The following is a 60,891-nucleotide window of genomic DNA, read 5'->3' on the forward strand; positions in this document are numbered from 1 at the left end:
CGGCCCGGGGGCGGGGCGAAAGGCTGCCCCTGGGGTTGGTGTCCTAGTCCGCATGCGCAGGCCAGAGGCAGGGCGGGCCTGGGGGCGGGGCGAGAGCGGCCCGGAGGCGGGGTGAACGGCCGCCCCTGGGGCTAGTGGTCACTGCGGGGCTTGTGGCGCTCGGGCCTCGTTCGCCGCAGTTCGGGTACCGCCGCCGCCTTCGTCCAGGTTCCTAAGCAGGCCTGGCCCGGCCCAGCCGGGAGTAGAACGAGGCCCTGGAGCAGCCACCGTCCCCGCCGCCGCCGGCACCGGCCAAGGCGCAGACGTCGCCGAGGATGGGGAAAGTGGGAGCCGTCCCCAACCGTCGCCTAGCCAGCGTCCGCGGTGTGCCCGCGACCTCGCCTCCCGGGCGCCGCGCTCGTCTGTCGTCTCCGGGGACCAGCCACCAGCCCTCGGAGGCGCGGGAGGAGATGCGGCGCCGCCTCCGGAACCTCATCGAGGGAAACCGGGTGATGATCTTCAGCAAGACCTACTGTCCTCACAGCACGCGGGTAGGCGGGCGGGCGAGGGTCCCGCGCCCCCGAGCCGCCCTGGAGCTCCGCCTGGTCCTTGCGCCCCACCTCCCCGCAGGGCCCGGGTCCTCAGGGCGACCCCGGGTGCGGGCACTCGGGCCTCCGGAGCAGGGTGCAAGGCGAGGCTGCCCGGGGGCCTGGGACCTGGGACCTGGGACTCGGGACAGCCGACTGGCCCGAGACTGGGACCGCAGCCTGTTGGTCAACCACGTGCCCTGTCTCTACTGGCTTTTAATCGGATGTTGGCTTGTTACAAAAAGTTTATCAAGGCAGAAAAAATGAATTTTTTGCAAGTTTCGTCTTTGATCAAACGGTAGTGCCAACATGGGCTACTGACTTCTTAACTGGGCGGCCTTGACCAGCTTCCAGAACTGGGCAGCAGCTTCCTTTCCACATCTTATAAAATGAAGGTAAAGGAAGGTTGTAGACGGTTAGAAAGTCAGGGGTACTTTTAAACTCTTGAGCATGTTACCCTAACTTTGGAGGCTGGGTAGGCATTCAGCATTATTTCCAGAGATAAGTGTACTCTGAGTTTTAAGGGTAACCCGCTCAGACATGGACCTTTGGAAGATAATTCACCTGTAAAATAGGGACTTTGAATACTTTGGAATTTATTTCGCATTAGCAGAAAGATGAAATAGTGAAACTCCGAAGATAATATGCAGAGCTGTGAACTGTTGGGTCAGCGCATGGAATGATAGGCCGTTTTTCAAATTTGAGGCTACAATGAGATATTATAATATATAGATATTATGTATCTATAGTTTCTTAGACCCTATTAATTTTAAAGAGTAATAAAGTGATGTTAGTAGTTTGGTTAACTCACCCCCAGGTTAACCACTGTCCAAAATTGCTTACCCTTCTTTCTTGGCCTGTTTTGGGACCTTATGTAAGCAGAATCACATGCCTATTCTTTTGCAGTTCTTCTCTTTGACGTGACTTTTCAAGATTCATGCATGTTACTACCTGCACCTGTGGTTCATTAATTTTTATTACTGATAGTCCATAGGGTGAATCATTCCACAGAATTTGATTATGCTGTTTATGTTCTTAAAAACAATATGACTGTATGCCTCTTCTTGGTCATACCTCCTGTGCACATATGTAAGGCTTAACTCTAGGGTGTCTTGAAGCCGAATTGGTGGGTCATGGAGGATGCATGAAATCAGCCACATTACCAAGATAATGTGCAATTGCTTTTTCAAGTGGTTATACCGGTTTGCCCTCTTGGTAGTGTATAATAGTTCCTTTCAGTCTATATCTTTGCTAACAAGTGATATTTAAGATTCTTGGTATTCCAGCAGTTATAAAGTAGCTTCAATTTTACATTTCCTTATGAAGTTCATATGTTTATGGTTCATTTGAATTTCTTCTAGGAAATAATCAGGTCTTTTGTTTATTTTTCTATAGAATTGTTTTGTTGTGCAGATTTGTTGACAAATTGTATATTTTGTATACTAATCCTTTGGTTGTATATATACATATAAATATGGCTTTTTATTTTTATCTCTTCATAGGATGTTTTGGTCAAGTGAAGTTTGCAAGTTTAATGTAGTTGAACCTATCAGTCTTTTTTCCGTTATAGTTTGTTCTTTTTGTGTCTTTTTATTTTGCTTTGTTTTTGTTTTTGACACCAGGGATTGAACCCAGGGATGCTTTTACCACTGAGCCTCAGCTCCGGCACTTTTATGTTTTATTTTGAAACAAGGTCTCGCTAAGTTACTTAGGGCCTCGCTGAGTTGCTGAGGCTGCCTTTGAACTTTAGATCCGCCTGCCTCAGCCTCCCAACCCACTGGGATTACAGGTGTGCACTACCATGCCCTGCTCCTTTTCTGTCTTAGGAAATCTTTCTATTCTCTCTTGTCATAAAGATCTTTTTTTTTACTTAGCTCCTAAAAGTTTTAATAAGTGTGCTTTTCACGCTTTCTTATCCTTCTATACTTCCTTTAGTCCAATGATATTGGTAATGTAAGTGAAAATTTAGTTTGCTTCTTTATGACCTAGTTGCCTGTGATCATTAATTCCTTTCCATCTGGCCTTGAATGATCATGTGTGATTGATCAGGCCCTTATACATGTATTGGTCTGTTTCTGGAGTCTGTTTTCTATTTATATATTTTTAGAGTTGTCCTTTGGAGTTTGTAGAAGAATCAAGAGTTCAGATTCATGTCTGCCCACTGTATCACTGGGGCGTAGAATAGCATCACATAGGATAGGTTGAAGGAATAGATAGCCTTAGAGCATTCTAGCCAAATCTTTGCTGATGCAGAGAATCTTAGGGTACTTGAACCTCTATTCTGGGTGTGTCAATTCTTCTGGTAATATAAACCATCAATTTGAGTCCCATTACATAGTTGGGCAGTTCGAATTATTGGAATTTTTTTAAGTGAACCAAAATCGGCCTTCCTGAAACATTAACTCTCTCTTGTGGGTGAGCATTTCTGAAGTGGACAGAATTATGGACCTTTCTTCTTCCTGGAAGGCAGATTTTCCAGTACTTTGCCAGAGTGTTTTTCTCACCTGGCCAAACAGTTTGCTTTCTTCTAAATCCAACTTTACACATGACTAGTCACTGCCTTGATTTTGCCCATCATTTGCTCCTGAGCCACCTAAATGTGTCACCACAGTTAGATGTTATATTCCAAGTATGCCCTTACAGAATCAAGAGTTTTCCTTGATCTGACTCCTGATATCATCAACAAGCATTCTTTATTGGTTGTTCAGCTTTTGGGGACACAGTGTTGGTATACCTTGGTCTTGCCTCATAAGAACTTAGTCTGCTTGAGTTGTACCAACCAGATCAGTCGTACAGGAAGAAGAAACTTCGAAAACCAAGTGCTGGGAACAAAGAATACCTCTCTTTGGAGGATCCGAACAGTCTAAGAAGATGATATGTTAGCTGGTCCTCGTGGGATGTCTGTAGGTGAGGAGGAGCATCTAACTAAGGGATTCATATTCATATGAACAAAGGAGGTGATAATACAAGGAAAATAGTATGGCTGAAACAGGGTATGTGGAAAGAAACCACGACAGTTCATTGGAAGATAACTGGAAGTTTAGTTTTGGAGTTGAACTGAGGAGGTCTTAAAATGCTCACTGGTAAGTGTGAATTTATTAGTGTGGCAAAGAAAACTCTTCTCAGGGTCTGACCTGGGATTAAAAATCTGGCCCTTGGACAAATCTGGGCGGAGTCAGCTAGGCTAGTTGGGAACTCTAAAAAAGACACACTGAAGATAATAATCTAAACTAAGTTGTGAAGAAAATTCCCTAATTTTTGAAACATCATTCCTGCATTAATTTTTTAAAAAAATTTTAGTTGTGTGTGGACACAATACCTTTATTTTATGTATTTATTTATGTGGTGCTGAGGATGGAACCCAGTGCTGCATGCATTCGAGGCAAATACCACCTCAGCCCTCCTGCATTAATTTTTTCAAAAAATATTTTTAGTTGTAGATGGACCCAATACCTTTATTTTATTTATTTTTCATGTGGTGCTGAGGATCAAACCCAGGACCTCACATAGTGCTCAGCAAGTGCTCTACCACTGAGCTACCACCCCATCCCTCCTGCATGAATTTTAATCCATGTTTCTTTACTCTTGAATTCATACGCTTGTTGATTAAATATTTTTATTCTCTTAGTTAGCTTTTAAAACATATTGTGACAAAATAGTGCTACATAAAATTTATAGTGGTAACCATTTTTAGGAGTCAAATTCAGTGACATTAAGAACAATGACTGCCAGGCACTGTGTCACACACCAGTAATCCCAGCAGCTTGGGAGGCTAGGACAGGAGGATGGCGAGTTGGAGGCCAAGCACAGCAACTCAGTGAGGCTGTAAGTGACTCAGCCAAGACCCTGTGTCTAAATAAGATATTAAAAGGGCTGGGGATGTGGCTCAGTGGTTAAGCACCCCTGAGTTCAATCCCAGGTACCAAAAAAAAAAACAAAAAAAAAATTCACATTGCTGTACAACGATCACCATCCTCCATCTCCAGAACTTTCTTATCTTTTTAAACTGAAACTTTATACCGATGAAATGTTAATTTCCCTTTTCTCTTCCCCAGTCACTGGTAACGGCCCTTCTACTTCCTGTGAGCGAATTTGACTACTTTCGTTACCTCATCTGACTGAATCATGTTTTGTGTCTGACTCACTTAGCGTAATATTCTCAAGGTTCATCCGTGCCAGAACACACAACCCGCAAAACTCCACGTTGTGTCCAATCACAAGAATGGGATCTTAATTAGGATAAATTATACTCCATGTATGTATAATATGCCAAAATACACTCTGCTCTCATGGATATCTAGAAAGAGCAAATTTTAAAAGGAAATTTTCTTCCCTTTTTAAGACCGAATAATATTCCATTGTAAAAAATACAGCACATTTTATTTCTCCATTAAAGCATCAGTGGACAACCTGAGTTGCTTCCACCTTTTGGCTGCAGTTGATAATGTGACAGTGAACATGAGTGTGTAAATGCCTGTTTGAGTCACTACTTTCATTCTTTTAGGTATAGGCCCAGAAATGGAATGGCCGAGTCCTAAAGTATTTTCATCTTCAATGAGCTGCTACTGTTTCCCACAGTGGCTCCACTGTTTTGCATTCCCACTAACAGTGCACAGGGGTTCCAATCTTGGAATATTTTCATTAACACTTGTCATTTTTTGCTTTTTAAAAAATAATAGTTCTCATGATATATGAGGTGGTATCTCATCGTGGTTTTGATTTTTATTTCCCTAAAGATCAGGGATGTTGAACATTCTGTGCTTATTTTCCATTGGTATATTTTCTTGGGAGAACTATCTATGCTGGGGATTGAACCCAGGGCCTTGTGCATGCGAGGCAGGCACTCTACCAACTGACTATATCCCCAGCCCCAAAGTGCTCCATTTTAAATTGTGTTTTAAAGTTCTTTTTGTTATTGAATTTTAGAAGTTCTGTATATCATATAGGTTGAAATCCTTGAGGTATGTGATTTGCAGATGATCTGTCCCGTTCCTTGAACTGCCTTTTTACTTAGTTGATAGTGTCCTTGGATGCACAAAACCTTTTGTGTTTGGTAACATCAAATTTGTCTGTTTTCTCTTTTGTTCCTTAAGCCTTTGATGTTTTATCCAAATCGAACATCATTGACCTATGTCTTTTTATTTTTTACTTTTATTTTTTTGTCGCAGGGATTGAACCCAAGGTGCTTCACCACCAAGCCACATCCCCAGCCCTTTTTATATTTTATTTAGAGACAGGGTCTCACTGAGTTATTTAGGACCTTGCTACATTGCTGAGGCTGGCCTCCAACTTGCAATCCTCCTGCCTCAGCCTCCCAAGCTGCTGGGATTACAGGCGTGGGCCATAATGCCTGGCCTTTAATGGTATTTTTAAACATACCTGTTTATTTGAAGCATAGTAAGGGGAGTTCTGTGTGCCCCTCCCTAATCCCATTATTCACGTTACATTAGTCACAAGGAGTGAACCAATAATGACATGTTATTAATTATGAATTGCTCAAGTCTAGACTTGGTTCAGATGTCCTCAGTTCTCCTAAGTCCCTTCTCTGCTCCAGGTTCCCATCCAGGATGTCACGTGACATTTAGTTGTTGGGTTGCCTTAGGACAACCTGAGTTGCTTCCACCTTTTGGCTACAGTTGATAATGTGACAGTGAACATGAGTGTGTAAATGCCTTAGGACAACCCAACAGTTTCTCAGGCCTTCTTTGATGACCTGGACAGTTGGAAGAGGACTGGCTAGGAGTTTTGAGGAATATTCCTCATGGGTTTGTAGAATGATGTTCTCATGGTTAGATTGGGGTTTCTGGGTTTGGGGAGGAGGCCCCCAGAGGTGAAGTTTTTTTTTTTTTCTTTTTTTATTGGACCAGGGATGGAACCCAGGAGTACTTAACCACTGAGCTACACCCCCAGCCCCTTTTTATTTTTTATTTAGAGACAGGGTCTCCTGAGTTGTTTAGGGCCTTGCTAAGTTGCTGAGGCTGGCCTCCAACTCTCGATTCTCCTGCCTCAGCCTCCTGAGCTGCTGGGATGACAGGCATATGCCACTGAGCCCAGCTGCCCTGTCTTTTTTAAGAGTTATGGTTTTCAGCTCTTACATTTAGATCTTTGACCCATTTTGAGTTAGTTCCTGTGCATGGCTTTATGTCAGGGTCCAGTTTCATTGTTTTGTGTGTGGATAGCCAGTTTTTCAGGCACCATTTGTCAATTGTTTCTTCCCTTTTAGGTGGTCTTAGCACCTTTGCCAAAAATCAAGGCTCAGGCTGGGGCCGTAGCTCAGTGGCAGCGCTTACCTAACATGTACGAGGCCCTGGGTTTAATCCTTAACAGCACATAAAAATATACAAAGAAAATAAAGGGATGCTGTCCATCTATAAAAAAAAAAATCAAGGCTCTATTTCAGAACTCTCCATTCTCTTCTATTTCTCTTTATAGCTGTATTTATGCCAGTCACTTTCTGCTTGATTACTGTAGCTTTGTAGTAAGTTTTGAAATCAAGAAGCACAAGATGTCCAATTTTGTTCATTTTCAAGATTTTTAAAAAAAAAATTTTTGGCTATTTAGAGCTCCCTGGGATTCCATCTGAATTTTAGGAAAGATTTTTCAATTTCTGAAAAAAAATAAGATTGAATTTTGATAGGGATTGCATTGAATCTGTAGATTGCTTTGTATATTATTGACAACAACATGACGTTTTCTAATCCATGAACATAAGATGTCTTTCCACTTCTTGGTATCCTCTTTTATTTTTTTCAGCAATAGTTTGTAGTTTTTAGTGTATAAGTCTTTACCTTCCTCTGTTCAGTTTATTCCTAAGCACTTTAGTTCTTTTCATGCTATAATTAATGGAATTCTTTTCTTAATTTCCTGTTGAATCATTCATCATTAATATATGGAAAAGCAATTAATTTTCATGTGCTGGTTCAGCACTCTGCAACTTTGCTGATTTTGTACATTTTAACAGTTTTGATGTGTATGTGTCTTTGAAATCTTCAGAGTTTTCTACATCTAAGATCATGCTGCCTGTGAACAGAGACAATTTTACTTCTTTTCCAATTTGGACAAGAGTTTGTCCAATTCCTTTTTCTTGCCTTATTGCTGTGGCTTGGATTTTCCATGCTATGTTGAAATAGAGTGGTGAAAGCTGGCTTCCTTCCTGATCTTGAAGGAAACATTATCAGTATTAAGTATGATGCTGCTCATGGGAAGAGGTCTGGCTTCTAAGGTCTCGTTTAAGAACTGGAAGTGGCACAGTGACCTGATGAGCTGGGCTCTGTGTGGCGATGTCTTTTTGACTTGCCTTTCCCAAACTGGAACTTGGCCTTAGAGGTTGGGGTGATGGTGGTCATGGTCCCATTATTCCCCATCTGCTGCAGCTGGGGTAGATAGCTTTTGATCTAACTGGGGCTGGGTGGAGCACGGGAGCCTCAGTGACTTGGAGGGGGAGGTGGGAGGGTGAGAGGTGCTAGTGGCCTGCCATTCTGAGAGATTTTGTTTTAGGAGCTTGTTTCGTAGGCCACACTTTAAGTTGGGTTCCCTCCAGACTCATCTCAGGTAGGGGAGGGAGGGAAGAGGGTGTAGATAGCTCAGGGGCCAGACTGTCCCTGCTGTTACTGAGATCTAATTGATTTTCTTGCATAAGTGTTTCTTCTTAGGAAATTTCCAGAACCTGTGAAAATAATGTTCACAGTTGCACATGTGTTGCCAATAGGCTAAGGGCTCTTATGCTCAATTCGGGTAGAAATCACAAATGGGCTAAGTACAGCTCCCTTACTTTTAGCAGCTCTGATCTTCAAGGGCCAGGGCCTTTTCTCTCGAAGTGTTAGCAGCTCTCCCTATTGCTCTTCTAGCAGCTGGAACTGACAGCTCCCCCTGCAGCCAGAGTTAGCAGCTCACCCAACAGCTTTACCTGCAGCTTCCAGAAGCTATACTTCTGTTAGTGACCCTCAGTGTTACCAGTTCCTGCTTCTGGCCTTTTTCAATGGCAGAAGCCTTTAGTGTTAACAACTCTTACTGTAACTAGATCAGCCTACTCTATTCAAGGTGGAAATCATGAATAGGCAAAATAAAACCATCTGAAAGAGGTTTTCTTAGAACTTAAGCTACAGCATAAAGGGAAGCAGTACATAGACTGAGCCCATTAAGGGTGGGAGGAGGGCTGTGTATATGGACAAAAAGGACAAAGTCATGAATGTATACAGTGTCCTGCCTGCTATTTTTTGCTCCCAAACCAGAGGTGAGGACATCGGAAGCAGCTGCACAGGGGTGCACTCATCCACAGTGTCTGCAGAGTCTCTAGAGCTGCCACCACCAAAGCACGTTCTTCTGGATCAGTCATGGGGTGTCTGATGTAGCTGTGACTACATCACAATAAAAAATATTGTATTTAGAGATAGGGTCTCACTGAGTTGCTTAGTGCCTTGCTTTCACTGAGGCTGACTTTGAACTTGTGTTCCTCCTGCCTTGGCCTCCTGAGCCACTGGGATTATAGGCATGTACCACCACACCCAGCTGTACTAAAGGGTCGGAAAAGGCTACTTTGACTACAATTTGGAGAACTGAAAGGGACAAAGTTGATGTAGGGAGAACTCTTGGGATGTTACTGAGAAATTCTATTAGTAAATTGGTGTCTCAAATTTAAGGTGTCAACTGTGGGGACCTAGGTGGATTAACCAGTTCAAGACAAAGACTTAAGATGTAATAATTGCTATAATTGAATGGATGGGAGTTAGTTTGGGGCTGGAAGATATTGCCTGAGAGGGAGGTGTTACAGTGACTCCTAGTCAGACCTTTGCAAAGTTATTACAGTGCCAGTTTTGCTTCCGGTCCTGATCCTGGGTGTTTAGGTGATGCCCGAGCTGTTGCTCTTCTGTCCCCTGTTTCCGTAGCAAGGCTTTGGGGTTTCCTATTTAAACAAATGATGGATCATACTGTAGTGAAGTGGCCAACGTGCCTGTTACCCCTCCTGGAGTGCAGGGATGTGTCCTGTTTATCTATTTATCTCGGTGACTTAGAACAGTAGATGGCCCATCCTGGGTGACTGATAGAGAAGGTAGGTTGGATGAGTTAATGACAATTGAAAGCAAACTCAGAAAGAGGTAGGGTTTGTGGAAGAAGGTGAGTTGCTTTTGGAGGATGGTGCCTGTAGGACATCCTGGTGCCAGAAAAGAGATGAGCAAAGGTTTTAGATTTGGGAGTTGTTACGGTTTGGATGTGTCCCCCCAAAGTCTCCCGTGGGAGATACTGCAGGAAGGTCAGAGGGGACGCGATCGGGTCCTGAGAGCCTCAACCCGGTCAGTGCCTGGCTCCCTGGGGGATCCGCTGGGGGCACCTGGAGGCAGGTGGTGTGGTGAGGAGGTGACACTGGGGCCTGGCTCTGGGGACACATGTGCATCTGGGAGTGGAGTCTCTCTCTGCCTCCTGGTCCCCAGGGGAGCTGCTTCCCTGCCCCCCACTCTTCCTCCATGATGTTCAGCCTCAGGCCCGAGGAACGGAGCCGGCCGTCTGTGGACTGAGCCCTCTGCCACCGTGAGCCCCAAATCCACTCCTCCTCCTCTACAGTTGTTCTGGTCGGGTCTTTTAGTCACAGCTCTGAAAAACCTGACTAAACAGGAATCATAAGGAAACAGGTCAAAAGAAGACATGGGAAAGGTTGAGATTATTGTGGGAAATCATTTAGCAGTAAGGGTAAAAACAGTAGATCAGATCCCATGTTCCTAAAGAACATTATTTTGAACATCCCTTATTATTCTGCCATATTGTGTAACTGTTGAACCTTTTGTGAGAGTGAAACAGGTGAATTTTTGTTACAGGTTAAAGAACTCTTTTCTTCTTTGGGAGTTGACTATAATGTCTTGGAACTTGATCGGGTTGGTAAGTAGACAGTACACAGTATTGTTTGTAGCAAATGCCAACAAGATTGACTTCTTCCCTTGCACTTTTGTTCAATTCAATTTACTCTTGTCTCTTTGGATTAGATGAACCATTTTTGTCTGTATTCAACCATGCAGAAAATGAACCCTTATGTGACAAATCATTTGGTGTAGATTTTCTTATTATATGTTTTTCATATTTGAGGGAAGGGAGTGGGAGGAAAATATATTAGCTGCTTACTTGGAATATTTGAAGTATTTCAGATGTATCTGCCAACTCGCTAGCAAAACAGCTGAAGCTGTAATGAATGAAAGAAACAGACTTCCTACTTCCTGATTGTATTTCCCATGGAGGAGAGCATATTACGTTTTTAATTTTATACTTCAGACTCCTTGGCATCCATGCTTCTGATGCATGGGACACTTTGCACATAGGTTGGGGACTGTCATGATCAGAAAGTACTGACACTGGCTGTTTCCTTCATGTCACTACAGGAAGTGAAATATTCTTGAATCTTTTATTTTTTGGCGGTGCTGGGGATCGAACCCAGGGCCCTGCGCCTGCAAGGCAGGCGCTTTACCAACTGAGCCCTATTCTTGAATCTTTAGGCTCCTCTGCAGAGTTCACCAAATGTGACAGTCTTAGGTGCTCATGGTCCAGTTTTATTTTCAGCATTGGAGAGTAAATTTTCCTTAATGCTCGTACACATTTCTCAAATGTAATTATAGGAAGTGTTTTCCGAGTTGGAATCATAGAGAAGATTCTTATAATTGTCGAATTATAAATCAAAAGATAATTTAGGGGCCGTGGTTGTAGCTCAGTGGTAGAGCACTTGCCTAGCACATGTGTGGCACTGGGTTCCATCCTCAGCACCACATAAAAATAAATCATGTTATTTTAAAAAAGAGTTAAAAAACAACAGCTCTTTGAGAAGGCTCCATTTTAAAAGGAATCAGTAGACTGATCTTTAGTGTTTTAAGGTTTCTTCTGAAAGCAGGGGTGTTTTTCCATCTTGAGTCTTTATTTCATAAAGTTATAAACACATTACAGGTGTGTCGAGTATTCCAGGTGTGTCTATATGAGCATTGTAGGGTTGTAACACTTCAGTTTAACTTCCAAAGGCTTGGAGCCATTGACACCAGGCCTCTATTTAATTTTGTTTCTTTAGATGACGGGCCCCGTGTTCAAGACATGCTGACAGAAATCACTAATCAGAAAACCGTGCCCAATATTTTTGTGAATAAAGTGCATGTGGGGGGATGCGACAGAACTTTCCAGGTAATTGTAGTACCTGTTCTTCAATACTGTTTCTTCACGTTTTGTTTTCAGAAGCATTTAAAAGAGGAGGAGATGGTTTTTAGAAGTTATTTTTATTTGTCATTTTGAAGTCAAAAAGTGGAAAATCATTTAGGATGGTTATCAGCTAATCTTGATTGCTTTACAGGAAATTAGCTTTTCTACCAACCTGAACTTCAGAAGTTAAGAAGAAGAACCTTTTTGAATGAGGTTACCAGGCCAAATAGGCCACTCTGGGGCCAAGACAGGTCTGCTCCTCCTAATGGAGAGAGAAAGGAAGGCTGTTCCCCAGTAAAATGAGGTCAGCACAAACATTCTTGTCTAGGGTAATTAGAATTCTTGTCAAGGTTGCTAACCCATTGATTTTGATTGATTTGTAGGGCTGAGGCTGTGGCTCAGTGGTAGAGAGCTTGCCTTGCACGTGCGAGGCACTGGGTTTGATCCTCAGCACCACATATAAGTCAATAAATAAAATAAGGGTATTGTGTCCATCTACAACTAAAAAATATATATAATATAAATTTTAAAATTTCTAAAATGCAAGAAATGAGCAGATAATAATAAATAAAAGTTGATAGGTAATAATAAATAAAATATAAAATAAATAATAAATACAAATTGATAGGTAATAATATTAATTGATAAGCAATAATAAATAAAAAATTGACGTTTATGGTGCTGGGGTTGCGGCTCAGTGGTACAGTGCTTGCCTAGCATGCATGAGGCCCTGAATCTGATCCTCTGCACCACCACACACCCCAAATATTTTTTAAAAAATAAAATCCCTGTTTTATACTAAGTTCTTTAATTAAAATTCCCTTCCATTCTCTTTTATATATATATGTATGCAAATGTTAGCAACCAGTGATTGACTAAATACTGATTTGAAATCTTAATTAAGACTTATATGTTGGTTGGGAAAGAAATGATTGTATTGCATGTCAACGAGTGAGCCATATCGTTACATAACAGCATGCTTTATTAGTTCTAGAAGTTGCCACCCAGTGTGTAAGGGGTAGGTGCTGTCATTACAACCCCTAAACACTTTCTGAGCTGACCTCAGTTCCCACCTGGAATCTGAGGTCAGAGAATGGGTCTGGAGTTACAAAAATAGCAGACCTATTCAGGAGCAAAAGGCTTTTTCTTGGGTAGCATGCCCTTAGGAGATGGATTTCCCTAAGGGCACCGAAAAGTACAGAGGCCAGTGGAGTTCTTTCTGGGGTGTTCTCTAAGCTACATGGGGCACCGTTCTTCAGTGGCCACATAGCATCTGACAAGTCCCTGAAGTTCTGAAACAAACACCTGTCATTTTTTCCCCAGGAAGGTCTAGTTTGAGCTTGCTCACTCTTTTTTTTTTTTTTTTGGAAGTACTGGGGACCGAACTCAGAGCCTTGTGCTTGCGAAGCAAGCACTCAACCAGCTGAGCTATCTCCTCAGCCCAGAGCTTGCTCTTTCTAAAGCTGAGGTTTGTGGGCATTGGGCCACTGACTTGGCATAAAAAAAAGCTTGCTGAGCTACTTTGATCACTACAAGGGCCACATGAGCAAGCAACTGGTATAGAACCAGTATCGTGGTCCTTACTTGCAGAAAAATCTGCAAGAGATTTGTTTCGACTCGGAAGTTCACAAGTATAGCTACAAAATTTAGACAGACTATAAGAAATCAAAAAATTGCTGGCATTGTATAACAATTGTTTTCAAAACAAAGACTAACACAGGCAGGGCGTGGTGGTGCATGCCTGTCATCGTAGTGTCTCAGAAGGCTGAGGCAGGAGGATCGCAAGTGGGAGGCCAGCCTCAGCAACTTAGTGAGGCCCTGAGCAACTTAGCAAGATCCTGTGTCAAGATAAAAAGGACTGGGAATGTGGCTCATGGGTTAAGCACCCCTGGGTTCAATCCCCAGTACCCCTCCCTCCGCTAAAAAAAAAAAAAAAAAAAAAAAAATGGAGACTATCACAGAGGAACAAGGATCTTGAAAAGTGATTCTTGGTTATTCCCATGCATTCGACCTAGTCTGCCATACATACAACCCTCTTGCTCATTGGACACATGCTGCCCGTCCGGTCAACACAGACAAAAATCTATGTACATAGGCAAAATTCCAGCTAGATGGACCCTGCTTGTACAGTGCGCGGAGAAGTTGACAATTACAGACCTGTTGGCCTAGGATTTTTTTGGTAAAGGAAAACGAGGCTGATTGGACATAGGGTGCAAGTAAACAGTTTGGAAACCTGAAGTCACACGGTGTTCTTTCTCTTCTTGATGAACTTTAGGCGCATCACAATGGTTTATTACAGAAGCTCCTTCAGGAAAGCTCAGCAAATGATTACGATCTCATTGTCATTGGTGGTGGTTCTGGTGGCCTCTCTTGTGCAAAGGTAGGAACGCAAATGAAACTCATGGTCATTACCATAAGTATCTCTTCTGCTTATTTTTTCAAACAAAAAAATCTAATTTTGGGGTGGAGTGGGGGCAGTTACCAGGGATTGAACTCAGAGGCACTGGACCACTGAGCCACATCCCCAGCCCTATTTTGTATTTTATTTAGAGACAGGGTCTCACTGAGTTGCTTAGGTCCTTGCTAAGTTTCTGAGGCTGGCCTCCAACTTGCAATCCTCCTGCCTCAGCCTCCCGAGCGGCTGGAATTACACGCATATACCACCACGTCTGGCACAAAAAATCTAATTTTAACATTACAAACTGTTTTATTATTAAAATAAAAACCAATTTATTTTATTTAATTTTTTAAGATATTTTTTCGATATTGCTAGATCTTTATTTTATTCATTTATTTCTGTGTGGTACTGATTATAGAGCCCAGTGTGTCATACGTGCTAGGCAAGTGCTCTACCACTGAGCCACAACCCCAGCCCAATAGCCAGTTTAATTCAGGGAAAAGACCATGTTAATACAGAAAAACAGACTTTTTATTTAAGGGAGAGAAAATTTGGGGAGTGAGAAAATGACTAGATTTTTAAAGACAGGGTTTTTATGTTTGTTTGTTTTGTGTTGTTTTTTAATAGGAAGCTGCCATTTTGGGAAAGAAGGTTATGGTCCTAGACTTCGTGGTTCCCTCACCTCAAGGCACATCCTGGGGTAAGCTGCTGTTCTTTGTTCTTCTCTGATCTTTAGACGCATTGCTTTTTTAAATATATATATGTATGATTTCATTTAATCCCCACAGCAGACTTGAGAGCTTAAGGTGCCTGATCCATAATGGGGGCGACTGAGCCCCAGGTCACGCGTCACTGCAAAGATAATACACAAGTCATTGAGGAAAATTTTGCGAATCAAAAAGAATTTTATGACCTGAGGATTGTAGCACTTACATTTTCACACTGATCATCCTGGTGGCCTGAGGTCGCCAGAAACATTGACGTGGGTGTTTCTGCACCAATTTCATAATTGAGTCGAGTGGCCGCACAATAAGAAATTAGGATCTGTAGTCATGCCAGGTTAGTTAACTAAGGAACACGGTGTGGTCCCAGCCCTGGGACTGTGTACGGTAGACCAGTGGTCACCTTGCCAGGCTCTTTTTCTTCTCAGTAAAATAGAACACTTAGATTTTGTGCTGGATTGTTCCTGCTTATACTTGCGTTCTTCTTCCACCTCTGTCCTGTTCTGTGCCCGGAAGACTAATCAGTTGTCACCCTGGCCCACTGGCTTGTGGTCAGGGTTGGCCAGTTTGGTGTGATGAGGGAGAGCAGAGTAGAGTGGAGCTGGGTCCTCATTCTTCTGGCTCCTTTCAGGCCAGATGACTGGGGGCTGCCTTCCTTCTTCCCCTAAAGGCCACCTTGGTCAGTCAGGTGGCCTCCTCTGGGTCAGGCACACACTCGGGCTCTTGCCCTCCAGTGGGGCTGCCACCAGCCCCTGCTTTCCCTGGTTTAGGGTATATGCTGTCCTTTCTTCCTCTTCCTGCCCACATCTTATAATAATTTCTTGGCGAACATTCTAGAATTTTCTAGAACCCTGTTGCTAAAATGCAAAGATCACTTTTTAACATTCAAGCTCACTCAATTCAAGCCTACAATTTCAATAGTAAAACAAGAGACCTTATTTTTTCCTTGAATACTCTTGTGCTGTCAGTACTGTTTTCTTTTTTCCCTCTTGTTCCCTGTGTCTTTGCGCTCTCTCTTTTCCATCCAGAAATCATTCTACTTGCCTAGCATGCAAGAAGGGACTGCGGTTAAAGAGGGAGGGCCCGACCTGTGCCCTTGAAGGGGCCTTCAGGCGGGATCCGTTTGTGGTGTTCCATTTCAGAGTAGATGTCACCAGGCAACTTGGGGTGGACTGTGACTGTTGGCTCAGAGTTGCAGAGAAGAGAAGCCTGGAAGCTGAGAGTCTGACGCTTCACAGGACACTCCTCAACCCAGTATATTTCTCAGCCCTTTGTAGACTAGGCTGAAGTGAAAGTTTTAGAGTCCATCCCCAGGGAACTTCACATGCACATTTATGTTTTTGTTCATTGTTGAGTCTTTTCCAGGACACTGAGTTATTCAGAAAGTTAGACTCGGTCACTCTTGTCTTCTTTTGGATGGGTGTTGTCCCCACCATCCTTAGAGCTTGTTTTTCTCATGTTTTAATGCCACGGTGCAGGTGTTAGAAACCACACGTGTGTGCACAGATGCACACATGCATACACACGCACATACACTACAACTGTTACTTTCCTTCTCAGGCCTTGGTGGTACTTGTGTGAACGTTGGCTGTATTCCTAAGAAATTAATGCATCAAGCTGCCCTTCTAGGACAGGCCTTACAAGATTCAAGGAAATTTGGCTGGGAATATAATCAACAAGGTGAGTAACGGTTTATAAAATATAGATCAGGAGAAAAAAGAACAAATGAGTTTCTTAGATATGTGCTATTTTTATAGTTGAGTTTGAAAATCGTTTGATAAGCATTCATTAGGAGCCACACACCTGTCCTGCTGAGGCAGGAGGATTGCAAGATGGAGGCCAGCCTCAGCCACTTAGCGAGGCCCTCAGCAACTCAGCGAGACCCTGTCTCCAAATAAAATATAGAAAGGGCTGGGGATGTGGCTCAGTGGTTAAGCACCCCTGGGGTTCAATCCCTGATACCAAAAAGGGGAAAAAAAAAAAAAAAAAAAAGGAAAGAAAAAGAAAAATAGAAGCCCACTGTATACTAGGCAGGTACGGAGACTATAAAGATGGCTCCACTCTTGTGGATCTCCTGCATAGAGAGGGGACTGTTTCAGCTCTTGCAATTCCAGGCCCTTTGCCAAATGTCAGAGTTAATGATCACTATTTTCAGATTTTGTTCAAGCATGAGGAAATTAGAATAGTACCAGTAATTGTCTGAATTTGACCTATTACTCTGATAACATTTTCTGTTTTATCAGTTGTTATATATCCTTTGATTAATGAAAGATGGAAAGCAAATTCATCCAATAGCCACTTATTGGCTGGGCTCTGAGGTGCAGATAGGAGGAAAATGTAGTTCCTGCACATAAGTCTGTTGGACAGGATAGTCAAGGGAATCTGTTCGGTGCACTCTAATTAACTGTGCTGGTTTGCACATTGACTCGGGGGCACCTAATGCAGCCTTGAGGTGGGGGAGAGTCAAGACATTCTTCTGGGACAAAGTGACCCTTGATCTCTGCCCCAGAGGAGAGGGACATGAAGGAGCAGCAGCAGTTTGAGGAAAACCATGAAGATGTTCTAAAACAGGGCACAGATAAACCCTGGGTAAGGGTTAGGGTGAAGTAAGGAACGGGTGAGTGATGCTGGAAGAATCGAGATCAGAGAGGTCAGCATGTCATAAGGCCCTTAAATGCTGTTATACGGGGTTAAATGGAGCCTGTAGAATTGATTGGACGTGGTGACCAGCTAAATGTGGGTTGTGACTCCTTTTTGGCTATGTAACAGAATATGTTATGGAGTTTTTAAAAAACTAAAAATGACTTGTCTTTGTTCTGACAGATTCTGATTCAGTACATGTGAGCAGGTACCTACTTTTTTTTTGTACCAGGGATTGAACCCAGGGACACTGAGCCACATCCCCAGCCTCACTGAGTTGCTTAGGGCCTCGCTAAGTTGCTGAGGCTGGCCTTCAACTTGTGATCCTCCTGCCTCAGCCTCCTGAGCCACCGAGATGACAGGCGTGCACCATGGCGCCCAGCTCCCTGTTTTCTTTTCAGAACATGCTTTGTGATATAAGATAGGAAGAGATGTATCCTGCAGCAGGCATAAGAAAGATTCAAGTTGCTAATTTTCTTCTGTCCACCCTTGATTTTTAAATCAATAGATAGAAATTCGTGTGTAGCTGTATGTAATTTACCATTACAAGTAAAAGTCACTTGTTGCCTTCACTCTGGTTGTTGCAGTGAAACACAACTGGGAGACCATGACAGAAGCAGTCCAGAACCATATTGGCTCTCTTAATTGGAGCTACAGGTTGTCTTTGAGGGAAAACGGTGTGGCCTATGTCAACGCCTATGGAGAATTTGTGGACCTTCATAAAATCAAGGTAGTGTCTGTGTTTCTTGCCCTTCTCTCGACCTTTCCATAGTCCTGTTTGCGCTCGCCTTAACCTCGCACGGACACGGTTCACCCATGGCTGTGCAGACCTGTGTTTCCCCGTTGTTTGTTGATTGCACGTCTGGCAAATGGAAAGAGACTGTTTTCAAAGAAGTCTTCATTTAAAACTATTGTTTGCCTTGGATCTATTGCCATCCTAACAGAAAATGTTCAGACCAGAGTTCAAAGTCCAAAAGACTAAAAAGATCAACATTTTAGCAGTGGAATCCTTCCTAAAAGTGAAACCTTACCTAAAAGTCCTATATGTATTATTCATAAAAGCACTGGTAAAAGTAATATCATCATATATGTAATAATGGCTATTATACATGTACATGAATATACTATGTGAATATGTAATATTATTTCATGTAATATACTACTTATGTAATATAATCTAATATTATTTTATATATTCATTTGTAATGTTTATATACTATAAGATCAATACACAGGAAAATGGGATCATTTTAATGAACACCAAAATTTTCCATTAGAGTTAAGAAAGATAGCCAGATACGACCGTCAGCATCTGCTTTATTCTATACTTTGCTTTGATAACACAGTGTATGATCATCTTGACAAGATTTCACATTATTTTGTAGTCAGGTGTTAGAAAGATCTGAGTTGAGGTGGTCCGTTTCAAGCTGTTCCTTAAAACCTTACGTGGGGACCTAGGGTGTAGCACAGTGGTAGAACACTTGCCTAGCCTGTTCAAGGCCCTGGATTTCATCCCCAGTACCAGGTTAAAAAAACAACCTTAAAAAAAAAAAAAAAACCTTCCATGGACCAATTTGAATCATATCATTATATAGAAATAGTGTTACTGTTATTTCTCAAATAATAATATGCCTGGTACAGATGGTTGAATAGCTGTTTTAGTTAGCTTTTTCACTGCTGTGACTGAAAGACCTGACCAGAATAATTTTAGGGGAGGAAAAGTGTATTGGGGCTCACGGTGGCAGAGGGCTCAGTCCACAGACGGCCGGCTCCATTCCTCGGGCCTGAGGGGAGGCTGAACATCATGGAGGAAGAGTGTGGTGCAGGGAAGCAGCTCCCCTGGGGACCAGGAGGCAGAGAGACTCCACTCCCAGATGCAGATGTGTCCCCAGAGCCAGGCCCCAGTGCCACCTCCTCACCACACCACCTGCCTCCAGGTGCCCCAGCGGGTCCCCCAGGGAGCCAGGCACTGACCGGGTTGAGGCTCTCAGGACCCTATCGTGTCCCCTCTGAACCTTCCTGCAGCGTCTCCACGGGGGCTTCTGGGGACACCCACACCCACACCAGAACAGTGTCCAAAGCTGCCAGTTATGTCAGCATCTGCATCTGCTCCAGTGAGGGACTTCAGGTTCTTCTCTTCTGCCCTAAGCCTGCACTTGCTTGTCTTTCAGGACCCTCCTAAGCAGGCCGCTGTCCCCAGGCTGCCCACCCTCCTTCCCATGGTTTGTACCATTCCACTCATTCAAACCTTCATTACCATTTTGAATTTTTTGACATGAAAATATATTTTGAATTATTGGTATAAATGCAAATGAAAGTGATTTCATTTGCAACAACACTGCTGATTCCCCATGGCCGACATTTCTAGGATGGCTGTGGGAGTCTTTGCATTTGATGCCTGTCTGTCTGTTTCATTTCACCCCCAACACAAGCCTGCTGTGCCCACTCACTTCAGGCCACTTGCTTTCCCCCTGACCCCCAGCCCTTGCTGGCGCACTCTTCGTTCCAGTGTTCCATTTCTGCCAGATCATCTCACTTTCTTACCTCTACGTGGGGTTGGGACTGTTTTGTGAAGACCTCTGTTGTCTGCGGTGGTGCTGACCACATTGCTGACCATATGGTTTCCTGCACATCTGTCCATCCTGTTGAATGAGAAGCCCCTCTCAGTGTGGAGACTGTTTTGTCCAATGTACTTTATTGTGTGCATGGAATAAATGAAGTTTACTTTTTTTTTTTTTTTCAAGGCAACCAATAAAAAAGGACAGGAAACTTATTTTTCTGCTTCAAAATTTGTAATTGCAACTGGTGAAAGGCCACGGTACTTAGGAATACAAGGAGATAAAGAATACTGTATTACTAGGTAAGATTAAATGGATCATTTTAAATTGAATAAATTGCATTATGTCTATGTTTCCAATTTATTTACTCTTATTCCACAAAAGATTTGAATTGGTGACCAATAAAAGTACATACAATGTAAGAAGCTAAATCAAGTAATAAGACAAAGAAAATAAGATCAAGTAAACAATGTCATTGGTAAAATGTACACACACACAAATATGCTATGCTCCTAAGTGTTTGCTGGAAGTGGCCTAGGAATTTGAGTCTAAGCTTCAAACAAATACAGTCGGTGTTTGGGTTTAGCGTTCATGGGCTAAATAAGAACCAGATGGTCAGGAGCGACACAGCTCTCCTCAGCACAGAGAGGAAATGGGAGTTTTCTGTGTATCCCAAAAGAAGGTTTTGCATACTACCGTACAGTGACTTGTGAACTGTTTTAGCAGATTCATGTTAAGGAATACATTTTTGGACTGGGGGTAGGTCAGTGGTAGAGTTAATTGCCCAGTATGCCCAAGTTTCCATCCCCAGCACTACAAGATAGATAGAAGATAGATAGGTGGATGCACTACAAGATAGATAGATAGACTACAAGACAGATAGACAAATACATAGACTACTAGATAGATAGATACATGCACTATAAGATAGACTACAAGGTAGATAGATAAATACATGCACTACTAGATAGATAGATAGATACATGTACTATAAGATAGATAGACTACAAGATAGATAAGTACGTAGACTACTAGATTGATAGATACATGCACTACAAGACAGCTAGCTAGCTAGCTAGCTAGACTACATGACAGATAGATAAATACATAGATTATTAGATTGATAGATACATGAACTACAAGATAGATAGACTACAAGACAGACAGATACATAGATTACTAGATAGATACATGCACTACAAGATAGATACATGCACTATAAGATAGATAGACTACAAGATGATAGATAAATACATAGATTACTAGATAGATATTTGCACTATAAGATAGACTACTAGATAGATAGAATATTAGATAGCTAGATAGATGACTAGATATATTGATGGACTACAAGACAGACTTCTAGATGATAGATACAAGATAGACTACTAGATAGATAGAATATTAGATAGCTAGACTACTAGATATATAGATGCACTACAAGATAGATAGATAGATATGGAGGGAGGTAGGGAAAATAAATACATTTTTATTGCACTGTCATTCAGTGACTTACACACACACACACACACACACACACAAACACACACACACTGCCAAAACAACCATTTTCTTTTCAGTGCAGTCTAATATTTTCTACTTTTGTTTTTTAAATACTTTGCTTATGATCTAATTCAATGTTGAAAAATAACCGAGTATACTGCATACTTCCCCCTGCACGTTCTCCCCACAGTGGACCCAGATACAAACATCACAAGGCTGTTTCTGGTCGTGTTTCTTCGTTCAAGCCCACATGGCCCGTCAGCCGGCTCGTGGTCATTACACATGGACACTTCTGCACCTTATTTCACGGGGTGTTCTCTCTCTCTTGTTTTTTCCATTTTTCTTTTCCAGTGATGACCTCTTTTCCCTGCCTTATTGCCCTGGCAAAACATTAGTGGTGGGTGCCTCTTACGTCGCCCTGGAATGTGCGGGATTTCTTGCTGGCTTTGGCTTAGATGTCACAGTTATGGTGCGTTCAGTCCTCCTTCGCGGCTTTGATCAAGAAATGGCAGAGAAAGTGGGTTCCTACATGGAGAAACATGGCGTTAAGTTCTTAAGAAAATTCGTACCTCTGATGGTAAGTCTGAATGACGTTTGGAACCCCTTTGTTTTCTTTCTAACTCTCTAAAGTTTTTTCCCTTCCTACTTGATTTCATTAAATAAATTACTCTGCACTCAAATAGTGTACCCACCCCCCAAAAAAAACTACAAAACGGATGTCCTTTGCCCCTACACTGGAGAAGGTGCCCTTGATCTTCTGGAAGGCTCTTTCCGGGACACTGCATCGTCAGTTAGTTGTTTTCTTTTCCCTTATTCTCAGCATGTACCATCTTAAATAAGCCCTCCGCTCCTGGTGGGGTCCCCAGTTTTCCTTGTCTCGTCACAGAAAGAGCTCCTGTCCATGCTACTTGTAATTTCTTGCCTCCTCTTCACAGTTGGTCGACTCCCAACTGCTTCCGTCTCTACCATTCCTTTGAAGCTGCTCCTTGGGGGATCCAGTGGTCACATCTCCGTCCTCACCTTACTGGGCCTCCTGACAGCATGTGGGGAAGCTGACATTCCTTTGGTTTGGCATTGCTATTGTCCTTCCTGCCTTTGGTGGCTCCTTGCTCTGTGGTTCTTTCTGTCCACATCTCCTCAGCCTCTAACACCAGAATCTGGTTTGCTTGCTTTAGTTTTGTGTCATGTGTCACTGGGGTTTGAACCTCAGGGCTTCACCCCTGCTGGGAAAGAGCGCTACCACTGAGCCACACACCCAGTCCCTGACTCAGCCTGTAATTACCAGCATCCGTTATTTCTCATCCTGTCTCTTCTTCTCTGCATTTTTTCTTTTTTTGAACCTAGATGATCTGGCTGCGCTTTACTTTCAAACATTTACATGCTCATGACTCAGATTGGTAGCTCCTGTTCCGGCCTGTTCCCTGAACTCTGCACTCATTCCTAACAATTGCCCGCTGGTTGTCGCCACTGGGTCCCTCATGAACATTTCAGATGTAAGAAGACAAAGTTAGACAATCTCTGCATTTTCTTCCCAGACACTGCCCATCTTCCTGACCCATCTTAATACTCAGTAGATGGTCCCACAGTCTGCACAACTTACTAAGTTAATGCCTAGGAAGCCTTCCTTCATTTCTCCATTTTTCTTTTTCTTTTTGGTACCAGGGATTGAACTCAGGGGTGCTCAACCACTGAGCCACATCCGCCCTATTTTGTATTTTATTTAGAGACAGGGTCCCGCTGAGTTGCTTAGGGCCTTGCTAAGTTGCTGAGGCTGCCTTTGAATGCAGTCCTCCTGCCTCAGCCTCCTGAGCTGCTGGGACTACAGGCGTGTGCCACCATGCCTGGCTCATTTCTCCTTTTATGCTGCCAATAATCTCAACTAATTCCTTTCAGCCTCCAATATGGAACATGGGACAGTTTTGTTTTCTGTATCTCTGCCTAGTCCAAAGACTTCAGATATACTCAAATACGCGTAGACTTGTGATAGACACACAAATCTGCACCCTGGGATCCATTGGTTTCCTGTTACCTTAGATGGAATCATGACATTACTTATCCTTGATAGGTTCAGCAGTTGGAGAAAGGTTCACCTGGAAAGCTGAAAGTATTGGCTAAATCCACCGAAGGACCAGAAACTATCGAAGATGTTTATAACACAGTAAGTACTTCTTTTATGAGCAGTAAGTGGTTGAACATGTTCATAAATTACCAGAGATGAAACATGGTAAAATTATACTATGATTAATGTTTTTAAAATTCTTCATAAGAGTGGAATAAACATGGAGGATAGTAGAGCTGCTCACATTTGAGTTTTTATGATAAGTGTACCATTAGTGTGCCTTTTTCCCCACATCCACGCCAACACTTCTTATTGCTTGTGTTCTTGATAATAGCCATTCTCATTGGAGTTAGATGAAATCTTAGGATGCTTTTGATTTGTATTTCTCTAATTACTAGAGATGATGAGCATTTTTTCATATATTTGTTGATCACCTGTCTATCTTCTGTGAACTATCTGCCCATTTCCTTGGCCCATTCATTGATTGGGTTCTTTGTATTTTTGGTGTAAAGTTTTTTAAGTTCTTTATACAATTTGGAGATGAGTGCTCTATCTGAGGTGCATATGGAAAAGATTTTCTCCCACTCTGTAGGCTTTCTTTTCACATTATTGATTGTTTCCTTTGCTGAGCAAAAGCTTTTTAGTTTGAATCCATCCCATTGATTGATTCTCGCTTTTATTTCTTCTACTCTGAGGGTCTTGTTAAGGAAGTCAGGTCCTAAGCCAACATGATGAAGATTCGGACCTATTTTTTCTTACATTTGGTGAAGGGTTTCAGGTCTAAGTCCTCGGTCCTTAATAAGTGGCTGATGATGTATAATTGTGGGGGTGGGGTGGGGAGGTAAGAGAAGAATAGAGGCACTGTGGATTATGTAGAGAGAAATGGGGCGAGAGGGGGTGGGGGAAGGAAAGATAGTAGACTGAGACAGATATTATTACCCTGTGTACATGTACCTTTACATGAATGGTATAAATGTACATTGTGCACAGCCATAGAAATGAAAGTTGTACTGCATTTGTGTACAATGAATCAAAACGCAGTCTGTAAAAATTAAAAAAAACATAGTTAAAAAAAAAGAATACCATGGTACAGTATATGTAATTGTAACTGCATAGAACATACTTTAAAAAAAATATTTATTTATTTATTTATTTATAGTTGTAGATGGGCAGAACGCCTTTATTTTATCTGTTTATTTTGATGGGGTGCTGAGAATCTAACCCAGTGCCTCACATGTGCTAGGCAAGCGCTCCACCACCCCTAGAACAAAATCTTGAAGCAATGTATGGAAATGTTATTGTTGCTCACTTCTGGGGAATTAGGTATTTTATATATATCTTCATTTGCAAATGTTGGCAGTAAACACTGAATGTATTTTATAGTTAAAAATAACAGTAAACAATTTTTCTTTCTGAAGAATAAACGATACAAAATTCTGAAACATTTTGACTTGCCTATGGAATATTTTAGATGCAAACAGTCCTTATATGATTATAGTTTTGACAGAAACTATACATTTTTTTACGAACTGTTATATACATAATATTTTAGCATAATTTTAACGTAAAAAGGATCAAAAAATACATGAAAAAGTGAAAAAACAAAAACCAAGAGATTTTGATTAGGATTACATTGGCTGCATAAATCATTTAGAAACACTTGACTTCTTGGCAATATTCAGTCTTCTAATCATCCATGAACATGGCATAGATTTCCAACAAAGTTAATATATTTCTATTAAATTAATTTTATTATTTTATTAAATGTATTTTATTTCTAACAAATTTATTTAATTATTATTACTTTATTATTTTAAATTAGTTCTATGGATATCAAGAGAACATCTGTTAGATTCATTCCTACGCATATATTTGTATGTAATTGCAAGTGTTTTTTGGAAAAAATATACGAATTTAACTATGGCTGGTATGTAGAAATGGTGATTTTTGTGTTTAAATTTAGTATTCAGTAATCTTGCTAAACTCATTTAATAATTTATTCTTAGGTGATTTTAGATTTACTGTATACAAGTTCGTTTAACTCGTGAATATTTAAAGTTTTGCTTCCTGCTTTCCTACTGTAACACGTTTTCTCCCGAGTATGTGCATGAGCAAGTACCTGCAGTACCATATTAGTAAGAAATGGCAATTGCAACAGTCGTGACTTGTTGTCAGTATCCACAGGAAAGTTTTCAGTGTTTCATTATCGGAGAAGTAATGTTTTCTGCAAGGTGTCAGCAGATGATCAAGTTAAAGACATTGTTTCCTATTTGTTTCTTTATGTTGTGGTTTGGATATGAGGTGTCCCCCAAGGTGCACAGGTTGCAGGATCCGTCCCTGGTGTAGCGTTGGGAGGTGGGATTGGGGAAGAGATGAGGCTTTGACCTCATCTGTGGGTTCATCCATTCAGGGTTTAGACAAACAGATTATTTGGAGGAGGGTCTTGGGGCTGCCCATTGGGACTTCTTCCTCTCGGCTGCTTTTCTAGGTATTTTGGCCGTGATGTGAAGCTGACTAAAATACTTTATTTTAAAATTAGGAATGGGTGTACAGTTGTAATAATGGCTGTTTTCCAGCTGTTGACGATCTTTTCGTTCTTTAATCTCATAATGTATTTGATGGCATTGATATTCTCATGTTTAGTCAGCTTTGGGTGATGCTAGGTTGGGTTATTTAGATTTTTTGCCTCTATATGTATGAATCATACGGCCATATGATTTTCCTTTCACATATTGAACTTTTTTCTAGTTAAGTTTCAAGGTGATCGTAGCCCATAAAAGAAGTCAGGAGTATCTTTTTTTTTTTTTTTTTTTTTCTATTTCTGGCAACATCTGTGTGATATTTGAATGGGTTTTTATGTTGTTGGGATTCTCTGATGTGACCATATAGATCTAGAATTTTCTAGGAGATATATTTTAACACTGATTCTGTTTGTTTAATGATCAAAGAATTTTTTTTTTTTTTTTTGGTACTAGGGATTAAACTCAGGGGCACTTGACCACTGAGCCACATCCCCAGCCCTATTTTGTATTTTTTTATTTAGAGACAGGATCTCACTGAGTTGCTTAGCACCTCACTTTTGCTGAGGCTGGCTTTGAACTCAAAATCCTTCTACCTCAGCCTCCTGAGCCACTGGAATTATAGGCATGCTCCATTGTGCCCGGCAAATGATCAAAGAATTTTTAAAGATGTTACATTATTTTCCCTGAGTTACTTTCAGTAGATTATATTTTTCTAGGATTAGTCCATTTCATCTAAGTTTTCAAATGTATCTGTATAAAGTTGTTCAGGATATCTACCTTTTAAAAGTTATTGATATTTGAAATGAGGCATAATTTACATGTAAACATGCACACATCTTAGATACACAGTCTAAATGGTTTGGACAAGTGTACCTGTTCACACAGTCCACACTCCTTCAAAGGCGGCAAAACATGACCGTGAGTCCAGAATCCTCTCCTGAGCCCCTTCCCAGTCCCCACCCCTCACCAACCACTGCTCCGATTCTGTTACCACGGACTGCTATTGCCCTTCCTCAGCACCCCATAAACAGAACCGGACACCATGTGCCCTTCTTCTCAGTACATGGTACTCCTTCAGGTTGGTGATTTTAGGATTCATCCATGTTGTGTGCACATTCTTTGTTCTCTTCCTGCATCCATTAGATGAGTAGAGCAGTTTATTTCCTTTCCTGTGTTGGGAAAGCCTTGTTCTTTTCAGCTTTTTTTGGGGGCTATTGTGATTAAAACTACTGGGAATATTTCCTGTTTAAAACGTTCTGTGGGCTGGGCATGGTGGTGCACGCCTGTCATCCCAGCGACCCAGGAGGCTGAGGCAGGAGGATCTCGAGTTCAAAGCCAGCCTCAGCAACTTAGCGAGTCCCTAAGCAACTTAGTGAGACCCTGTATGTAAATAAAATGTTAAAAAGGGCTGGAGGTGTGAGTCAGTGGTTGAGTGTCCCTGGGTTCAATCACCCCCCCCCCAAAAAAAAGAAGATTTTTTGTGTTCTTGTACGAATTTCTCTTGGATGAATATCCAGGAATGATGTGGCTTGATCATAGGATATTTCCACACTTTATGAATCGTTAGAATTATTTTTGCAGTGCCGGTGAACCTGCAATGAAAGCACTCAAGCTCTCAGCCAGATCGTACCATTTTGTTTTTGCTTCAGCCAGGGTGGGGTTTGTGGGTCTTATATGCTCACCGGTCTTCCATGTTCTCCAACTTTCGTGGTAGCCATTCTGGTGGTGGGTGGTGGACTCTCGCCCTGGTTTTAATTTGCATTTTCCTGGTGACCAGTGACGTACAGCACTTTTCCTGGTTCTGTCTGGACATTCGTATATCTTCCCTTATGAAGTGTCCACTCAAGTCTTTGGCCATTGTTGGTGGATTATTTGAATTCTTGGTCCTGTATCTCAGGAACCCTGTAAACATCTTGGGTATATTCATTCTTCAGATACACGTATTACGAATAGTTTCTTCCCATCTGTGACTTGCCTATTTATTTTTAATAGTATCTTTTGATGAGCAGATGTTTTTAAATTTTTATGAAGCCTGGTTTCTGCTTTTTCTTTTATGGTTAGTGTTCTCTGTAGTTCTGAGAAATCTTTGCTTCCCCAAAGGTCATGAAGACATCTCTGTGCTTTCCTTCTGAAACTTTACTGTTTTATTTTTTATGTCTACAGTCCTCCTTGAATTAATTTTTATGTATGGTGTGGTGTAAGAATTGAGGTTCTTTTTCTTCCATATCTGGTACCATTTGTTGAAAAGTCTTCCCTTTCTCCATTGAATTATCTTGATGCTTCTGTTGAAATCATTCAACATTTAACTGTGCAATCTTCAGCCACAGACTATTTGTCTTTTTGTACTTTTCCCCAAGGACCACATGGGTTAGATTCCTGAAATTTTGTTTTGTTTTGTTTTGGTACCTGGGAATTGAACCCAGGGGTGCTAACCACTGAGCCACATCCCCAACCCTTTTTATATTTTATTAGGAACAGAGTCTTGCTGACTTGCTTAGGGCCTCGCTAAGTTGCTGTGGCTGGGTTTGAACGCTCAATCCTCCTGTCTCAGCCTCCTGAGTCGCTGGGATTATGGGTGTGTACTCTACCACACCAGCAGATTATTGAAGCTTTGCAGTAAGTTTTAGATCAGGCAGAGGAAAAACTCCAATTTTCTTTATGGGCTTTACATTTCCCTGTGTTTTAAAAGCAGCCTTTCAGCTTCTAAAAGGGTCTGCTTGGATTTTGATTGGGTTGTATTTATTTTATAGATCAGGTTGGAAGGACTGATAGGTTTTGTTTTGTTGGTGCTGGGGACTGAACCCCGGGCCTCATGCAAGCCAAGCGCATGTCTCCCACGGAGCCACACTCTGGCCCCAGATGAACTGCCATCTTAACAGACCTCACGTATCTTTCCATGTACTTATTTATTCCTTTGTTTCTTTTCATGATGCTTATCATTGTGTTCTAGAACTCTTTCACACATTTTGCTAAACTTCTTTCAGTATTTCATGATTTTTCAAGCTACTGTAAATGGTGTTTTAAAAAATTTTAATTTTCAATGGTTTTTTTGGTAGTATACAGAAATGTGAATATGGGGGACTTATTGACCTGGTAGTAAGTAGCCGCTTAGGGTTTATGTCTACAAGTGAAAACAGCTTTGTTTAATCCTTTCCAATCTGCAAGCTTTTTGTGTATTTCTTTCCTCGTTGCAGGGGTTAAGAACCTCTAGGCCAGTGTTAACTAGGAATTGTGAGAGACTCCCTTGTCTGATTCCCAATCTTAGGAGTGAAGCATTCAGTCTTCCGTCATTGCTAGGAGGTGACCTGTAAGTTTTTTACACGTGCCTTTTATTCAGTTGAAGAACTTTCTAAAAATTCTTCATGTCTGAGAATTTTGTTTTCATTATGAAGGAGTGTTGAATTTTGTCAAATGCAGCTATTAGGATGATTATTATTTTCTTCTTTATCCTGTTAAGGATGAATTATATTGATGGATTTTGTATGTTAAATTTGTATTCAGGGGACAAATTCCACTTGGTCATGATATTCTTTTTATATGTGTTTCTGAATTCAGTTTGCTAACATTTCATTAAGAATTCTACATCTATGTTTGTGAAGAGTAGGGACTAATGTGATTTTCTTTTCTTTTAATGTCCTTATCTGTTTTGTTCTTGATTTTGCAATAGTGGGGGAGAAACCCAGGGCTTCTCACGTGATAGGCAAGCATTCTACCCCTGAACTATGTCCCTGGCACTTTTTATTTTTTATTTAGAGCTGTCGGTCTCACTAAGTTGTCCAGACTAGCCTCAAAGATTGTAAAATATTAGTATTGTTTCTTAAGCGTGCCAAAGACTTTAAGCAGAAAAGCCATCTGGGTTTGGAGTTAATCTATAGGAACTTTATATATTGTAAATTTTGTCATTTTAATGCATATAGGGTATATCAGTTTGCTAGGTCGGTGAATGGTTTGGATCTGAAATGTCCCCCAGAGGCCTATGTATTAAAGGCTTGGCTCCTAGCTTGGTGCTCTTAGAAGGTGGTAGAACCTTGAAGTGGTGGAGCCTAGTAGAAGGAAGTTAGGTCATTGTGACCTTGACTTCCTGTTTGTCTTTTTGCTTCCTGGCCACCATGAGGTGAACAGGCCTCCCCGACTGTGTGTTCCCTCAATGATCTCTCACCAGAGATCCAGAGTAACAGGGGCAAGTGACCATGAAATGAAACCTCTGAAACTGCCAGCCAAAATAAACCTTTCCTTTTCTTAAGTCATCTATCTCAGGTATTTTGTCATAGTAATGGAAAGCAAGGGCCATAATAACCAAATACTCCAAACTGACTGGCTTAATCAACATAACTTTATTTTATCTCAGTTCCAGAGACTGTAAGTTCATGATCAAGTAGTCATGACATTTGTTTTTGCTTGTGATTCTCTTTGGCTTGCAGATGACTGTCATCTTACTGTGGCCTCTCCTCTGTTTGATGGTTTTCTATATCCTCATCTCTTCCTCTAAGGACTTTACTCCTATTGGATTAAGATTGTGTTAGTCAACTTTCTGTTACTGTAACAGAATATCTGAGATAATTCAACATAAAAGGAGGAAAAGTTTCTTTTGAGTTTTGCAAGTTTAGAGCATTGCAAGTTTCATTACATGGTCTCTTGACCTCATTACTTTGGTGCCTGTGACCAGGTAGAACATCATGGCAGAAGCATATGGTGGAAGAAGCTGCTCACCTCATGGTGATCAGGAAGCAAAAAGAGTAGAGGAAGAGACCAAAGTCCTATAATTTCCTTGGAGGGCATGTCCCCACCTCTCAAAGACTCTATTACCTCTCAAGAGTGCCAGAGGCTGGGGACCAAGCCTTTAAAACAAGGGCCTTTGGGAGACCCGTGTCCAAACCATAGTAGGGACAAACCTGTGTGATCTTATTTTACCTTAATTACTTCTTTATAGGCCCTGTCTCCAAGTATTGCCACCATCTAAGACACTTGGATTAAGACTTCAGCATGTAGACATGGTTCAGCCCACAACATAGACTTACCCAGACTTTTGTGTGTAAGATTAGTAAGTTGTACTTGGAAGAACTCCTTCCCCTAAGCTAACCAATATACCGGCATAGATTGCTCATACTTCATTATTGTCCTTTGAATGTCTGAAGAATTTTTAGTGATGTGCCCTATTATGGAGAATTTATGTTTTTGATCTTCCTCTAAATAAGGTTTTGCTCGCCATTGGTCGTGACTCCTGTACAAGGAAATTAGGCTTGGAGAAGATTGGTGTCAAAATCAACGAGAAGTAAGTGTGTGGGATCATGGCCCTGTTGCCACACAAAGCAAAATTGGCTGTAGGTTCCCTCTTGGAAATTCTCATATAATTGCTAAGATATAAAATTTTAATGCTTTAAATTTATCTCCCAATAAGTACCATGCCTGCTCTGTATTAATTCCTTCATCAATCAATCAGTTACTCCTATTGTTATCTTAAAGAGTCCAGGCATTCAACAACAATTAAAAAAATAACTGAAAAGATATTTACCTGTTGAGATTTTGATGAATTTTTACGTTCTTAGGGAAGGAGAAAAATTCCAGAGCTGCCTGTGGGGGAAGTCTGGAGACAGTCACAGAGCAGGGTACATGACTTAAGGACCAGAGACATTTTCTTCTTATTTGAAACCACTTATTTTATAGATTATTGATAACCTGAGGTGTACAAGTTCTTAGAGGGAAGACTTTGCTCTGTGTATTCAGTCTTTTGAAATAGTGTTATTCAGCCCATAACTTAGTCACTATAATTTTTTTTTCCTTTTCAAACACTACGAGGAATGGCAAGATACCAGTAAATGATATGGAACAGACCAACGTGCCCCACATCTACGCCATTGGCGATGTGTTAGAGGGTAAACCAGAGCTGACTCCTGTTGCCATCAAGGCTGGCAAGCTGCTAGCTCGAAGACTCTTCGGGGCCTCTTTAGAAAAAGTAAGTTTCCTGTAATCCCAGTGACTTGGGAAGCGTGAGGCAAAAGGATCCCAAGTTCAAGGCCAGTCTTAGTAACTCAGTGAAAACCCAAACAACTTGGTGAGACCCTGTCTCATCAAAATCAACAGGGCTGAGGATGTAGCTCAGTGATAAAATACCCCTGGATTAAATCCCTAGTACCAAATGGAAAAAAAGGTAAGTTTCTTACTAATGTAAGTTTCTTATTGTCATCCTGTGTGTGTGTGTGTGTGTGTGTGTGTGTGTGTGCGCGCGCGCGCGCGCTGGGGATTGAATCCCAAGCCTCGTATATGCTAGACAACTGCTGTACCACAGAACCTCATTCCCAGCCTTAATAATATCTTGATCAAAATTTTGATTTAAAAAATCAGCATACATAACTGATACCTTGTATGCTTGTTTTCCAAGTAAATGGTTCCTCGAGATACAATTTGCAATCAACTTACTATGTATTAAAAACAAACATTTTTTGACTTTTCACTGTGCACAAGATGTTGTTCTGGGTGATACACAGAAGCTTGCCGTGGTCCCAGCCCCCGGGGCTTGCCAGGTGGGTGGAGGTCATGAGTCACACAGGCGCAGGTGAATCACAAGACAGAATATGACCAGGTGCCAGAGAGGGCTGAGTCAGTTGCTTGGGGGCCAGTGAAAGGATTTCTGAATTCTAATGGAAGGATGGGAAAGGGCTTCATAAAGGAACAGTTGCTTGGAACTGAGCAGAAGCAGCCCTCAGCCGCCAGGATTCTCTCCGTGGCTTTAGTGCCTACTTGGTGCATGAACTTGGTCAGCTCCTCTCACTTCTCAGGACCTCAGGTTCACCATATGTAAAGCCAGTTCACATCCTGTGATCCCATATCCTGGGTAGTCTTTGTAGGATGAGTCATTCAGAGGGGAAGCAAAGGCCTTTTCTGGTAGGTAGGCTGGTAACTCAGATAAGAGCGCAGCAGGGTGCAGTGCTCTGTTTGTGCTGAGGCGTGAGGAGTGCTAAAGGTGCTGTCCCCACAGAGAAGAACTGTCCCACCCACAGCGCATACAGCACTCTCAGGTGACCACGCACAGAACAGCTGGGGATAGCAGAGTCCGTTCGGGAAGGACTCTGGAAAATTGATAGGGTGTCAAATCATCAGAAACCCCTGAAGCTCCTGTAAAGAATCATAAAGCCTTCTCTAGGCCATGGGGAACCAACAAAGGCCTTAACTTCTGCCAAGCTTTCTTCTAGAAAGATGACAGACCACAGAGAGAATACTAGAACAACCACCTGCATAAACCTGTCACCCCGACTCCACGGTAACTCATGCGCCATGTTTGCTCTCTCCTCCTCTGAATGTGTGGAACGGTGTGGATCCCTCTGGGAGGCATCTCCCTCCCAGGTGGCAGGGCCACCTGAGGTACCCCTCTCTTTCCACAGTGGGTCCGCAGGAGCTGCTGGAAGACCACGCAGTGTCCACAGTCTCCCTGAAATGTCCACTTTTCTCTCACTCAGTGTGATAAGGGCTCTGAAGATGGCTCTGTCCTGACCACAGGACTTCAGAGATGACCACACTCCTCCTGGCCCTTGTGATATGTTAGCACCACACACACACACACACACACACACACCCATGCTATCTTCCCTTGATGTTTGGGGACAGTCACTCACTCCAGCACTGTTGAGCTACCTGTTGACTTAGCCTCCCTATGACTTACGCAGTGGCCGAGGGGTGGTCTCAGCTTTCAGTGCAGTGGCGTAGTTCAAGGTCACCTGGAGAAGGAATCCAGGAGGGCAGGTCTAGATCACGGGGGTGGGGAAAAACACACATTGTGGAGCATTACTTTCTAGGGACAACTGAGCAGCACCCACCTCTACCCCTTGGTCTTCATACTTCCAGCAGGTCTGGACTTTGGGAGAGCGAGTCCCGGTCACTGGTGGTCACCCAGCATGTGGGCTCTGCCCTCGGGTCAGGGGCTCATGCCTGTCCTCTGTTAGTAACTTAGATTGTCGCTGGAATTGTCGATGTCGTCAGAATCAGTTACCTTTAACTGGACTCATTTGTTATCCTTTTATAAATATTTGCAGTATAGATTTTTGCTGAAAAAGTGTCACCAAGTAAGAGTATAATGTGCTTATCTTTCAGTGTGATTACATTAATGTTCCAACTACCGTGTTCACACCTCTGGAATATGGTTGCTGTGGATTTTCTGAAGAAAAGGCTATTGAAGTATATAAGAAAGAGAATCTGGAAGTAAGATTGGGTTTTATTATTTCCTTTTGTAAGCATTTACCTCCTAATCAACCCATTTATCTTTGCAGTCACTTTTTATTTTGTTATTTTGCAAGTTGCTATAGTGGTTTTATTTTAGGAAATCATATTCCTATTGGAGGTGAATTAGAAATTAATTTAAACTTTCTAGCAAACTAATAAGAATACAACTGGGGGAAGAAGGGAGCCGAATATGTAAATTAGGACTTTTGAGTTACAAGTATCAAAGTTCTACTTGAGCACGCTTGTACAGTGAAGTGCAAGGTCATCTTTAGATCTTTGGGGAGGTGGGCATGGCGGCACCTGCCTGTCATCCCAGTGGCTCAGGAGGCTGAGGCAGAATGATCTTGAGTTCAAAGCCAGCCTCAGCAGCAACGGGGCCCTAAGCAACTCAGCGAGACCCTGTCTCTAAATGAAATACAAAGTAGGGCTGCGGATGGGGCTCAGTGGCCAAGTGCCCCTGGGTTCAATCCCCAGTGCCCCCCGCCCCTGCAAAACAGAAGGATCTTTGGGGAATTCTAGGCTAGAAGTGAATCAAGGCATTGGAAGACCATCTCAACTTTTTCTTTTACTTCTTTGGGATCTGTGTGCATGTATGTATGTGTGCACGCAGTTACTCTGTTTTAACAGAGAGATTTTTTGTTTCTTTTCGAAACTGGAAATTGAACCCAGGGGTGCTTAACCACTGAGCCACCTCCCCAGTCCTTTTTGTATTTTATTTAGAGACAGGGTCTCGCTCAGTTGTTTAGGGCCTCACTAAGTTGCTGAGGCTGGCCTCCAACTTGCGATCCTCCTGCCTCAGCCTCCCAAGCTGCTCAGATGACAGGCATGTGCCACTGCGCCTGGCTGTGGATAGATTTTATTGCCCCTGGAATGCACGTAGCAGTGAGAATATGGCCTTTCTTCTGCTCCTTGTTCATCCTGTAGTTCTGATCTTAGGAGACCCTGATCTGGTAGACTGTTTCTCGGTCATAATTGCACATCACGGGGGAGGACATTTGGCTGCCTGCCTTGGGTCAGGCATCCCCCCACTCTTTTGGGAGCCTGCACTACTGATGGCCTTGGGGCAAGTCAGATAAGCAGCCCCAGGGTGGTCTGCTGGCTATGCACTGTTCAGATTCCCCGAAAGATGTCCTCCAGCCATAACAACTTTAAGAACATTTTATTGCATAGAATTTTGGTAGGTAGCTGAATTCACCTTCTACTGCATACCCTCTAACATAGGAAGGAGAAGCAGAAATAAAAAGACTCTAAAAATCATTAATATTTGCTATTTTAAGAAAAAAGTATTTAAAATCTTAGTCCCTTTCCTTGATGGCATTTTAATTGTATAATTTAATTTATTACTAGGAATTTTCTTTAAATCATAACACTGCTATTTTCTAGTTCACTGGCCTAAGGACATACTTCTGTTTACATTTCCAGGGGTGGGAAAATGTATGATTAAAACTTGAGCCTGAAATCCCAGCGACTTGGGAGGCTGAGGCAGGAGGATTGCAAGTTGGAGGCCGGCCTCAGCAACTTAGTAAGGCCCTGAGCAACTTAATGAGACCCTGTTTCTAAATAAAACATTAATAGGGCATCCCTAGTACCAAAAACAACAACAAAAAATCTTTATAACATTATTTTAGATAGATGCTTTGAGACTTTGTATTTTACTTTCAGTATTTGCAGTAATGAGCCATCCTGTTAGGTGTTGGGTTGTAGAAAATTAATGAACATAATTATGGATTTAATGGTTTTAAAATCATTTGCAGTCAGTGAGAAATTAAGATAGAAAGGCAGGTTCGTGAGTAGATGGATGTGGAAAGAAAGCCACACCCCAGATAAAGGAAGGATTTTATCAGAAATAAGTTCTCCAAGTCTGCAGGCTTACTTTTAGGTATTTCCCCTCAGGCTTACTGCAAATCCACTCACCTATTTTATTTACTCAGATTTTGCATTTTCACAGAACCAACAATTTGATCGATTTAGGTTTTTAATTCCTATTATGGAAGCATTTGGGGAACCTCCAATGTGGTATTCAGAAAACTAACAGAAGAAAACATCTCTAGTACTAAATAAGATCTTCACCTAAAGATTGAAATAGCATACCTTCTTCCAGAGAAATCGATGGAGCATGATTGACCCAGACATACCCTTTGTTGAAGCTATTGATCCTTCAGAATCCAGGCAGAGAAAGCTGGTCATCCCCTGTGGGACAGAGAACCAGGCAGACCTCAGACTTTTTCATAACAATATGCTGCGCTAAAGACATGAGTGATGTTTGTTAACTTTTGAGGAAAAAGTATAGACTTTAAAAAACTGTCAAGGATGATGTCTAATCTGTTCAGGCTGCTCCAACAAGTTACCAAAACTTGGTAGCTCATAAACAACAGATTTATTTCTTACAGTTCTGGAGGCTGAGGATCCAAGATCAAGGCAGATTTGGTGTCTGGGGAGGGACCTCCTTTTGGTTCATAGATGGCTGTCTTTTCAATGTGTCCTCAGCTGGTGGCGGGAACAAGGTGGCCCTCTGTGACCTCTTTTATGGAGGCGCTAATCACGTTGATCAGGGCTCCCCGTTACCCCAAGACCTCCCAAAGGGCCCACCTCCCTGCCCTGGAGGTTAGTATTTCAACATAGGAATTTGGGAAGGACACACCATTAAGACTATAGTAGATGAACAGCAATAACATTTGACAAAGAAAAACAAATGGATGAGTAGCAAGTAACCCGGAGATTTAAAAAACAGTCAAGCAGCTGTAGGAGAAGGCAAGACACCAGTCTCATGTTACATCAAAGTATGAAAATCTCAACAGTGGCTGATACCATGCTTCTCTGGAGGGGGACCTGGACAGATAGGTGCGGGGGTCAGCCAGAGGAAGTGGACTGTTTGAAAGTCCATTTAAGAGACAATGAGATCTGTGCCTGCTACCACTCTGCAGGGTGCTGTCCCCAGACTGGCGAATATCTGGAAGGGCGCGCTTTGGAGAGGGTGAAGACCCAGGGTCTCTTGACCAGGGCCACTAGGAAGGACAGGAGGCCTGGGGGCTAGAGCAGCACATCTAAATGAACAAACATCACTGGCACTGCAGACCTCTCCTCCACGCAGATCCCAGAAGTCTGGTAACCAGCCCTTCATCCTGTTCTGCCCAGAGATTGATGGAGTCTTATTTCTACAGGGGCTCTAAGAAGCCCCCAGGCAACATGAATAGGGGTTCCCAAGTAAACCCTCCCACTTAGATCATCTGACAGTGAAGCTCAAATCCAGTGAACCCTGAATTCAAGATCAGAGTTTAGGAACTATTTTGTCTTCAATTTTTTAAAAAACGTGTTATAATTTGCTTAAACTAAAATTCAGGTTTTTTTTGTGTGTGTACTGGGGATTGACCCAGGGACAGTCTACCACTGAGCTATATCCCCAACCCTTTTTATTTTGAGACAGGGTCTCACTAAATGGCTGAGGCTGGCCTTGGACTTGAGATCCTCCTGCCTCAGCCTCTGAAGTGGCTGGATGCCAGGCATACGCCACTACTCTCAGCCTACTGATACCTTTTTAATAAAAATTTTACTTAGATGTATGTGTGCACAGCAATGGGTACTTCCCTAACATTTAAAATGACTGTCTGGTGGATTTTTTTTTTTTTTTTTGGTACCTGGAATTGAACTCTGGGGCACTTGATCACTGAGCCACATCCTCAGCCCTATTTTGTATTTTATTTAGAGACAGGGTCTCACTGAGTTGCTGAGGGCCTCCCTTTTGCTGAGGCTGGCTTTGACCTTGCCATCCTCTTGCCTCAGCCTCCTGAGCCATGGGGATTACAGGTGTGCACCATCGCACCCAGTTGAATTTTTTTTTTCCAATTTAAATTCATCCATTGTGAATCGTAGTTCAGAATACATTTCTTTTGTCCCCAAACATTAATTTTTTACCTTTGGTGTGGATGATTCACAGGAGCCACACAGGGAGAAGGTACCATCCTGAGCAAGCGGAGAGGCAGGTGAGGTTCGTTCTGCCTTTTGGAGGACTGAGCCAGATTGAGGACGCTAGAGGCTCCCCCAAGGCGCTGGCATGAGGTCTCAGGGGATGGGAACTTGAAGGACGAGGTCCCTGCTTTCAAGTGACACAGGTTACACACTTCATTTCTTCCAATGGCTGGAGCTATCTTATTTCATCCAGTCTTCCTAGATTTTGTTTGAATATGAAAGCTGTAGGTAGACTCTCAAAGGTCTTTATCTTTTCAGCCCACACACGGGCCTGGTATGTTGGCTCAGTACTCTGTAAATGTCTGAAAATTGACTTCAGTTAGTAGGACATTTATTTTTTTGGCTAACAGTGGAACAAAAACAAAGTCAACACACTTACGTTTTAGCTGATATTTCAGGCGTTCTGGCCCAAATGCTCTCATCCAATCTGTCAGGTTGTGATCATCAAACTGGAAATTTCTGAATGCTATTATAGAGACTTATCTTTATAGAACGAAAGAGCATACCAAGGAGTGGTTTTTGTGTATGCTAATCTGGTGATGTCTCTGTTCTCATCTTCTAGGTGTACCATACTTTGTTCTGGCCTCTTGAGTGGACCGTAGCCGGCAGAGACAACAATACTTGTTATGCAAAGATAATCTGCAACAAATTTGACAGTGTACGTATCATGACTGGCAGGGGAAGTACTGTCATTTGATTGATGGATGGATTTTGTGGCCCTGGCGATCAAACGCAGGATTCATACATACCTGAGCTAGACCCTGAGCCCTAAATGCTTTAATTTCAAAATGCAGCTTTTATTCTTAGGGTCTGAATTTCTATGATCTCTTCAACGATAGCTTTCTTGGCACAAGTGAGCACCTTCATGGTGTCCTCCTGTTAACGTGTCTGCAGAGGGCTAGCAGTGACAGGGTGCACCCGGAGGTTAGCAGTGCCCTCTCAGAATACATCAGTGACACTTGTCCCTGTCCAGAGCCTTCCCGATCACTAGATGGTTTAGAACTGCATGCATGTGAAAATTGGCGGAGTCACCTGCACAGGATGAGGTGTGTTGTGTGCATTTTCTGAACAGACCGACGTACGTTGGAGCCTTTGGAAGGGAAAGCTTGCACAAAGCGGGACTCTGGGGACAGAGCCCAGCGCGGGCAGTTTTGCATTAAAGAGGCAGCAGCGGGTCCCATCGCTAGGGGCCCTCTGCCCCATGGCCCAGGGGGAGAGTGTCCTTCCTGTGTCAGCTAAGAACTCAGCTTGCCAATGACTTGCTCCTTAAAGAATACCAAATGCAGGGCTGGGGCTCAGTGATAGAGCGCTTGCCTAGCACGTGTGAGGCACTGGGTTCAAGTCTCAGCACTGAATATAAGTAAATAAAATAAAGGTCCATTGACAACTTAAAAAAAAAAAAAAAAAAAAAAAAAAAAAAACGAATGTAGAAAGTAGCACAAAGACTTGGTTCTTGTTTTGAGAGTTTATACTGTGGGATTGGCGGTGGCTCAGTGGCAGAGTGCTTGCCTAGCATGCACATGACCCTGGGTTCAGTCCCCAAAACTGAGAGGAAGGAAAATAAAGCACTTATAATCCATCCGGGAAAGTAAAACCAGATAAATTGGAACAACAGCAGGTGACATTTACATCAAGTTTTCTGAGTCAAACAGTCACCATCACATTGAAATCTCTCTTAATCTTGTATAACAGAAAACAGGTGCCCCAGGCCACTATCCCAGTAGTACGGGCCCACTGCCTGTGAGGAGAGGCCTGCCAGAACTCTCAGTCCCTTGGTGGCTGCACTTGTCTGCAGGACAGTTGTGACCAACAGGGAGATTGCTCACAGTGGCCCAGAAACCTGCCAAGGTGGGACAGACTCACAGCTATGCTCTGAGGGTTGGTGGTCACTGTTTTGGACTGTATTCTGGATCTTTTTTTACTACTGGGGATTGATGCCAGGGGCACTTGACCACTGAGCCACATCCCCAGTCCTCCTTACATTTTATTCAGAGATACGGTCTCACTGAGTTGCTTAGGGCCTCGCTAAATTGCTGAGGCTGGCCTCTAATTTGTGATCCTCCTGCCTCAGCCTCCTGAGCTGCTGGGATGACAGGCATGTGCCACCACACCTAGATTCTGGATCTTTATGGATAAGTTGTCAGACGTTAATACTGTGACATTTGTGGGCCGCATTTCCAGAAGGAGCAGGCTGGGCTGTCCATTGTGTTGCCACCCCCTGAGGTGAAAGGAAGTGGAATTTGGTCAGTAGGGGTGTCTTGCTGGGACAAGATCTGTAGCCTCTTCACAGAGTTGTCGCCTGGCCATCAGCCTGAGGCAACATTCTAGGACTTGCCTCCCATTTTTGAGCACCTCCTGCTCTGTCCCTTACCACGTCCTGCTCACCGTCAGCTCCTACCCAGATACCCAGGTTGTGTCCTCACTCACTTGTCCACTGGTTACCAGAGAACTGGCCCCTTACTCCATCCAAATGTCCCCGTTCTCTCCCTGCCTCCCTCCCTCTCTCCCTCCCTCCCTCCCTCCCTCCCTCCCTCCTTTCTTTGTATTTTTGCAGTCCTGGGAAGGACCCAGGGCCTCGCTCGTGCTAGGCAAGCGCTCTCCCTTTCAGCCACAGCACCAGCCCCAAACCTCCATTTTTTGTATGTACTTGTGGGACGGACACAGCATTTTCCTACAGCTTCATGCACAAATTGCATACGAGGCTCCCCTGGCCAGGAACTTACCTTCCTTTTCATTTCTGGGTGGTGATCTGCATAGATGTCCTCACTTTTTTCTGGGCTGTGTCCCCTGCTTACCAGGTGGCTGTACAACACGGAGCCTCCCAGCTCCAGGTCAGCACCTTCCACTGGACCCTGGAAGGTATACTTGTCTCCTCAGCCCAGGTGGCCTCTGTCTGCTCCCCTGCACCTGTTCTCAGAGCCCCACGGAGTCACACCTGCAGACGTGAGATTGTCTGCTCTGAAGCCTGGATTTGTCTCCAGAGCCTGCGTAGGCCACGGTGCCTAGTCGGTCTGGCCGCTTAGCTCTTTTACACACTTCCGCTTCATCTTTTTGCACACTTTTTCTATTGAAGATCAAAAATGAGGAGCTGGGGTTGTGGCTCAGTGGTAGAGCACTCGCCTAGCACTGGGTTCTGTCCTCTGCACCACATGACAAAGGCCATCGGCAACTATATAAAAAAAAATTAAAAAAAGAAAAGAAAAAATGCAGTTCAGAATCTGCTGAGGAAATACTGACCAAGAACAGCCTATGCTGCACGCTGACCTTGGAACTTGACTGTGAGTCTTGCTTCTGACCTCAGAGCGCTGCTCCTCCGCGCACCGAGACCTCGGGGCACGTAGACCTGGGTGACAGCCTTGTGTTGGCTATTCCTTGCTTTCTGCTTCATGAGGCGCGGGGCGCCTTGCTTCCTGGGCTGGCTGTCTCTGCCTTTGCAGCAACATCCAGCGCCTTAGAATTATCCCAGTGTCGGACTTTAATTCAGATTTGTTATGTTGTTGTTTAGCCCTATCTCAGCATAATTCCGAAATTTACATCATACTAATGAACTCCTTCATGCAGTGGGTAAATTGCTTGTTCTAGTAAATTTGAGTGCAAATTAACTCTGGATGTGCATTTACTGGCTCATTTAACAGATTCTTACAGAGGCTCCCTTTCACTGTAATGTTCTCTGCTCGGTTCAACATTAGAGTCCTCCTGTAGGAGAGGCTGTAAATTTTAACTGAACTTGGAGTGAATAGATTCCTTTTCAGACCATTAACCTCTTAGGATTCTCTTTGTTTTGTTCCTGTATTAAAGGATCGAGTGATAGGATTTCATATTCTTGGACCAAATGCCGGTGAGATTACCCAAGGATTTGCCGCTGCAATGAAATGTGGGCTCACCAAACAGCTGCTTGATGACACCATCGGAATTCACCCCACATGTGGGGAGGTAGGACATAGGGGGGTTATGAATTGACTTTAATCAGAGTACTTTGAAAAACTGTTATGGAATGGATTGTCGCACTGGGCGCGGTGGTCACGCCCGTAATCCCCGTGGCTGGGGAGGCTGAGGTAGGAGGATCATAAGTTGGAGGCCAGCCTCAGCCACTTAGCGAGGCCCTAAGCAACTCAGCGAGACCTTGTCTCTAAATAAAATTTATAAATGGCTGTGGAGGTGGCTAGGGGGTTTAGTTCCCCTGCGTTCAATCCCTGGTACCATATATATATATATATATATGGTATTCAGAATGTGTTCTTTAAAAGCAGTGATGACGTCTAAACATCTGTGTGTTGTGCTCCTTCTTGCGAACAGGTGTTCACGACTTTGGAAATCACCAAGTCCTCGGGACTGGACGTCACTCAGAAAGGCTGCTGAGGGTAGCCCTGCTGCTGTTGGGTTCTCCTTGTCGTGTTGTCCTTTCCTTCAAGGACAGCAATGCTCTGTGCCCATGACACCTGCTCTGCTGCTGGGGGACCAGTGCAGGGTCTTCACAGCACGGACATGCGCAGGGAGACAGGGAGACGGGACAGCAGCAGGGGCCTGTGGTCGTCTCGACTGACGTGAGTGGCAGTTAGGCTGCGTCCTTGACGCCCTGGCTCGGAACCCTCTGGCGAGGTGAGCCAGGGCCGACCCTCTCGTGCGTCAGACTTGACCTTCCCTCCTGGACATCTTGGACAGCACAGTTAACCTAAGCTAACTTTCAGTTGCTACTGTTTTTATTCCCGCTTTGTTGCTTCTATGAAGAAATTGTTTTCAACAGTGAAACTGGCTAGAAAAAGCCAGTTTTCCAGTGTGCAGGCCTGGAACGCACACGCGCTCCTGGGTCAGTGGCGTCTGGTTGATGCACTGAGTAGCGGACTGCAGAGGATGGGGTACAGCAGCAGAGGACCTGCACCAGCTGTGGGTCTCAGTCAGCTGTCCTCGAAGGCACAGTTCAGCCTGCTGTCCACACCCAGACTCGAGCTTCAGCCTCGTGTGCACTTCCTGGTGGCAATAGCCTTGAAGTCATTCTCTCTTGTCGGTATCTCTGGCTGGTGTGACATCTCATGCAAGACAAAAATACTTGGATTTCTTCTTGTTGATTCTTAAGAGTGATATTAAAGATGTTTTCAGTGCTATATTATGTGAGATCTGTCTTCAACTGGTGAGAATCAGCCGATCACCATCTGTGTGATGATAGACAAGTTCAGACCAACAGTGATATTCAGTGATTTCATTTGAACGTACACACGTCTGACCCTAAAAGGCCCTGAAGAGAGAGGCCTACCCCAGGCCCTTTAGACAACCTCTGTGTGCCTGAGGAAACACAGTGGCCCAATTCAAGACTCCTGCAGGCCTCTTGCTCTCTTGAGAGGTATACTAGCCATTTAGCCCAGGGCTACGTGATTCCATACTTTTGTGGTCAGAATTTCTGGGCATAAATTTTAAAAGTAAAATCTAGAACCAGCAAGCAAGTACAGAACACCACCTGCAGTCAGGCATTGTGCTGCCAACGTGGTAGCCACGGAGTCCAGGCTTCACAAAAGTCAAAGGTCTGGTGTCATATTGGGAGGAGGCCAGAGGATTCCAGCTGTTGGGTAACCCAGAGACCTTAAAATTCACGTTGCTTGGTGGTAAGTGGAGTATGGGGTAGTCTGAGCTGAATGGGGGATTAAGATGGAAATGTACCTGAAAACCAGGAGGCAGTTCACAAGAAGGAGGGCGCTATAGAAAGATCCTGGGCTTTGAAGAACGATAGGCTTGGGGCTGCCTGGTCCCATGGCTCACCAGGTGTGTGCCAGAATATGCTGCTGAGATTTTCCCGATCTTCATTTATGAAGTGCAGACAACATTGCTTGTCTCACAGACTTAGAGTTGAGCAACTTTTATGAGGTTCTCATTACATAGTGCGTTGGTGTAGAGGATCTTGGCTTTGGGGCTGAGGAAGAGGAGTCCTAATAAGAAAAGTTATTGTAGATGCACAGAAGTATAGCTAGTAGGTGGGCAGATAGGCAGCTGGGTCTTTTGCAGATTTTTACTGCAGGAGGCAGTCTCCAAGTTGGATCCCCAACATGGTAATCACAACCCCTTGTCCTGTTCCACATTTTGCCAATGTAGGTCTGTGTGACCATTAGCATATGGCAGAAGTGAAGGTATATCACTTCTAAGATGAGATCATAGAAGGACTGCAATTCAAGTTTTGGTCCTGCTTGGACACTCCCTTTCACTCTGGGAGAAGAGAGTTTAATGTCATGAAGACACTCAGGAAGTTCAGGGAGAGACTCTTGTGGTGAAGAACTGACTTCCAGCCAACAGCTGGATAACTGAGGTCTGGAAACATCCGGGTGAATGAGCTCAGAAATGGAGCTCATTCAAGTCTTCCCCGGGCCAGGAACTTGACTGCAACCTTTTGAGAGATTTGGGGGCCAAATCCATCTAGTTTAGCCACTTCCAGCCTTCTGACCCTCAGAAACTGTGAAAGAATGACTATTCATAACTTAAGCTGCTAATTTTTAAAGTGATTTTTTACCCAGCAAGAGATAATCAACATATTGATGAAGGAAAACTAAAATTAGTACTGATCTAATCAGATAACTCAAGGGTCTTAGGGTCAGTTATCCTTAGAACACATAAAGTAAAACTCATGGGCCAGGCATGGTGGCACATGCCTGTAATTCCAATGGCTTGGGAGGCTGAGGCAGGAGGATTGCAACTTGGAGGCCAACCTCAACAACTCAGTGAGGCCCTGAGCAACTCAGCGAGACCCTGTTTCAAATTATTAAAAAAAGGGCTGGGAATGTGACTCAGTGTTGAGTACCTCTGAATTCAATCCCTGGTACCCCCCGCCCAAAATAAAATAAATAAAACTCATGGATTTAAAAGTCCAACGGAACAATATTGGAGTTCACACTTAGCACTGGCTGAGTTCACCTCATTTTCATGAACAGCAGGGAAGTTCAGGAGATGTCTGGGTCAGTGGTTCTGAGCTGTAGCTGTCGTAGGTTCTTGCTAAATTCCCATGGAACATCCATGATTGTCAAAGCTCACCTAAAAGATTACTAAGAAAACCTGGTCATCATATAAATCCATGTTTATTCATCATATCAAGGGAGAGCATGTCCTTGACACAGATTCAGAATCATCTAAATGGGAGTTGAAGAAAGCTATTTAAAGGGCTTGTGGGGCTAAAGTTAGTTACAAGCTAGTTATAGGGCAGAGATTAGTAAATAGATCTGGGCAGCAACTGGTCAGAATTTGTAAACTAGCCTAACTGCTGGAATGGTCTGTCAGTGGTCTTATCACTAGAATTTGGGGTATTTGAGAGCATGTTGAATTGTATTTCTAAATATTATCGACAGAACATTATAAACTGGAAATACAGTTATGATACCATAATACCACGTACAAGAGCATATAAATATGAAATACTTAGGAATAGCATAAACAAAGCATGTGTAACACCTGTATGCCCAAATCTATACAACACTGCTGAGAAAAACTTTTAAATGTAAGAAATATGAAAGTATACCATGTTCATGGATTGGAACAGTCAACATTATTAAGATGTTTCTTTCTCCCCAAATGGATTTTTAAGAGTCCATGCAACCCTAATCAAAATTACAGCAGGTTTACTGGCAACAAATTCTCTTAATTTTCTTTCATTTGAGAAATTTTAAAATTTCAATTCCTATTCCCAATAGATTTTTTTTTTCTGGATACAGAGTTTTAGGGTTAACAGTTCTTTCAGCAATTATAAAATGTACTTCCACTTCCATTTGGTTCCTCTGACTTCTTAAGAGAAATTGGATGCCAATTGTCCTGTTCCTTCATAATTAATGTGTTTATTTTCTCTGGATTTAGTGTGTTGATTTTCTCTGACTGCTTTCCAGACTTGTTTGTAACAGTTTTATTGTGATGAATTTCGGTGTGGATTTCTTGGGATTTATCCTACTTGGGATTCATGGAGTTTCTTGAATCTGTAGATTCCTGTCCTGTGTTGAAATTAGGATCTTTTCAGCCACTAGTTCTTCAAATATATTTTCATCCCTATACCCTCCCCCCTTTTCTTCTGGGACCTTGAGCCATCAAATGTTAGTTGTTTTATTATTGTCCCTCAGTTACCCTAGGCTGTGTTAATTTTATAATTTTCTTCTTAGTCATTTATATTAGCTAGTTCCAACTTGTCCTCTCCATTCTGCTGTTGAGTTCATTGGATTTTTAAAAACACTGGTTATTACTTTTTTTGGTTTTAAACCTTCCATTGGGCTATTCTTTATATCCTCTATTTCTCTTCTGAGATTTTCTATCATCCATTTCAAGAGTATTTTCTCTTACTTCTCGGGGACATTTTGTAAAAGCTCTTTTAACATTTTGTCGGTTGATGCTGCCACCTGCGTCTTCTCACGTGTTGGCATGTATTGAGTGTCTTTTCTCATGCTAGTAGAGATTTCCTTGGTCTTTCATATGCCGAATTATATTGTATTGTATCCCAGACATTTGGAATATCGTAAGCCTGTGCCTTATTAAGTCTTACAGAGAAGGTTGAAGTCTTTCCTCTGTGACTTGGGGTGTGTTGTAGCTCAGTTCTCAAAGTCTGTAGTATGCTGTTTTTTTTTTTTTTATAATTTAAACAAATGGGATACATGTTGTTTCTCTGTTTGTACATGGAGTCAAGGCATACCATTTGTGTAATCATAAATTTACATAGGGCAATGTTTGATTCATTCTGTTATTTTTTCCCTTTCCCCCACCCCTCCCACCCCTCTTTTCCCTCTGTACAGTCCTTCCTTCCTCCATTCTTACCACCCTCCTTATCCCTAACCCTAAACCTAACCCTAACCCTAACGCTAACCCCTCCTACCCCCCATTATATGTCCTCATCTGCTTATCAGCGAGATCATTCGTCCTTTAGTTTTTTGAGTTTGGTTTATCTCACTTAGCATGATATCCTCCAGTTTCATCCACTTGCCTGCAAATGCCATAATTTTATCATTCTTCATGGCAGAGTAATATTCCATTGTATATATATGCCACAGTTTCTTTATCCATTCATCAACTGAAGGGCATCTAGGTTGGTTCCACAATCTGGCTATGGTGAATTGAGCAGCTATGAACATTGATGTGGCTGTATCTCTGTAGTATGCTGATTTTAAGTCCTTTGGGTATAGGCCAAGGAGTGGGATAGCTGGGCCAAATGGTGGTTCCATTCCAAGCTTTCTAAGGAATCTCCACACTGCTTTCCAGAGTGGCTGCACTAATTTGCAGCCCCACCAGCAATGTATGAGTGTACCTTTTTCCCCACATCCTCGCCAACACCTATTGTTGCTTGTGTTCTTGATAATCACCATTCTAATTGGGGTGAGATGAAATCTTATGTGGTATGCTGTTTAGGGTCCTGTTCATGAATATGCATTTTGGAGTGAACCCAGTTGTTTACAAACAACTGTATGGAGTTGTGTTCCGAAGCCTCTATGTGATTTCACTCATATTTTCCATTTCCTTGGTTTTTTTCTGGCTAACATTTTATGCAACTCACTTGCATCAAAGGCTTAGTAGCAGGAGGACAGAGAAAAGAAACAATGGACTTTTCCCTACTTTCTTGAGATGAGGGTTCCCCTTTTTCAGAGTCTTAGCGTCTTGCTGTCTCTGCTGTCATTGCTACTTCTGTCAGTAACACAAAGTTGTTTTGGGCCTAGGGCATGAGCAAACTGAGAAAAGAAAGAAAAAGTTGGTTCGGTAGTACACGCCTGTATTCCCAGTTTCTCTGGAGCCTGAGGCAGGAGGATCAAAATTTAAGAGACCAGCCTCAACCATTTAACAACACACTGTTTCACAATGAAATTTTTAGAAAGTTCGGGGGATGTAGCTCAGTATGTGAGGCCCTGTGTTTGATCTTCAGTAAAAGAAAGAAAAGAAAAATAAAGATTTCCCCTGACTGTGAGCACCAGGAGACCCTTTTTCCATTTCTAAAGTCAGGAACCCCAGACTGCTCTTCTTCCTCTTTTGCTTCCTGGCCATGTTGTGTGCAGCTTACTCTGCCTTGCACTCTTTGCCATTGCTCTCTGGGTCTCCCCAATCTTGGACTGGAACCTCCAAAACCGTGAGCCAGAGTTAACCTTTTTTCTTTATAAGTTAATTATCTCAGGTATTTCGATGTGGTGACGGAAAGCTGATTAGAAGTGCATCTTATCGTATGTTGGGTATACTTCCAAATTAATTTTAAATCAATGTTCAAAATACTTATTGGACAATTACTAAATGGTGGGCACTGTTCAGGTAAGAAGAGTGTGTGTAGCCAGAGGAACTGAGGCTGAGAAAAGACTGAATAAAGGCAGATAAGAATCCAGGCAGAGGAGCAGGTCAGAGCAGGGTGTGTGACGTCCTGTCACAGCCCGAGTGTCCCGTGCCTTAGAATCTGCCCATTAGTAGACTGATTAACTCTCCCGATTAATCTATAATGGGTGCCGTTAGCCCTGACAGGCTACTGGAACGTCAGCCTTTGGTCTCTGTGTGATTCTCCGCTGTGTAAGGAGCTTCTGGAAATGGATGTGTGAGAACTAGCTCCTGGCGTCATGGTAGCTTTATTTGTGTCACTTCAACCACCCACTGTGCCTCCTCTGGGCTTCAGGTCTCCTGTCCCCCCAGGCCACCCAGATAAAGAAATTCTTTCCCCCAAACTCGTAAGATGGAACGTGATTATTGCAATTTGCAAAGCAATGAGCTGGGTTCATCTCTCTTCCCAGGTTCCTACCCGATGAAGTGGGGGGTGATTAAATCTCTCACAGCCTCTCAGGAAGAAGCTTCTACGCCGGGAGGTAAACGCAGAATGGCAATGTTTTACTGGTTTCCCAGGTGCTGAGAATCCTCGGCTGAGATCGCCGCTAGGTGTGCGGGATGCTGAGCTGTTTATGTGGGGTGCGTTCAGTGCACCCACTGATGGCAGACATGCTGGGACTCTATTGCCCCAAATTGTCCTCTTAAAACACAAGCAGCTCCTCAGTGGGTTTCCTCTGTGTGATATTAATGGCCGTAGGTTATTGAATCAGCCCTTCCCTGGAGGTCGCCTGATTTTACTGGGTAGGGAAACTTTTACGCACTGTTTAACTTGCCTCTCTGCCCCCACCAAAGCCCGTGATGATAAAGTGGTCTGCACAGGACATTTCCGACTCATGCTAGGAGTCTGCTAGTTCATTTAATATCAGCACGAGCCTTAGCTAGTCCCATGGACTAGGAAAGCTAAGTGAAATTTGTTAAAGCTAGTGTTCTTCAGTCACTTCTTTTTGTGGGGGGGTACTGGGGATTGAACTCAGAGGCACTTGACCACTGAGCTATCCCCAGCCCTGTTTTTCTTTTTTTAAATTTTTACATTTTTTTTAGTTGTTGCTGAACCTTTCTTTTATTTATTTATTTGTGTGTGGTGCTGAGAATTGAACCCAGTGCCTCACACATGCTAGGCAAGCGCTCTACCACTGAGCCACATCCCCAGCCCTATTTTGTATTTTATTTTCTAAATAGGGTCTCACTGAGTTGCTTAGGGCCTCGCTAAGTTGCTGAGGCTGGCCTCCAACTTGTGATCCTCCTGCCTCAGCCTCCCGAGCCACTGGGATGATAGGTGTGCTCCACCGTGCCCAGCTCTTCAGTGATTATTTGTTCAGCTTTTGTGGGGACACTTGGTGCCTTCAGACTCCACCCCACATAGGGTTACCTAGGTTCTATGCCCTCAAAGACTTTACAATCAAGTGGAAGTACCAGATACAGGTAAACAGCTTTACAATTTTTTTTTTTTTTCCTTGTACAGGAAGGAGAGTGAACATGGGAGTCTATAATAAGCCAGAGTTATGCTCGGTTCATACACTTTTTAAATTGTCTCACGAACACTACAAAATGCGGATGAGGAAGCTGTGTCCATGTGGAGCTGGACTTTCCGTTGACCCAAAGTTCATTCATTTTTTGTTTTTTGGGTCATTAAGACAGCAGAAAAGGATGTTCATATGTAAGAGCCAGGACACGGTGATCAGGGGACTTTACTGTTTTGCGGGGGAAATGGGCACTAAATCGCTGAATTCTCATTGCAATTACTACAGAAAAAAATAAGTGTGAAAGATGTGAGCATTTGAAGGCAGAGTCCCATCTGCACTTAGTACATCTTCTGACTGAAGCAGTAGCATCTCTGGGTGATCAGAGACTGGTGCTGTGGGAGCGGTAATTTCTCCAGCTCTGTTCTGGTCACGATCACCAACCTGGGGACCCAGGGCTCAGGTGACTCACAGCTCATTGGGACAAAAGGGCTTGCCTCATCTCCTCCCAAGCCATCTCCTGCTGCAGGTTGCCATCTGACTGCCTTCTCGAAACTCCTACCCTCAGCCGCGACCCTGCTGCTCACTGCCCAGCTCTGTGGGCCACCTGTCTGTGCCCCTCCCTGCAGAGGTCACACACCTCTTCACACTAGCTTCCGGGGCCCACCTGCACCCATGCAGGTGTCTAGGAAGTTAAGGAATCGTCCATGTACATGGTAAGTAGAAAGAACCAGCAAACTCAACAGGATGACCTCGGTTTTTGTCTGCCCAAAACTATCTCCATTTCCTTTCTGAAGGCTGTTTTTGCTGGATAGAGAAGTCCAGCTTGACATTACTTTTTCCAATTCAGCATTTTTTTTTCTGGTCAAATATCAAAAAGAATTTTTTTCTTGCTGTTCTTTTTGGATCTACATGACAGATTTAACGCATCATACATGCCTGAAGTGTAACTTCCCATCCATGTGGTGGGACAGGATGTGGAGTCTCCCTGGTCGTATGTTCATATGTGAACAGGAAAGTTCTGTCCCCTTCATTGCACTGTCTTTCCTGTTCAGTTCCCATCTCTCCCCCTTCCCCTCATCCCCCTTTGTCTCATCCAATGATCTTCTCGTCTCCTCCCCCATTGTGAGTCAGCATCTGCACATCAGAGAGAACATTTGGCCTTTGAAATTTTGGGACTGGTTTATTTCACTTAGCGCGATAGCCTCCAGCTGCATCCATTGACTGGCAAATGCCACCATTTCATTTCACCACTTCAAGGATGCAGTTCTCCTGTCCTCTCTTCCTGTTGCCACTTTCACTGTTCTGTGTGCAGCGTGCCTTTTTTCTCATTCTCGGCTGCTTGTAACACTTCTTTCATTTCCAACAGTTTGGCTCTTATGTGAAAAGATCTCCAGTGCATACGTAAAATCAGAGATGGAACCAGACACTATCTATATAGTTTTTTCCCTTATGTAAACAAATTAAATGCCTTTTCCATCTTAACTAGGTCCTTGTCACACACTGCAACCGTAATTGTTCCAGTTTGAAGTGCGACGGAAGAACTTGCCTGAATTTCTTTGACCTTTTCAACAAGTTCATGGATAGAAGATTCCTTCTCCCTGCAGATCTTAGCAACGTCAACATGCTGTTTTTCCTTCTTTCCTGATTAAATTGAGGACCTTCACCTTTTCATTTAAATAAAGCACTGTTTGACTTCCAGGGCACACCCAGAGTGCCAGCATTGCTACACTTGCACTTGGGGGTCATTAGGTAAATTAGGGTCACTTGAACACAGCACTTCATTACCATAACAGTGGATCTGACGTGACTAACGGGAAGGTAGTGTCTACATTGTGGATACGCTGGACAAAGTTTTGATTTGCATCCCAGTTGAAAGGGAGAAGGATGATGTGAGATTCCATTGTCACACTCAGAATGGCCTGTAATTTAAAACTAATAGATTGTTCTGGAATTTTCCATGCAGTATTTTCAGATTGCATTTGACTGCCGTAGCTGAGACCTTGATAAGTGAAATCTTGGCTAAAGGGAGGACTACTGTAGATGTGTTTCTGTTTATCCTGTGTGGGCCTTATGAGCTGGTTGGATCTGTGAGTTGATATCTGACATCAATTTTGGAAAGATCTCAGCCATCATCTCCTTAAATATTTCATCTATCCATCCACACTTTTTCTTTTTCTAGAATTCCAGTTACGGTACCTTTGGTTTCTTATTGTCCTGTGTATCTCAATCTCCCAGTTTCTCTTTTTCCTCTTTGCATTTCAGTTTGGATTTGACTTGCCTTAAGGGTCACTGATTCTTTCCTCTTTTTGAGCTCTCTGATCAAATTCCCCATCTGTTCTCACATAACATCCACCTTTTCCTTTAGATCATTTAACATATTTATCATCACTTTAAGGCTCCTATTTCCAACACCGAGGCCATCCCAGTCTTTCTTTCATTGAATTTTATCTCCGGGTCATGGGTTGTTATTTTCTGGTTTCTCTGTTATTCTCCTAAATTTGCATGTCAGGCATGATGTCGAACAGAACAGTAGAGGGTCTGAGGATGTGGCTTAGTGGTAGGAGAGCTTCCTATCAGTAGCCAAGGCCCTGGGTCCAAAACCTAGGACAGTAGAGGCTTGTTTGACTCAGCTTTTTCATCACTGTGACCAAAAGTCCTGACAAGAACAATTTTAGAGGAGGAAACATTTATTTGGGGGCTCAACGGTGGTGTCAGAGGTCTCAGTCCATAGACGGCTGACTCCATTCCTTGGAGCCTGAGGAAGAGTGTGGAGGAGGAAAGCAGCTCAGGACATGTCACCAGGAAGCAGAGAATCTAAGCTCAGCTCATGAAATATAAACCCCAAAAGCATGCCCCCAGCGACCCACCTCCTCCAGCCACACCTTACTTACCTGCCCCCAGTCATGACTCAGTCAATCCCTATCAAGGGATTAATGCTCTGAGTAGCTCAATGACCCGATCATTTCACCTCCAAACCTCCTTGTATGTTCTCACACACGAGCTTTTGAGGGACACTCAGACTGAAAACACAAGGTTGCTGGCTGGCACTGCAGGTGGTCAGTCAGTCCAGCTGGGCTGGGTCTCCTCACAACTCTGGTTAGATCCAGCCCTTCCATATTTGGACAGTTTATAGGGCTAAGGCTCTAGTGTACCTCCAGCTGTTTCCTTGTCCTTCAGACCCTGCCCGTTTCCTGAGCTGCCAGAGAGCTTTGGCTGCCTCACAAGCTGCCTTTTAGCATTGGAGTTGTTCATCACCTCTATGTCTGACACCCCAGGAGTCCCTTTCTGCCCTGCAACATAGTGTCCAGCCTTCCTGGGCCACACAGGGCGTTTGGTGGCATAGCATCCCAGTTCTGGGTGCCTGGGTGGTGCTGCCCTACTCTACAGGTGGGGGTCCTGGGGTCCAGTCCCTCACCCCCTCGGCCCCAGCTGGTGTGGTGTCCTTGCAGCGGGTATCTCCTTCCCCACCAAGCTCCTCCACCTCCCGCCATCTCTCCTGCAGGAAAGCAGCCTTGGGTCTCTGCCAGCAGGCCGATCCGTTTCTGGCATTGATTTTGGTTCGGTTTGATGCTGTCTACTCTCTGAGTTCTCAGGCAGCTTACCCACCATTAGTTTGTACCTTAAGCAGATCGTTGCTGTCATCTGGTGATTTTGTGTGGCTCCCTCCATTCCACAAATATTTATTTGCTGTAAATTCCCTGGTTCACACAAGTCGTTCCTTAGCGCTGGAGTGGTAGCAGGACAACCGATGTGAACCAGGGTCTTTCTGCTCTGCCGGAGCCGCATCCATGGCACCTCACCTCACTTCCCTAGAACCATCTTCCCTTCTGAGGAGCATGTGGGAAGGCACCCTCGATGACCTGGTGACACTACCTCACTTGGGAAGGGTCACAGAACTTGTTCTCTTATCATGGCTAAAACAATGAATCTTAAGAGTCAATATGTTTTATGACCAGACAGGGATTCCTAATAAAATCAACAGCAGCAATAATGGCTAATGTTTAGTGAGCTCCAGGCCTGGCACTTTTCTTTGTTTTTATTTTTGGTTCCAGGGATTGAACCCAGGGGTGCTTAACCACTGAGCTACATCCACAGCCCTTTTTATTTTTTATTTAGAGACAGGGTCTCACTGAGTTGCTTGGGGTTTTGCTAAGTTGCTGAGGCTGGCCTCCAACTTGCGATCCTCCTACCTCAGCCTCCTGAGCCACTGGGATCGCAGGCGAGCACTGACAAGCCCAGCTATGCCAGGCACGTTTTATGCTCATCTCACTTAACCACCGTGGCTCTACAAGGCAGGCACTGTGTCTGTCAAGCCCATGGGACACAAGGAAATCAGACTCGAGTGGTGGAACAGGAATTTGGAACCAGAGAGGCTGTCTGCTCATCCCACACTGGCAACCCTTGATCAGGAACTCCCTGCCTCAGCTCTGGCTGCTGGTTTGGGGAGGACAATGGAGACGGCAGGAGAAAGGGTTCTGTGTGACCCGCGGCTGACCACGGGGCCCAGATCCCCTGGGACTACAAAGGGGGAGAGTCAGGAGCACCAGATGGGGGCACCACCCTACCGGGGTTAGCACAGAGGTAGCGCACAACGAAGTAATGTGGGCAGACTCCAAAAACCAGAGGTGGCTCTGGGTGACCTGCAGAAGTGGGCAGTGTGTGGGCAGGAAGTGAGGCAAGTCTCCCCAAACCCATTGTCTTGTGGATGGTCCTTTCTCAGCGTGTCTGAAAAGGTAAGAGACCGACACCCTTGATAAGACCTTGAGGAAGAAGTCTTAGAGGCAGCGCCTGGAAGCCCGGCCCACAGCGCCTGGAAGCCCGGCCCACAGCGCCTGGAAGCCCGGCCCACAGCGCCTGGAAGCCCCGCCCACAGCACGTGGAAGCCCCGCCCCTCCCCAGGAGGCCCGCGGGGGCTGCCCTCAGGTAGCCCTTCTTCCCCCTGCGTTCTTCTGCCCCACGAGAGTGACTGATGGAGCAGGCTCTTGTCTCCCTCAGCCCCACAACAGCCCTCAAGGTGGCAGAGCTTGTTCCCCAGTCCAGCTGAGGAAACCGAGGCTCGGGCAGGTGAGGGGCTTGCCCGCGGGTGCACAGCAGGTGGGTCTCAGACCCAATCCAGGCTTCCCTCATCCTCAGATGCCCCCCTCCAGGGACATGCCCAGGAGGCCAGTCTGGCCCAAGAGCTGGATATTGTGCTGTGGAATTCCGTGGGGATCTTTTGCCTCTGATAAGAACTTCTCAGGGAAAGCCAGGCTCGCCCAGTCCTGGTGGGTTGGGGTTGGGGGGATGTTTTAGTGGGATTTTCTTCTGCTGCGTCTAGAAGATCAGAACAACCTAGAGGAAGAGAAGTTGATTTGGGGCTCACGGTGGCAGAGGGCTCCGTTCCTCGGGCCTGAGGGGAGGCTGAACCTCATGGAGGAAGAGTGTGGTGCAGGGAAGCAGCTCCCCTGGGGACCAGGAGGCAGAGAGAGACTCCACTCCCAGGTGCACATGTGTCCCCAGAGCCAGGCCCCAGTGCCACCTCCTCACCACACCACCTGCCTCCAGGTGCCCCCAGCGGATCCCCCAGGGAGCCAGGCACTGACCGGGTTGAGGCTCTCAGGACCCGATCGTGTCTCCTCTGAACCTTCCTGCACCGTCTCCACGGGGGCTTCTGGGGACACCTCACACCCACACCATAATAGGGTGACTGGGAGAAAAGGCAGGTGAGGTGACGCGGGCTGCCTCCTGTGGAGCAGTGGTTCCCGGGACATAGTGAAAGGGTTAGGGATGGGGGACAATGCAAAGCAGATCATCAGGGATGTGGGGGGACGGGGGCAGACTAATAGTGGACTGGTACTTTGGGCACCTCCTTCTGAAAACCAGGCCCGGAGGCCGATGGCTTCAGATCCAGGGTGTGGGTGTGTGTGGGGAGCCTAGTGCTGCACCTGTGTCCGGTCCATGCTTCTTCACTGCAGGGCAGGGGAGCTGTGAGTCCCCCACCCCAGGGGTGCATCTGGCAATGCCCGGAGGTATTTGGTCACCACAGCGGGAGAGTGGGAGCTGCACTGGATTTGGTTGGTACAGGTCAATGTCACTGCCTGTATTAATCAGGGTTCTGTAAAGGAACAGAATCAACAGGAGGTATGGCGATAAAAAGGGGATCTATCAGATTGACCGCCATCACCACAACCTGGATCGTGCACAAGGGCCGACTGCAGCTGGAGAGCTAGAAGAACCAGCGCTGGGCAGTCCAAGAGGCTGAAACCTCAGAACAAAAGGGATCCACAGTGCAACCCCAGCCCTAGACCATCGACAGAGGGGGAAGTGGGTCAGAATGACCCTCACCTAGGTACAGACTAAAGAATGGTCACTAACATCCACACAGTCACTGTTCACATGGTGCATTGTTTAGGAGCAACAGGAATCGAAAGAGAGCAGTTCTTCACTACATAGGAGTTGCCATTGTACATTATTAAACACGTCACACCAAGTAACTGGGGATGGGCACAGAGGCGGGGTGTTCCCATGGGAGAAGCTTATCTCCTACATAACATGGAGTATCAGAGAAAAATGGAGTCTGTTTGGTCATTTCCCTTAGAGTCTGGCCTAGAACATTCTCATGGAGCCAGATCTGTCAGCCCATCGCAGGGGGGACAACCTGTGTGTGTGGATTAGGAGGTGAAGAGGGTGGCGCTACCCACTACAGATTCAGCGCCATCCCTGTGTGCCACGCATGAGGTGGGCCTCATGCCACCGGGTGGTTCAGCATTCCCCTGGGGAGGGTGTGGCAGGGTGGGAAGGGCTCAAGCTCAGCGACTCCCTGTTCCCACCTCTAGGGCGCCATGGACTCCCCTTCTGCGTGGACAACCCTGTGCGTGAACGTGGGGGCAGGAACAGAGAGGAGGAAGGGTCTTGAGACCGGCCATCACAGATGGGCCACTGAATCCCAAGGCAGGTCCAGGAGGCTCCCGAGACACGTGGACAGCCAGCGGCAGAGGCAGAGGTGAAATACTGCCGAGGTCACAGTGGCAAATGCCTCAGCCTTGTGCTGTGTGGTCTTGGGGAAATGATGAACCTCTCTGAGCCTTGGTTTCCTCATCTGTGTGGGGATGGCAGTAAAGTGTCCCCCTGGACTCCAGACAGTCCTCTAGGTAAAGCATTAGTAGTCAGCGTAGGTCACAACTCCAGCCTAGGCTCGCCAGTGATTTTGATGGTCATGATGATGTTCTGGAATTCAGACCTGGAGGGCAGAAGAAATCTAACAGCTCCTCCGGGACAGTGCGTGTCCAGCTTCTGTGTGCGCCAGTGACCTGGTCACAGACACAGAGGCCAGATCCCTCTGCAGCCCTCCCAGGCTGGGCTTCCTGCAGAAGCTGCCCAGGTGCCAGTCAAGATAGGCCTCATGGGACCCCAAACCTTAGGGATCCTGCTGGGGCCCAATCCCCAGATCTACTCCGTGCCATCCCCACTGGGCAGTGGCCAGCAGTGCCCAAAACCCTCAGGAAGAGCTGCCCCCTTCTTCCTGGATTGTCCCCTTGCATGTGGGGACAATCATGGCTGGGACACAGTTCTCCACAGCAATGGAGAATTGGCAGGTGGAAGTCAGAGGAAGCAGAGAGGGAAAGGTAGGCCTGGCTGTTGGGAGGTCTTGATCTGAGCAGGTCAGAACGGGGCCAGGTGGGCAGCCTGAGCTTGTCTTACCAGAAGGGGTCACAGGCCCTGAGGAGTCCAGAAAGGTACACTCGAGCCTCAAGAATGAAAAAAATATAAATTTTGTTTTCAGCTTAACATGAGCTCAACATTTAAAAAAATGTTTTAACCTGGAACCTGTTGAATTTAGCTGTGCTAAGGGAGCAGCCTCAAACCGATTTCCCCTCAAGGAGCCAGCCTGACCCCCACATTTGAAGAAACAAATCCCTGCTGATTGTGCAGGATCTGGTGTCCTCTTGCGAGCCCCTCAATGGGCCACCAGATAAAGGGGATTTTCCGGTGAACTTGAGGTTGAGATCATTGTGTGGCCATTTTACACTGAATAAGTATTGTGTGTGTGTGTGTGTGTGTGTGTGTGTGTGTGTGTGTGTGTGTGTGTGTGCGTGCACACACACATTCCTATTTGGGGGTTTGCTGGCACCAGCATACCTAGGAGAAGGCCGTGTTAACATCCACAGGGCTCCCCACTCCCCCAGTTCAGATGCACCCCATCTCCCTGAGCATGTGTGTTTCTAACAAGTGTCCAGGAGATGGTGACGGCCTTCCTTAGAGGTGATGGGAAACCGGAGTGAGATCAAGTGTATCAGGGGTCAACTTGCTCTGGAATCCAGGTAAGTGCTTTGCTCTTTCTGGTCTCCGCACCCTCTCCCCCCAGGATGAGAAGTTTGAAGAAGTCTAAAACTTCATCCCAGAGCAAAGATCGGACCCGAGTCCCCGCATGCCATGAGGAGTCTAGACCCTGGTGTTGCCTGTGTGAAACCTCCTGTGCAGGAAGCACCCTGGGGGGTGGGTGGGGACCAAAGTGGCAGGCTTCACTCCCTGCTTTGGGGACGCAACTGGCAGCAGAAGAAAGGCAGACTCCCCACTTCATCTCCCATCTCTACCCCCGGTGACCTTGAGCAAGGGACTCCTCTCCAAGTCCATTCTGGTGTGGGAGGGTCACTGACAAGTCGGTGAGAAGCATAGTTGTCTGCCTGTCAGGCTTAGCAAGGGGAGCGGAGTGGAACCCAAGTGATGGGCTGACGGTCCTCAGGAAGAGCGGGCGGGGTGGGGCCAGGGGAGCAGGTGGAGTCCAGAGAATGGGCGGAGCTGGAGGGGCGGGGCCGAGTGCATGGGCGGAGCTGGTGGGGTGGAGCCGAGCAGAGTGACTGGAACGCGTGAGTGGGCGGAGCTGGTGGGGCGGAGCCAAGCGATTGGGCGGAGCCGAGCGGGGAGAGTGGAGCCCGTGAATGGGTGGAGCTTGTGGGGCGGGGCACAGCGGGGTGAGTGGAGCCCAAAGTAAGAGCAGCGGGCAGGGCGGGGCTGGCGGAAGCACGTGGGTGTCGCCCCGCCCAGGGCTCCTCAGGTGAGATCAGCGCGGGAAAGAGGAGGCTCAGGTAAGCGAGGGCAGGTGGGTGCATCCTCAGGAGGCTGAGGGAGCCGGGAGAGGCGCGTGAGTCTGGAAATTCTGTCCGAAGTCGCAGTGTGACCTCCGAGGCTGCTCCGTCGGGCCTCCGTTTCTCCACTTGAAAAAGGAGGCCATGGAGGGAGGCTGCGGAGGACGGGCAACCTTCCTGAGTCCCTCCCTCTCACGGGATGCCGTGGACTCCCGTGAATTCAGGTGGGCTGGGGTCCGTGGGGCTTCTGGGAGGGGTCCTGGGATGTCACCTTAGAGTCTTTGGTTTTGGAAGCGACCCTTGTCCGGGCGTGTTCACAGAGACTCATCCCGGTGCCTGCTGTGTAGATGGTGTGATGGGTTCACAGAGACTCATCCTGGTGCCTGCTGTGTAGACGGTGAGGCCTGGAGTCAGAGTGTAAGCCTGTGGCCGGCTGTCACTCACTGCAGCCTGGTCTGGATCCCTAGGGGCCCCTCACTCACCCGAGGGCAGGGGCTTCCTGGCGCCTGGGCAGGAGAGAAGCATGGATGGGGCCGCGGCCTTGTCCCGCCAGGGGCGACCTTGGGGACTCGCTGCATGTGTTAAGCGGGACAAGGAGAGAGGCCTGCCTCTCAGGCTGGTGCGAGGCCGAGCCCAGCTTCACGATTCTCTAAAAGACGATCGGGCAATGGGTGGGGTGGGGACCAGGGTTTGGACAGTGTTATCATGAAGATGAACACGTGGGAAAACATTCCCCTTTCTGTTTTAATTGATTAAAATTATTATGAAGCAGTCTGGGTTCTAAACATTCAGGACATAAATAAAAACAAATCAGCCAGGAACCCCTGCCGTCCTTCTGGCTGGGGCTGCGGTTCCATCCGTCTGGCCCAAGAATTCAGGCCCTGAACAGGCGTGAGACACTAGGTGGCGCCAGAACTGCGCAGGCACTAAGCAGGCCTGACCCCTTTAGGCCTCTGATCTGACCCTCCGTGGTGAAGTTCCCGCCGCTGAATTATTAAGACACACCTCTCATCATGTCACTTACTGCCCCAAGCCCTTCCTACCTGTGCGATAAAGGCCCCTTCAGGAGCTGGTCCTCATCTACTTGTCCAGGTGCATCTCCGCATGAATCCCCGGTTTCAGAGCACCTGTCAATCCCCGTCACAGCACTCCTGCGCTTTCCGTGATGTTTTCCTTGCTAGAAGGGCTGCTCTTTATTCGACACTAGATGGCGGCAGAACTGTACTTAAAACTTTCCTGAAGTCCACCAGCCTTGGGCTACCTATTCCCTGGCTTCCTTACTGGAACTTTTAAAAAGCCTTTAGTACCGTTATAATAGTGGGCTGCCCCGCGGGTGGACGCAGCCAGCAAGTCCGCAGTGAACCCGCTGGGCACAGGCTTCCCTTGGCAGGCAGGAGGCGGGCACTAGGTTTGCCCTGCAGCTTGGCTCTCCCTGGGGCCTGGGCTGCCTACCACCAGCACACTGTAAGACCTGCAGGGGCGCCTACCTGGGCGCTCAGGTGCAGGACATGCCTGTGGGGGAAGGGATGGGGGCCAGGACAACACCCCCAGCTGTCCGTCTGCGATCCTACCGGCCATCCAGCAACTTGTCAGCCTGTGCTCAGCAGCCATTGGTCTGATCCCAAGCCAGGGAGTTTACTGCTCCGCAATTGACCCCATCGTCATTAGTCCCCAAGTTCAACTACTGAACAAGTTCCCCCGCCATGTTCCCTGTGTTCCCTCCGCCCTCTCCTCTCTCTCTCCTCTCTCTCTC

General features: G+C 44.8%; 1 protein-coding gene across 2 annotated transcripts; it reads left to right on the plus strand.

Annotated features, from left to right (window-relative positions):
• The first annotated feature begins 259 nt into the window (after nucleotides 1–259).
• On the plus strand, nucleotides 260–43,269 carry TXNRD3 (thioredoxin reductase 3). 2 transcript variants are annotated; one of them, XM_079122123.1, is made up of 16 exons: nucleotides 260–530; nucleotides 10,376–10,436; nucleotides 11,605–11,714; nucleotides 14,005–14,109; nucleotides 14,755–14,827; nucleotides 16,410–16,529; nucleotides 18,077–18,219; nucleotides 20,234–20,349; nucleotides 21,902–22,127; nucleotides 23,616–23,708; nucleotides 31,327–31,403; nucleotides 31,928–32,084; nucleotides 34,217–34,324; nucleotides 38,874–38,969; nucleotides 42,110–42,244; nucleotides 42,608–43,269. In XM_079122123.1, exons 1-16 carry the CDS (start codon nucleotides 315–317, stop codon nucleotides 42,668–42,670), a joined length of 1,899 nt encoding a protein of 632 aa, XP_078978249.1. In that variant the 5' UTR covers nucleotides 260–314; the 3' UTR covers nucleotides 42,671–43,269. The 2 variants fall into 2 exon arrangements, with proteins under 2 accessions (XP_078978249.1, XP_078978248.1); XM_079122122.1 differs by lacking the exon at nucleotides 10,376–10,436 and having other exon boundaries at nucleotides 408–530; nucleotides 42,608–43,268.
• The last annotated feature ends 17,622 nt before the right edge of the window (nucleotides 43,270–60,891 follow it).

Source organism: Sciurus vulgaris (assembly GCF_902686455.1).
Source record: "Sciurus vulgaris genome assembly, chromosome: 19".
NCBI classification, from domain to species: Eukaryota; Metazoa; Chordata; class Mammalia; order Rodentia; family Sciuridae; genus Sciurus; species Sciurus vulgaris.

Excerpts from the sequence above, each read along its gene's own strand:
- TXNRD3 (XM_079122123.1), top strand. The coding sequence starts at position 315 with ATGGGGAAAGTGGGAGCCGTCCCCAACCGTCGCCTAGCCAGCGTCCGC. Across the intron at positions 10,437-11,604 it reads CTTGGAACTTGATCGGGTTG|ATGACGGGCCCCGTGTTCAA; the intron begins GTAAGTAGACAG and ends TTGTTTCTTTAG. Across the intron at positions 16,530-18,076 it reads CTGGGAATATAATCAACAAG|TGAAACACAACTGGGAGACC; the intron begins GTGAGTAACGGT and ends TGGTTGTTGCAG.